This window comes from Aythya marila, assembly GCF_965140915.1.
Source record: "Aythya marila genome assembly, chromosome: 32".
NCBI lineage: Eukaryota > Metazoa > Chordata > Aves > Anseriformes > Anatidae > Aythya > Aythya marila.
Window position 1 is genome coordinate 534,090 of NC_139073.1, and position 72,089 is coordinate 606,178.

At 47.2% G+C, this 72,089-nt stretch overlaps 2 long non-coding RNA genes and 1 pseudogene across 3 annotated transcripts; 2 read left to right on the forward strand and 1 right to left on the reverse strand.

Annotated features, from left to right (window-relative positions):
• The first annotated feature begins 546 nt into the window (after nt 1-546).
• Nucleotides 547-2,345, forward strand: LOC309889101. The gene is made up of 3 exons (XR_014319192.1): nt 547-869; nt 1,816-1,859; nt 1,968-2,345. It is a non-coding gene; the product is annotated as an uncharacterized lncRNA (long non-coding RNA).
• A 12,852-nt stretch (nt 2,346-15,197) lies between these two features.
• On the forward strand, nt 15,198-18,846 carry LOC309889099. Its single transcript, XR_014319190.1, has 2 exons — nt 15,198-15,289; nt 15,944-18,846. It is a non-coding gene; the product is annotated as an uncharacterized lncRNA (long non-coding RNA).
• A 3,269-nt stretch (nt 18,847-22,115) lies between these two features.
• LOC309889097 (E3 ubiquitin-protein ligase RNF114-like) lies at nt 22,116-23,473 on the reverse strand (annotated as a pseudogene). Its single transcript has 2 exons — nt 22,469-23,473; nt 22,116-22,254 (listed from the first exon to the last, which is right to left on the reverse strand). The product of its transcript is annotated as an E3 ubiquitin-protein ligase RNF114-like (transcript).
• Nucleotides 23,474-72,089: the final 48,616 nt, after the last annotated feature.

The window sequence follows — 72,089 nt, forward strand, 5'->3', positions numbered from 1 at the left end:
GAAGTGGATTGATTTTTCTTTACATTTCAGATCAGAAGTTGTTGTCACAACCACTGCATTCCACTTACTTATCGCTCTGCACGTTTAAACCGTCTACTTAAAACTGTGACCTGTAGAGAAATTCTTAAAGAGACTGAAAGCTAGCCAGACAAAAAAAAAAGGTGCAACTTTTGTTCCATGCAGGAGGGAAATCTACTCCAGTTATTTCTGTCTTGGAAAAGTGAGAACAATCAACACCTTTCTCTAAGGTGTTTTCACTCCATTCATGTCAAACTGTATCTAACAGTGCTCAAAACAAACACTATGACATTGCAAGCCTCTTCCTAAGAGGTGTATGTTTGATTACTCTGTTTATGCATGCAGCACTTTCATTTCCTGCATTATGATCTAACAGCTCAAGGAGGTAAGCATCGTTTCAAGAGAAACACCCAAACACCACATAACTCAAACTCGTGCTTTTTAGAAAAAAGCCTGCCCATTGTTTACTATACAGCACCCTTTGGCACAGGTTTGTTGCTTGCACTGTCATTAAAAGAGCCAAGAGGACAAGGGGAAGGGAAGAGCTACACCACTGTGCTGGTAGGATCACAGCTAAGGTTTACTTTTGTGGTTGCCAACTATAAAACTAAGTTTGAACTTACCAAGTATCAATTTACTTTGCACAATTAGAACAGTTTGCTTTGTGCCTACGAAGCTGCAATTCACACTGCTCCCTCCCCAAGGAATTCATAAAATCTCCTGTTTGCACCTACCTCTCTTCACAGAAAAGTCACTGAGGAGTGAATTCAGATGACTACAGAAGGCTTTGGGGCCAAATGAAAGCGATGGAGTGACCAAGTGCCATCCTCTTCAGTAACCAGCGTAAATAGGTATCCCGGGGACTTACAGCCACTTACCTGCGTTATATTCTTTTTTTCGTTCCAGTTTTGGCTTTCTCAACTGCCTACATTAAGAAAGAGGACAGGGGAGAGAAGGGAGAAAAGACTTGTTGTATTAGACCCATCAAGGATGGGAAATTTCACCATGTTTACAAGCCAGTTCTCCATGGTATTCAAAGAGAAGCCTGTAGGCCTCACGCAGGATCCACATCCCAAGTCTGTTGCGTACCATATACACGCGGTTCTGTATGTACCCACATTTCCTAGCTTGCTCATGTTGAATTCTCAAAATTATGAGCAATAGCACCCAAGTGGAAAAGATACATGTCCTGGTTTCAGTTAGGACAGAGTTAGTTCTCCTCCTAGTAGCGGGTAGGTTGCTATGTTTTGGCTTAGGAAGTGTGAAAGGATGTTTAGAAGAGTGCTGATACCACCCCGATGTTTCAGTTGCTGCAGAGCAGTACTTACAAGAAGCCAAGGACCTTTCGGTGTCTCACTGTCCTACCAGCGATCAGAATCAGCGCACAGCAACAGCTGCGAGGGGACAGACTCAGGATGGCCGACCCCAACTGGCCAAAGAATTCTATGCCTTATGGCAACACGCTGCACCATGGATAGGGCGGGGCAGCCGGGCTGCTAGGGGTTACGCTGGGCACTGGTCAGTGGGTAGTGAGCAACTGCATTGCACATCACTTGTTTTGTACACATTACTATTAGCAGTACTATTATCACCATCATCATCATTATTATTATTTTCCTGTCTTAATAAACTGTCTTTATCTCAACTCGCAGGCTTCACTTTCCCGTTTCCCTCCCCCATCCCAGAGAGGGAGGTGGGAGGGTTGGAGAAGGGCTGTGTGGTTTAACCCGGCCGGCAGCTAAACACCACAACAACACCTCAAAGGGGTTTGGGAAAAAAAAAACATGTTTTTTTTAGAAAAGCAGAAGACTTCCACTGAGAAGAGGGATTCTAGTTTTAAGGTACTGGTATGCCATCAGCATGCTCATAGGCCTCTGCTGATTTTAGCCAGAGGTTTATCAGGCCACAACTCACTGCACATGCTTTCTCTCTTGCTTTTCAATCTACAGATCGAACAGAGATTGAACATACAGAAATACAGTACCTTGAAAAGCGTCTTCTCTTGACATTTCCCCTCAGTATCGCCATACTTTCTTCAAAGCTGGAGACTGAACACCGCAGGATGCTTTTTCTCATTGATCTTAAACGGTGTCCGTTGAAACATTCAATACTGGTAGAAGAATAATCCTAGGGAAAGAAGGAAATAAGAATATATTTATGCAAACCACGTAGATTCAGATAAAGAAATTCTGCCTCACGCAAGTTTAATTAACCCTCCTGACTTGGTAGTGGGGCAACTAATGGCAGGCAGACACTTAAACGCTGCTGTGCTCAAGAAAAACCTGGGAAAAAAAAAAAAAAAAAAGCTTTCAAAACTGAAGCTTCCCTCTCCCCACCATTTTCTTGTGGATAACTTAAGCTTAATATCCTTGGCAAAAAGATATTGCAGCAAAACCTTTCACATAAACTTAGTGTTTCGTGAAAAACAACAACAACAAAAAAACTTTAAATTCAATTGGATTTTTTTTCATAAATTCAATTGGAATTTAAATTCAAAACTTTAAATTCAATTGAATTTAAATTAAAAAAAAATAAACTAATTAATTTAAATTAAAAAAATTTAAATTCAATTGACTGTTCAGAGGAACAGTCAAGCTTGACATTATACATCCTAGAATTAAAATCTAGTTTGAGTTTTTCTCCCATCTCCAGACCTTGCGAAAGATGCTGATTAGGAGCTCTGTCAAAAAAAGTGTAAGGCTTGTTATATCAAAGCTTTGAACCCTTCTTACTGCCCTTGACCTTCTTCACATTGCTGCTCCTACAAAGGGTGAGTACTATCATTTTTAGTACGGGAGGGAAGCTGTGATATCCTTGAGTGGGGGGTCGTTCTGTTTACAAAATGAAGTTCCAGTAAGAGTACATCAAATGAACCAACTTTCTTTGAACTTTAATTCATCACTATATTGAATGAATGACCTCTGGATTTCTCTCTCCCATTTGGAAGTCAATTTGAAAACAAAATACCTCTGCCATAAAGAGCCAGGCATCAGAGACACCTGTTGCGCCTCAAGAACAGAGAAGGTATGAATGACAAGAGCAGCTGAATAAAATGCAACTTGCCATTAGAAATGGGTGTACTGGCATCTACAGGTGCCGCTGGCATCTCCTCATTTTCATTACTCTCTTCCTCTGGTTTCTCGTCTTCAGTAGCAGGGTTCTGCCGTGGTGACTTGGAGTTGTCGCATGGAGCACACGCTGGAGAGGTGCGACCTTGCAATAAAGAATAGATACCAAAGATCTTTGCCGTGCATTTTCAGTTACAAATGCAGAGACAAGTCTTCAAATCCTTAGCGTTAAAGCATGTACCTCTTTTCTCACGAGATTCTTTAATTTGTTCACAAAGTCGTCCAAACTCTGTATCCATTTCGTTCCTCGCCATTGAATATGCAGTGTCTTGCAAAACATAGGCGCTGTGACGATCTGAAATTTTACAGACTTTAACTGAATGTTGTCTACCAACCAATGAAACTGTTTTGATCACAGAAAAAATTGCTTTCTTCATAGGTTGGTTCCAAAAGGTTATCTCAGTGAATATTTTCAGCATAACAACATCGAAGTTAATTAAAACAAAAGCACTAGTTCCTTGGGAACACTTGTATCACAATTCCATACCCAAGTAGCAAAATGATAAAATATTTACAATGTGGTAAGAGATGTTCTCTGTGGATGTCCAAAATCATCTCATCCATCCGAAGTCTATTGTCCACACACAGCATTTATCCATCTATACATCTGACAGATATTTTAAACTAGGGCTAAAAAGCACATCCTCACCTGTAGATCTTTGATCCGGGTAGTACTCTGAGGCATTGTTACAGATTAGATCAATGTCCTTCAGATAGTCTCCTGCAGCGAGGTACTGGCGCGAGTCAATTTGAGTCAGAACTGTTGAAAGATCCATCGGCTCTTTAATCCTTGTGGCATAGTCAGGTACCTGCAGATCAAATACAAGCATTCAGGGGTTTTCTTAACCTTGCACACTGTCTACCAAAATTATTCTGAAAACTTTAAATAAATGACTTCCTAAAAACTCTGAACATTTGCGATGCATCAGAAGATGCTGAAATTAACCAGTTTGCTTCTCAAAAATGGAAGGGCTCTTTCAACTGGCATTAGAGCTGCTAGGAGAGGACAACAAGAAGTAGGGAGGTCAGAAGCACGTGCATGGTAGAGAAGAAACACTGAGGGTGGGAGATTTATTTCACTTTGCTGCAGAAAATCACAACAGTGAAAGCTGAGCAAGCCATCCGACATTTTCTTTGTTGTCGACATTGAGGAAAAGGTGCATGAATTGCACCTGTGAAGTACCTATTGCAGGCATCTACTTTAGAATGAGATAACTGGGCCGAGAGGTGCTGATTTCTTCCCTCAGACCAGAAGAGGAGCCTAATGACTAGTTCAGATGAGGACATATGTATTTGTCGAGATTTTTCACAGCTCAAGAACCTAGGAGAAAAGGGGAAGAAAAGCCAGTGGATGCCCACATGAAGAGGACTTTTGCTGATCCGCAGGTATATTCAAGTTACATCTGTCTTTGAAATACACGCCCCTAGTTTAGGCTTATCTAATAAATTAAGGAGAAAAAGGGATATAAGCAGCCAATTGGAGGAAAAAGAAAACACACTGCACTTATGATTGATTCCTATTGAGGAGTTCCAGATGAAACAGAGAACAGGACCTCAAAACTTATTTTTACAAACTGCTGCTCCTATTCCTGTTCCCACAGGAACTGACAGTCCAAGAAAGGGCTTTAGACTTCATTCAAGTAGTCCTGTAAATACTGTTTGTAATTATAAGGAAAGATCTCCGTGCTTTTCAGTGCTGTGACATGCCTACGTATCAAAGCCTTTTCACGAGCAAACTGTGTTGGCATTTGGACTGGCTTTTTAGAATGAAACCAGGGCTTTCAGCGAATAATCCCATAAGAGACATTTGAGAGTCAGCAAAATGACATATGACAAATTACTGACAGAAAATGACCACCAAAGCAAAGCCCAAAGAGCTAGTAACTTTGATAGGAAAGTTTTAGATGTACTTCTTATATCCTCCTCACCTCTTTTCTTTACAGGAGGCTTAGCCACTTCATTTAGAATTAGGTCCTCAAAAAAAGCTGCTCTCTCTGCCCTACCAGACAATTCAATATTGCACACTTCTCCAAATTCCTTATTAAATAATTTTGGGATCTAAAGCAGAAGGAGGAAAGACATTTCAGATTTAAGGCCACAAAAACTCATATTCTATTCCAAAAAGACGAGTACCTTTTCAAATTAATAATAACCTGAAGAACACAAACTGAAAAAAGTTATCTTCCTGGCCTTAAAAGGCTACATTTTCACAGGCTGGCACGGCAAATTCAAATATCGCCTTTAAGAATCACCTGTAGAATTAAAGCTCGCTGAAGGGATTGTACGCTACACTGATAAAGTAATGGCTTTCACCACATCCAACAGCGCCTCCTTTGTATTTACTTGCCTTGCTGCATCCTTTACTTAGAACCTTTATGGCTATAGAGGGAAGAGAAAGGCTTCAGCAGACAAGTGAGGGCTTTTTGCTGAGTTTTTATTTCTCTACCAAAAGGTGTCTGAAGTAGCTAGTACCTCTACGTCTTCCTCCATGTTCAAGTTCTAGTATTAAAAGGTAGGTAAGGAATTTCACTACTTATTTTAGAAGGAATTTACAACCTGTACAAAAACTTCTGTGGGAACTCAAGCACTTTCAAAGCAGTTGATAATAAACACCTCTAGGTTAGACCCGTTCTCTTCCCCCAATAACTGAGACAAAATAATCAGAATGAGAACAGCGTGGTCCTGTTTTGGGCACCTTCCCTTAATGTAAACTCTCAGAAGTCAATGAAGTCCTGCACGTACTTTTACTACAGTTTATTTAGGACTACAACTAGAATTCGATTCCAAAGTTACTTTAGCAGAAATTGGAACTCAGCTTTCCAGCTTGGAAAGCTTTGGCCTATCTGAAGAAAGAAACTGATTTTTTTTTTTTTAATCAAAGTGTTTCAATTCTCTACTAAATTGCATTATTAGCAGTTTACCCAACATAGCATGGAATGGCAGACTGTCAGAAGAAATCTCTTCAGTAAAGACATTCTCTTGTCATTTCAAGCACTGCATATTCTTGACTGAACTACTTTGTAGCCACCTGAATTATTGTATTAATTTATTATTTGCATGCATGAGAAAGGGGTGAAAGTCACTTGCTTGACTCAGAAAAAACCTTAAGCAGATGCTTTCACAGTATTCTTTTTCTCTAAGCAAATTTTAAGTGATTTGTTAGGGTGCCTGAGTAATAACAGCATGCATTTAACAAAGCACAGCATTTTGATGCTGAAAGCATTCATAAATTACAAGACACTGAAGAAATAGTAAGAAAAGTATTGACAAATACCTCTTCTGGGAGATCTGAGTGACATACATCAGACGTAGCAAGCAGCAAAACTGGCGAAAATGCTGGAATGTTATGTAGTAGAGTTAGAAAAGTAAGTTTCAAGGCAGGTCCAGCGTTGTCCCACCATAAATGGATATCTGGGACATAAATTATGCTTGGTGCTGTCTTCTGAGCATTTCGGATCAGCTACTGAAAAGGAAAGCTTGGGTAAGAAAACTAAAACACATAGAATAACCTGTTAATACATAGCTACATAGCCATTGGACTGCCCCATGAAATGAAACTACGTGAACAGAGTGGCAAGCATCCTTTCACATAAGGAATTTCTCTGTGCACCCTTTCAGATTATCAGTATTCGGAGAACTCTAGTCAGAAGATGGGAAGGATATATTCAGGCAGTGGCTAGACACCGTAGCTGTATGGCCACAGCCACAATCATCACATAACAAAGAAAGGAAATGTCCCTCTTATGGGACACATCAGTATTCAGTCATGTAACATGTCTGTCCTTACTTGTATGGCTCTCAAACTTTTCCACTAAAGGTAAAAATATTTTGAGGTAGTGATGCCAAACAATAAAATGGATTTCCTGCCTAAACGTAAAAACACCAAATCTGTTCATTTTTTCTAGTTAAAACCACATCAGCGTGCAAATGAAGTGTTTTGTGAATGTTAATGCTTTTATTGCACATACTGCAACAGCACAAGTTGTGTATGTCCGTGTGAAAACAAAATAAACAGAAGCCCCAAACCTTGGTTGCCTTACTAATATAATTTAAAAGAAGGCTACAAAAAGTAGCCGACATGCAGTCTGGTACAGAGCCATCTACTGGGAGCACACAGTCTTAGGAGGCAATGAGAACTACTTTCTGGATCCCAGTGACATGAGCAGCATTTCTTTCCACAAAGAGATGCTTATTAGCAACACCGCCCAGCTTTCTGAGCTGCTAGCAACATCCTCACTGTGAAATTGAGTATGGAAAATGTGGACATGTACAACATTCAGATTGTTTGTGGTTTTGTCTAAAAGAAAAGGGGATTTTCAGACAGAAGCAAACATCCCAGCACATTAAAACAAGGCCACCTCCATTACCAATGAATTTTGCTCACCTTACTTGCAACTCGATTGATCCTTTACATACAGTCAGTGAATCCGATGAGAATAAAAAGGTACGTGTCCGCAGATTTCTTCTGGCAGTGCAACATTTGTAAGCAGAACAGAAAGGTCCAGGGTGTGAACGGGAAACTTCTCCAAAGCGTGCAACACCGCGGGTGCCACGGAAGAAACCTGGCCGTACCCTTCTTTTCCTACTATTAGCAGACGGGGCCGGCATGATGTTGGTTCGCAGAAAGCACTCCTAGAACAAGAGTTAAGAAAACAAGTTTATAAATGAGGTGCTGAATAGACAGACACACAGATGTTCCAAGTACTTTTCCTATAGACTTTCTTTTCCCTCCCCAAATAATCCAAATGGCAGTGGTATATTAAATACATGTAAGATTTCCAGTTAAGTTATTCAGTCATCCCAAATGTTTCATCTTCTTCCCTTGTGTTTCCTATTCTTTACTAAACCAAGACTGCAAATTAATATCCCTGCAATCTTGCTTTACTACTAGGAAATAAATTTGCTAGGAGCATTTGTTTCCCCACTACAATCAGGCTGTACCTTTGCTGGCTTAAATCAAAGATGCTAGAGACTTAGCCTTGCTCTGAAGCACAGAAAATCTTCTGGACAGCACAGCAATAGAAACTGAGAAAAATAACTGATCCAGCTGCAACAACATGATCTAACTTTCCAACTGTGGGCTTGCATGACTTCCATACTAAAATACCAAAAGATTAACACAACTTGGTGGCTTAACAAATAAAGACACCGTTCAAATTTTTCTCAAGGTGTTTTAACAAGCCATTTCTCAGTTTTCTTTCTGCTACATAATTCACTACTGGTTTAACAATCCTGGAAAACACAAGGGCAAAAGGTGGCAACACAAACCCATAAAGTTGGCGTATTTTTAGCTAAAAGGACAGACAGGACATTTATGTGGTCTTGAGTCTTTCAAAGAACGCCATGGATTAAGTCAACGTGTTCTGGTAGTCTACGGATCACTTTGGCTTAGGAAGAGAAGCCTGCGCTTTTCAATTTAGTTATTCAGAGCAACTTCATTACTACTTTAGTCCCTTCACCCTTTCTTCTTGTGAATACCAAGCACCTCTTCAACACACAAACTTGATGTTACCCCTTCGTCTACCACCCCTCGCACTTTTAACAGCTGGAACTGTTTAAAAGACTCAGCAGACCTGAGAATTTAAACGTAACAGGGATCTATCTTTCTTTACCTGCTGAAACAGAGGCGTTTTTTCTCTGGTCCGTCAGGCATTCCATCTTTTAATTCATCTCCAGAAACCAAGGATGCATCGTCATCACTGTCGAACATATCATCTTGTAAAATACGATTGAAATGCTCTGAAAGGCAAAAGAGGTTTGTTAACTTTCCTGAATAGCCTTTGTCTCTTTCTCTTCCATTAATACAGCTTCTAAATAAGTGCCAAAACCCTTTCTTCATTTGAGAGCACACACTGAAAGCTATTTCCTAGAGTTCATCCCACCACAGATTTAAGGAGATGGCACAAGGCCCTACAAAGCTGTACTAAGTCCCACTGATGTGGTATCACTGATGTGATAAGGTATGCTACTCTTGGTGATTTTTTTCTCCCCCTTGGAATAAAGGAGATTACGAACAATTTCTGCAGTTGCTAAATAACTAAAAAAAAAAAAAAAAAAAAGAACATTTCTTTCTGGAGGAGGTTCCCACAATGAAAGCACGGTGATAAAGGATGTGATGGTCACAGAATTCCATTCGTCTAGTAAGTATTAATGCTAATTGATCTCACGTGCACATGTATAGTATGATCCACAAACATTTAAATTAGGAGACTGGTTAAAAATGATGATAGCTAAAACAATATTTAGCTTAGACCAGTTATACTTGTATCCTGGTCCTGACATTCTTCAGAAAGGAATTAGAAACATTGACCTAGAAATGCTTCCCCTCCAAAGATCTGAGTTTTGATTTTTGAAAGAAAAATAGGTGCCTTATACTTCAAACCTCAAGTCAACCTCTACAAATGCTAATTATCTTAGCTGCCATCAGAAGCAGGATGCTTCAGTAGAGAACGCATCGTCCTTTACTGTGTATTGAGTCATTCAGAGCTTCCATTTGGCATTTCAGTTTCGAATCCACAATAAAACCTATGCGTTATATTCCAGACATGCCCAAAAGAAAGACATGCACATGCAAAAAATAAAATTCTACCATCATTATGTCTGAAAGGTTTAAGTTGATTGCACAAACCACAAGTTTTTGCTTTAGAGGAATTATAAAGAAGTGGATGCTGTGGTTATATCTTGCTGTCAGTCCTCCTTTAGCGCAAGCTGTGCATACGGGAAGATCTTCTGCACAACTTGTAAAATATTCTCTACTGATCTTTTAAAAAGTGCCATGAAAATGGGTGATAGTGCTTGTCCGGGTGAAGCCAAGATCCTGTTTGATGCCGGAACAACCTTCTTCCTAGTGGTCATTCAAAACTGGGAAAAAAATAGTCTACCAAGTCGGCTTTTTTTGATTTGATAATAAATCTGCAGACTGTTAAGTCATCAAGCACTTCAAGACTGGTTGAAATAATCTCTACATTAATATAAAAGGAATTCCTCAAACACACTGCGGCCGCTTACCTTTAATATACTCGTTGGATGCCATGGAGCTGTATTTCTTGCTTTCGCCTGCGCTGGAAGGCTTCCTTTCCTTGTAAGGTTGTTTACTGCCCTCGCTTCTGCATTGCTCACATGAAGAGCCATCTGGAGGATGGCATTCTTCCTTCTTCTCCCACATTATCTTCTGGAAACAATGATCTAAGTGTTCCAAGGAGCCTTTCGCTTTCCTGGTGTTTCTCCTTTTTCTTCTTCTCCTTTTTCTTCTTCTTTTACGCTTGCGATTGGCATTGTCAAAGTGGAGCGCACAGAAACACAAATCGTGAAGTCTGAAAGAAACATGCAAGTTAAAAAGAGAAAAAAAAGATGTGGCACTTGTTGCCTATATGAAACTTGATTTATTTTACCACAGGTGATGATTTGCAGCATGTCAGCTATTTTGTGGTGCTATGTGCACACGCAACTTACTTTAGATGCAGCAAACTTAAGCCCTCAGATTGAAGGACCATAGGTCCTGGTTTGTACACAGATCATTAACAATGGCTAGCTCTGGAATAGGTGCAAGCAGAAAAAAACTTTTAACCTAATCCAGAATGGTGTACGGATGTGATTCGAATTATGTGGTCCAAAGCTCTGACACAATTCAACAATAGCTTTCACGTCTTCACTGATCAACCTAACAACATGATCCCCAGTCAGCTGATGCTATCTAAATAACTTAGAAACTACCAGAAAAAAAAAAAAAAAAAAGAAAAGAAAAGAAAAAAATAGAAGAAAAAAAAGGAGAAAAAAAAAAAAAAAGGAAGACATGAGAAGCACCCAGAAAAGAATTAGGATAAAAAATGCAGAGTATGCTGGAATCCTTGCTTACTTAGAATCCTTCTCTCCATGTTTATCTTTAGACTTCTTTTTCTTCTAGAACTTGTGATATTTTTGCATTTTTTTCACCACCTAAAAGCTCCTTTTCTATCTTTCTGTCTTTCCTTTCTATTTCACTTTCACTACCTTCTGCACGGGTATATTTTCTTTTTCTGTTTCCTTCTGTTTCATTTTTCTGGCGACAGTTCTCCAAATGAGCTGACACAGGTGGAAGCGCATGTCTTTCACGAGAATGTCTTCCGGAATGTTGCTGAAGTACTGAGCAACGATGCAAGTCTGCTCGGGGTGTGCTAAAGCGACGTACATCTTCCTCTCTCAAGAGGGAACCGTGAGGCCATATGCTTTTGTAATGATAACGCTTATGTGACCTGCTGTAGTTAAGTTGCAGTCGATTTGTCAAGGGCTACATCTCCGTGAGAGAACTTTCTCTCTCTACTGTCTCCTGTCGCATGAGGTGAATAGTAATCGTTCTAATAGCTACATCTTTCCCATCTCCGTGCTTCATCTCGATAGTATCTTTCTCTGCTCCAACTTCTTTCCCCTTTGGATCGGTAATATCTATTGCTACCTTGTTCTGATCTTCCTCCACTGCCAGATCTGTACTTTGAATATTTGACTGCTCGTCTGCCATTCTCAGGGCTGTTTCTTTCAGCAGGGAAAGCTCTGCACCTGCTTCCCTCCCAGTACTCCTGCTTGTGACGCTTTTGCTCAACAACTTCCATGCTCTGAGAGCACCTCCTCTTGCTGGAAGGACCTGCTTTTGGACTCTCCTTCTCTTCAGTAGGAGCACGTTCCCTCTTGCTTTGGTAACGCCCTTTGTCAGTGTTTTTAGTCTCGTCCTTTGTATCTTGGCATCTCTCTGTAATAGCTGAGGAGGAAAGGTTTTTAGAGCTACATTCAGTGTCAGACTTGAAAGAGGAAGTTTGCCACAATTTCTCACCAGGCTCACAAGACTCTTTGCCGGACAAAACGTTTTCTTTTGAAATGAGGTCACGCTCTTTTGATCATCTTGGTTTCTCCTTCTCTCCACCGTCATCACATTGGTACTGTGCGAGGTATTCATCATTCCCAGCAGATTTCGGAGGGTCCGCGACACTGCACAAAATAAGATCACATTTCTCACTTCTGCTGAAGGACGTGAATATTAAGAGGAAAACCTTCCAAAGTCAAACAAACAAAAACCTCCGGACTACAGAACACTCGCAAAGATATGCCATTTAGAAACCTCTCCGGTGATTAGGACACCTTCTCCAGCTCCCAGAGAAAGTGTTTTTTCCCCTCTTGCTTCTGAAGCCATTGCACTAAAAAAGCAAACGCATCTCTCTCCCTCCACATGCTGCTCTGAATGAGAGCCAGAATATTCAAAACCACCCTATTTGTTCTCCCCACAGAGCTGAAAAAAACACCAGTTGAAACAGAGTTTTCTACCTCTCTCCCAAGAATTTACATTCACATACCCTATGACTGAAAAAATACAAGGCGGGACTGAGGAGGAACAGCCAGTGCTGGAAATGAAAAAAAGCAGCCCGTTTCTTCAGAGTCTTAAGCCTATGCTACTAGGAAAAAAACAAAACAAAACAAAACAAGAGGAGAGGAAAACAACAGCGGGAAATTTACCTATTCTCCACGTGTTCAATTGCAAAGCCTCCTCTGGAGGATCAACAGCTGTGAATTCAGCGTGCTTAGGAGAAATCAGATCTACATCTGAACCACAACTCTTTCAGTAGTATCACTAACTTATGTGTTGCCTTCAGGGGGCAGTGGCGACCTGGTTCAGGAACGGCACGGCGACCAACCCCAGGCCGCTCGGTCCATCGGCTCACAGACACCAACGTGCTGGATGGCAAATGGCGTTTATTGTCGAGTCACATGGGGTTATATACCCGAGGCCCATAGCGCCTCTTCCGCTTGCTTACATCACAGCCCACACGCTACTGTCCATCAAGGGACGGGCTCCACCTTTCCGTACAGCACGACATCTTCCGGCCGCCAGACCCTAACTACCCACATTTCCCCCCTCCCTATGCACAACCAAATTAGCTAAAATATAACAATCTTAAGACGTAGACATCATAACTTAAATAAAAAACATAAGGCACAATAACCAGGAGAAAACTAGGAGGTAACTGGTAACCCTGAGTAAATACACTCTTAAAGTAGTTGTTGGTGTTCTACCAACATAATGTAAACTTTCTCTAACCAGCTTTTAACAAACAACACAAGCTTATTTAGTATACAAGGTCCAAAGATAAGATCACACAACGGCATCGCAGCCCCCCACCCACGGAGGTCGCTTCGCTGTTGTCTGGATTCTGCCAGTGTGGAACTCTCAGGCTTAGACAGGACGCTTGCTGACTTATTGTCTTCTCTTGTCACCGGGGTATACAGATTACGGGGGTGTCCGATGATCCGTTCCTGTGAACAGAAACTCAGTTTTCATTAGTTTTATTCTGAGTCGCGGTCGGGTCAATGCGCCGAACTGGTGCCAGCGCCCAAGCCACTGTGATCTGGCAAACAGTAGGCGAGTTGATCTTTCCTTGAGGCAGCATTTTCCACTGGAAGTTGGAGCGTTGCCATGGGCCCACAGGCCCTGGGCTTGCGCCTGGGGGGTGATCACTGTTGGGTCCATACCCATTAGGCACTGCAGGCTAGCATACAGTTGTCCTCCCATTCTTGTTTAAAAATGATCATCCCCCCCCCCGTCAAAGATCAGTCGACAAGTTTGTTTTATATCAAACAGGAGCATATTGTCTCCCCCGAAAACACCATCTATGAGGGTGGAGATCATTGCAGAATGAAGCCCTTTATCCGCAATGGCTTTAACAACCGCTTGTACATCCCATATTGTAAGGACTATAAATCTCGAAACTGGACATTGGAATTCATTATAAAGATACAACAAATGGGAGAATTAGCAACAACCAGCTCTTGCAATTAAGAAACATGCCAATTCAGCAGATTCCTGACCAAAGGTGAAAAGTACACTGTGAGGAAGACTCGGGGTCTTCCTCCCAAAGACCCCTGCCCACGTCCCAAAGACCCCTGCCCACAATTCTTGGAAGGCTCTGCGCAGGCGCAAGGTGCCAAAAGACTAATTGGCATGAGAAGCGAGGGAAGGCGGGGATAGGTAATGCATATGTATAGGTGCTTGTAGAATATTGATAGATTGATTGTATAAATTCAAGACTGCTTTCTGCTTTGAGTATGCACGATAGGTGGAGAGATCCCCCGTGCATCCAGCGCTGCAATAAAGAATATACCACTTAAAGGAATTTCGGCTTCGATCTTTGAATCACTCCTGCCCTGTCCCGTGCAAATTACCTAAAGCGAGAAGCCGTGGGCCCCTTCCCAAGGTCAGTCTCCCACGAAGACTGGGAGCCTGTCTTAAGAAACTGGCAGAAACTGGTCCTGCGGATGGACAAGAGCCAAGGAGCAACTGAGTCTGCGCAGAGACAAGAGGTCAAGGAGCAGTGACGAGGAAGAGTCACCAGCCTTCATCCCCACGACCCCCGACGACCACCACCAAGACACACTGCGCAAGCGCAGATGGGAGGAGTTTCCAGCAATGACTGCTTGGGACTCATTTTAAGACGAAGCGGGGACAGGCTATGAATAGGTACGGGCGCGTTGTGAAACTTCAGGCCTACGTAACTCTTTGCTGCAGATAAGCAAGGCAAGTTGCCACGTCGGGTGCGCACGTCTTTGGTGGGACTATCCCCCGCTCTGCCCTGCGCTGAATAAACATTCGTACTTTACAATCCTACTGACTGGGGAGTCAATGGGGACGCCTTGGGGGGTCTCATTTGGGGCCGGGGTCACTGGTAAAGGTCAAGAAGAGGTCAGGGGCCGGGGGTCAGGCTCGCAGAGCGGGACCAGGCCCCGTCTCCATGGCGACCGCTCTGCTCCGGCCCCCACAATGCGCCCCGCGCCGCTGCCCACTCAGAATCGGGTCCGGCTGTGATTGACAGCGGAGAGGCGTGACCACAGAAGGGCCGAAGGGGCGGGACCGCAGGAGGCTCCTCCACGAATCGGATCGCGGGGGCCCCGGCGAGGGGCGGGCCGCGCGGTCCAATGGGATCGGCGTCCGGGCCGCGCCTCGGGGCGAGCTCAGCCAATAGCGGCCGACGCGGATGGCGGCCAATAGCAGCGCTTCGTGGGCGGGCCGAAGGGGCCGGCGGGGCCCAATGAGCGGCGGGCGCCGCGCGGCTGCGCACTGAGCGCCCGGGCGGCGGAGCGGTGCCGCGGGCGGAGGGCGGCCGCCATGGAGCAGGGCTACGGCGGTAAGTGCGGGGCCGGCCCCGGGCCGCGGCGCCTCCCTGGCCGTCCCGCCGCCTCCCCGGCCGGGCTCGGGCGTTTGGCGGCGGCTTCAGCGGCCGCTTCGGGGCAGGGAGATGTTGGGCCCGCCTCCCGTGAGGGGGCGCCGCAGCCTATTGGCCGAGCGGCGCGTCGTTCAGCGGAGGGAGCCCGCCGACTGGCGGGCGCAGCTGTGAGGCGCCGGGAGGTGGGGGCGGCCGAGGGGGGAGGGAGAGGCCTGGGGGGGGTGGGGAGGGGGAGGGACATGACGGCGGGGGGGGGGTGTCTGGTGCTACCCCTCATCCTCTCCTTTTCCCGGTCGACCCCCCGGTTCCTGTCCGGTTGGCGGAAATGGAGCCGGGCCATTTCTGAAGACGCCACAAAATGGCGGCCGCGCGGCCCCGCCCCCTGCCCCTGGCGCCCGGTATCCCCTTCCCCCCCCCTTAAACCAGCCCCCTCTTGCCCCCCTCCCCCTCTTGCCCTCCCCCTTTTTGCCCCCATCCGTCTGCCCTTCCCCTCATACCCCCTCTTTTTACCCTACCACTTGTACCCTATTTCCTCCTTTCCTCCTCCCCCCCTTTTTACCCTTTCCTTTTACCCCCCACCCCACCAGGGGTATCCAGCCAGTCCCGTTTTTTTAGGGGGGAGCCTCTCGGCTGGAGGGGAGGGCAGCCCAACACAGCTTCTCTTACTGTTTTTCTGGATGAATCGGAAGAGGTAATGAAGAGCATCCAAAGCCTCCCATCGTAGCTGCCTATTCTCGCAAGTGTGGCAAAGGAGGAGCCATCCCACCAACTGCCCCAGGAGTGTGAGAGGGGAGACCCATGGCCAGCAGCAGGACCAAAGCCTCGAGGGGCTCAGGGCTGTGCGGGGCTCAGGGAGGAGGATGCAGCACTGCGGGGCCTCGGTCCCTGCCATGGGGACTGCCTTCCACCTTCCAGAAGCCCCGAGGCTTGGCGAGCAGTGGCCCCGTGGGATACGGGGCTGCCAGAAGACCTGAGTGGGCAGCCCCCGGTTCCCCAAAGGGAGGCGGGCACCCTTCCTGCCCTGTGCTGCCTGTGCGTGGCACTGCAGTAGGGCCTGTCCGTTCCGGAGTGGATGCTGAATTCCCTCCGGGTGAGGAAGCGCCCCTGGGAACACTGCTCTTGGCAAGTGGCAGACCTGCAAGATGTCCTGCAGCTCACTGAAGCCGGAGACGGGAGAATTTCTGATGAAGAGCTTCAGCATGCGGTCCATGGCGTCCAGGGTCTGCAAGGACAACAAAGGGGTGGCAGTGGATCTCCAGTCCCTCTCCCTCTGCCAGGATCTGCACAGATCTCAGCACAGAGCAGCCAGGGACCAACCCAGAGGGATGGGTGTTCCAAGAGCTCTCCCAGAGCATACCTCCAAGTAGCTGACACGGCTCGGGCCCTCCAAATGCTCGTGTGAAGGAAGCAAGAAGATGCTATTGAAGCACACGAGCAGGATGCTCTTCTTGCCCTCCAGCACTGGCTTGACATAGCTGCAAAGAAAGCAAGGGGCCTTGTTGTCACGGTGCTGGGAGCAGGGCCTCAGGGCCTCAGGGAGGAGGACGCAGCACTGCGGGGCCTCGGTCCCTGCCATGGGGGCTGCCTTCCACCTTCCAGAAGCCCCGAGGCTTGGCGAGCAGCGGCCCCGCGGCCGACACTGCCAGGCTGCTGCCTAGACAGGGGAAGCCTGGAAGCCGGGCCCAGGGCCAGAGCAGGGGCTGGGCACGTACCTCAAGTGGCCAAGTGCAAGCATGGCTTGCTGCTGCACCGCTGTGTGCAGAACGTCCAAGGGCTCGTCTTCCAGCAGCACCTGCACAGCACAACCGGGATGGCACCGGGCATCGGGCGGCACAGCTCGGCAGCGCCAGCAGAGCTGGTCCAGGTCAGAAGGGCCGGTGGAGCCCCAGTGCCCCCAGCCAGCTGTGGCACCCAGAGGGCCGCCCTGCCACCTTCCTGCTGCTGAGCTCTCCGCTGGCGGGGCTTCTCAATGGCCCCAAGGCCGTCGGGGGCAGCTGAGTGTCCACGCAGCGCTTGCCCCCGCCAAAGCCCTCGAGAGTCCCGCCCCCACAGCCTGCCCTTGCACCCCTCCCAGAGCCACCAGGGGGTGTCCCCTCACCTTAATATGCTCTGCCAGCTGGTATTTGCTGCAGAAGGCATCGAGGCCGCTCCACAGGCCGCAGTTTCTGGCGGTTCTGCAGACGCTGATGACGCTCCTTAGGAACTTCATCTTCTGGCTTTTATCCTGGCAGCCGGGTGTCAGAGAGACCAACGGGGAGTGTGAGAGGGGAGACCCATGGCCGGCAGCAGGACCAAAGTCTCGAGGGGCTCAGGGCTGTGCGGGGCTCCTGGAGGGCGGCAGCTCTGCCTCGCCAGCAGCCCGCCAGCATCCTGGCAGCAGAGCTGCGCGACCCTCAGGAGACACAGGCACAGCCACCATGGCAAGGCCACACCTACCTGTTGCGTGCTGCTGACGAAGGACAGAATGCTGTGCAAGCTCTCCGCTTCTTTCTTGTAGACAGCTAACTTGTCAGCTTCTAAGAAGGCAGGAGAAGAAGGAGGGTTGTAGAAGTTGCCCCCTTAATTAATTTTCAGAGAGCATTGCATTAATAATAGAAAGGAATTTATTGAGTAAGCAACAGCAAGGAAAACAGCGCTGGGCGGCCGGGGAGTCTCGGCTCCGCCAACGGCGCGCACCTCACCCCCGCCAGGGTCCCTTTTTATATTTTGGTAATTCCGGGATTACGCAGCACATCTGGTATATTCTGCGACTGCGCGCACTGTTGCTAGGGGGTCGTCTCTGTCCCTCTGGTGGTCGTGAAGATGAAGGCCATAGTCTTCCTCGGCGTTGTGGTTCACCTTGTTTTTTGTTTTTTTTGGTCATGTTGGGCCAGCGTGAGACAGGAAGGCAGGATGTTGATACACTAGTTTAACAACTTATCAGGAGATGGTTACATGAGCTTTGCAGCAGTGGTTTTTTAACAAAAGAGGCTACTGAGATGCAGAAGGAGAGAAGGGGAGGGGGTTCTCTATTTTGTTACATTAAGCAAAAGAATTTTCATAGTGTCTAGCAAAGCATTATACAGCTCCTTACTTCAGCAGGGAGTTTTCACAACTCCCGTTCCTCAAACAGAACTCCTTGTTTTTATAATACAAAAGACAATGAACAAACATTTATTGTGTATTACACTGCGGATGGACAAGAGCCAAGGAGCAACTGAGTCTGCGCAGAGACAAGAGGTCAAGGAGCAGTGACGAGGAAGAGTCACCAGCCTTCATCCCCACGACCCCCGACGACCACCACCAAGACACACTGCGCAAGCGCAGATGGGAGGAGTTTCCAGCAATGACTGCTTGGGACTCATTTTAAGACGAAGCGGGGACAGGCTATGAATAGGTACGGGCGCGTTGTGAAACTTCAGGCCTACGTAACTCTTTGCTGCAGATAAGCAAGGCAAGTTGCCACGTCGGGTGCGCACGTCTTTGGTGGGACTATCCCCCGCTCTGCCCTGCGCTGAATAAACATTCGTACTTTACAATCCTACTGACTGGGGAGTCAATGGGGACGCCTTGGGGGGTCTCATTTGGGGCCGGGGTCACTGGTAAAGGTCAAGAAGAGGTCAGGGGCCGGGGGTCAGGCTCGCAGAGCGGGACCAGGCCCCGTCTCCATGGCGACCGCTCTGCTCCGGCCCCCACAATGCGCCCCGCGCCGCTGCCCACTCAGAATCGGGTCCGGCTGTGATTGACAGCGGAGAGGCGTGACCGCAGAAGGGCCGAAGGGGCGGGACCGCAGGAGGCTCCTCCACGAATCGGATCGCGGGGGCCCCGGCGAGGGGCGGGCCGCGCGGTCCAATGGGACCCCCCCCCGCTCGGGGGCAGGAGGTGGAAGAGGGTGGATGGGGGGGGAAGGTGCTTTTGGTTTCTTTCCTTTGTTTCTCACTTCTCTATTATCCTATATATATATAGGATAATAAAAAGAGAGCTACATATATAGAACAAAAATATCAAATAAAAGTACTTAAATATATTTAAGAAAGGTCAAATAAACGAATTTATTTAAAATATCTTAAAATACGTATATATGAAATTTTATATACCTATATGAGATACTATTTACTAAATTGCTTACAAATAACAGAACAGTGTGCAACAAAAGCCTCTGGAGAGTAAAAAGTATGTTGAAGACTACGTGTCGGACCAGAAGGCTGAGATTTCTTTCTTAATTTCCTAGTAAGAAAAAAAAAGACAAAATTATGACTCAAACTACTATCACTGATCCGGGGCACAATCAAATGCAAACACGTCCCCTATTCATTCATAAGTGAAGGATTGAGACCAAAAACACAACTTCATGATGAAAGCGCCCAAGTGGACTAAATAATTAAGTAAACAGGTACAACTTTGGAAATGAAAGGTTTGGTTATAGAACTAACTACTTGGTGGTATCATTCTGACCATATATATCCAGTACCAGATTTGCCCTCCATGGAACAAGGCAGTGTCTCCACATATCACTCTTTTGTTCAAGTTGTCTTTTTTTTTTCCCTATAAAGTTGGACTTTGCCATGGTAGCACTAATGTTGAATTTAAGTTCTCACCTCTGTATTTAGCAATTTGAAGAGGAACTCTCTGTCAAAGCGTCCTGGTCTTCGTAAAGCAGGATCTATAGAATCCAGTCTGTTGGTAGCTCCGATTACCACAATCTCCCCTCTGTTATCTATGCTGTCCATAAGCGTCAGAAGAGTTGAAACAATGGAACTAATAGAAAAATATAGGTTTTACTTACCGGTTCAGTAAATTTTGTTCCATTCCACATGACTTTCTTCCATGAGTAGTCATAATGGACAAGCTTTTTAAGGACAAGACTCATTTTAAGACATAAAAAATAGGTAAGTTAACACAGACCACTTGCTGATATCAGGCTTAGTAAATTGGTTTCAACTATCGTTTAGAATCACCTGTTTTGGCATTGAGTTACAAGTTTTCAGGATAAATTAACGTGTTCACAGTAAATTAAACAGGTCATCATCCTTTTTTTTTTTTTTCATTCCCCAAAGATCAAGCAGATTTTATGTAGGTGCAAAACTGTAATACCTATGAATGTCAGAATTGCATGGAAGTGCACTTAGAACAGTTGCAGAAATCTAGACTCAGGCCAATCTTTATCACAAAACTTTGTCATAGCCAGAACCTAGAAATCCCTACCCAACCACTAGCACATTGTAATCTCTTCACAGACCAAGCATTAGGAATCACCAACCCCATAACACAGTACTTTTCCCACACTGATGTATTTTTTCCCTAAGACTAAGATTGCAGTCACCAAGCAGATACCTCAGTGAGAATCTATACCAGCCTTACCACATTAGGGAAAGCACACCAAAACCAAGTTAAATATATTAGAAGCCACAAACTTGCTGGACACAAAGTTTAATCAAGATGTTTTAGCTGGGGTGCGTTTCATTTCTTAGGGGTAAGGCTATGCTGCAGTCTGCAGAGTGTGAAGTTTATTGGTCAAATAAATTGATTAGTACTCAGTTCTGTGGTGATGCAGGTCCGCTGCTCCAATCAGGCATGCCAAGTTCAATGAGACCAGACATCTCAGCACTACTACTCCAATTTCCAAGCTCTGTTCGGGTCTCTGAGACTGCTTGATCTCAGCATATTGACCGTGCAATTAGTGTTAAACTAAAAATGAAACTCTACAATGAAAGTGTATAACTGAGTATCAAGTATCCATTGTCTATGAATTCAAACTTGTTTATATTTTACATTTTCTTTGAAAGCTATACCTCCATCCTGTATGTATATGGAAAACAATCTAAGTACAGCTTCAGCTACCTTAGCGACGTTTAAGTAAAAACAGGAATTCAAAATACTTGTTAGAATCTGCAATGCAGAAGGCAGTGCTGTGCAAGTGCTACGGGTTATAAGTTTTGCTACCAGCTTGCCTTGAGGGATGGAACAACTAGGAATATATATATGAAATTTTTAGTTGACATAAGATACGGATATTGAAAAAGCTTCTGAATTCCCCTACAAGCATAAGGCTTAAGATTCCTAGAAAACCGATTTTTTAAACACCAGTTTAATAAGGCCAACAAATGATTAATATTTGCTATAACAGTTGAAAGTTATGCATTTTAGCTAACACCAAAGTTCTGTTTTCCAGGCAGGCTAGAAATTATGGTCAAAGTATGGAACAAAATCGTCATCAGGTATAGAACTAAAGTGTTTTGAACTAGTTTCTTACTCAGCTTCAAACATTTTTGCTAAGGAATGTTGCAGTTTGAAGACATACTGAAGACATGTTTTCCATATAATTGAGAGGCTGCCTGTGAGAATTCACACACTGGTAAACATCATGAAATCACAGGCATCATAGGCCAGTTGAAACAGGAACTAATCTGGTGAGTTAGCACCTAGGGGTCTCACTAAAGGAAAAGAGCCACAAAGACACCTCTCATACTATCATTTAAGAAATGTAAACAAGATCAGGGGAAGAAGAGGTTTACCAGCTAGTTCATGCCAGTCAATTTGGAGTATTTCTGGCTTTAGTCAAACTAGCACAACTGGCAGAAAGCAATCAGAAAACAGGCAGATGTGAAGGAAAACAGAACTGTCTCCTCCACACTGACCTATAAATAAGCTTTGTGTGAAACAAAAAAGAAAATTAGCCTTACGTGGTTGAACAACATAGTCATATTAATAAAAAACAAGAATGATACCAAAAGATCAAATGGGGATTCAAAACTAAGATTAAAGTCTTCCATATTTCTGAATGCCTGAGTTCATCTTGGCATGGACAGGGAGAAGTGCAAGAATGCTGGCCATTTCCCTCTCATGGAAGCTTGGTTTGACAATTAGTCTTCTTTTTTATTTTATTTATCCCGCAAAGAACGCATCAAAACCTGTGCCATCATATCATCTTCATCAGCATCATAATCCTATGAACAAAGGGTACAGAAATTCTTTTACTGCCAGGGCCATATTGGTTAACACAACACAAAACCAGCTGTCTCCTCCTCTGACTTAACAGTAATTCAACTTCTCGCATTATACCATCTGCAAGGACTACATTTTACAGTAGTGGCTACATAAAAAAAGCTGGGTTTTAAGAGTCATCAGGCTCACGTATTCCAAGGATGAAGAAACACGTACCACAAAAGTATCATATGAAAACCAGTGTCGTCTCTGAAGGTGTTCCATGAAGTTAGCACTCCTGTAATTTGGATCTCCCCACGGCATCGAGGCACAAATTGGGCAAACCACTTGTTTTGCATCCATGCTGTGCAATGTTTTTCAGTGCTCAACTAGTCCTTCTTGATCAAAGCTTTTCTTGCTGCAATATGGACAAGGAAAGGTGAAGCGATTGGGGAAGTTCCTGGTGTTGTGGAGTGGTTCTTTAGTCACAGCTTTCACACCTTCCATGATATAGTTCTGGTACTTTGAACAAGAAGCTGCGTGGCTGCGCATCTTTGAGAGAAACATCTTTTTGTTGCAGCCATTACAAGTGCTTTCTGTCGCTTCGAACTGCTTTTCCAAGTCCAGAGCCCTGCTGCCAGGCGCCAGGGTGCTGCGGCAGACACCACAGACTGGCTTTTTGAGCTTGAGGCACTCCTGCAGGCATGGTGTGCAAAACACGTGTCTGCAGGGGACGCGCATGGGGCTGTCGAACACCTCAAGGCACACGGGGCAGGTGAGGCGCGCCAGCGGGTCGGGCCACTCGAGGCCGCAGGCGGAGGGTGTGCAGGATGCCGAGGATCCGCCACCGCCCCCTGCCACCGCCATCTCGCCGGCAGCCGCCGCACGGCCACGGCCCTGGCGCACGCTTCGTTGGGTTAGAAACTGGCTGGATAGCCGGGCCCAAAGAGTCGTGGTAAATGGAGTCAAGTCCAGTTGGAGGCCAGTCACTAGTGGCGTCCCCCAGGGCTCAGTGCTGGGGCCGGTCCTCTTTAATATCTTCATCGATGATCTGGATGAGGGCATTGAGTGCACCCTCAGTAAGTTTGCAGATGACACCAAGTTAGGTGCGTGTGTCGATCTGCTCGAGGGTAGGAAAGCTCTGCAGGAGGATCTGGATAGGCTGCACCGATGGGCTGAGGTCAACTGCATGAAGTTCAACAAGGCCAAGTGCCGGGTCCTGCACCTGGGGCGCAATAACCCCAAGCAGAGCTACAGGCTGGGAGATGAGTGGTTGGAGAGCTGCCTGGCAGAGAAGGACCTGGGAGTGATGGTGGATAGTCGGCTGAATATGAGCCAGCGGTGTGCTCAGGTGGCCAAGAAGGCCAACAGCATCCTGGCTTGTATCAGAAACAGTGTGACCAGCAGGGCTAGGGAGGTTATTGGCCCCCCTGGACTCGGCTCTGGTGACACCGCACCTCGAGTACTGTGTTCAGTTTTGGGCTCCTCGCTACAAGAAGGACATCGAGGGACTTGAGCGGGTGCAGAGAAGGGCGACGAAGCTGGTGAGGTGCCTGGAGAACAAGTCCTACGAGGAGCGGCTGAAGGAGCTGGGCTTGTTCAGCCTGGAGAACAGGAGGCTCAGGGGCGACCTTATTGCTCTCTACAGATACCTTAAAGGAGGCTGTAGTGAGGTGGGGGTTGGCCTGTTCTCCCACGTGACTGGTGACAGGACGAGGGGGAATGGGCTTAAGTTGTGCCAGGGAGTTTTAGGCTGGATCTTAGGAAGAACTTCTTTACCGAAAGGGTTGTTAGACACTGGAACAGGCTGCCCAGGGAGGTGGTGGAGTCACCATCCCTGGAAGTCTTTAAAAGACGTTTAGATGTAGAGCTTAGGGATATGGTTTAGTGGGGACTGTTAGCGTTAGGTCAGAGGTTGGACTCGATGATCTTGAGGTCTCTTCCAACCTAGAAATTCTGTGATTCTGTGATTCTGTGAATGTGGTCTTGTTTACTGGAGTGCACAGGAGAGAGACCATCTATCTCGTCAAAGAAAATAATTGAAGGTCGCATCTGATAGGCCTAGCACAAAAACACAGAGTAAAACAGCATTATTTAAAGGAAAAATGCACAAAAACATCATGGTTGGAATGTCATCTAAACTAGATCTTTCATTTTAGCCTCTGGGACCTCTACTGATAGAGCTACTGGAGTATCTGGCATGACTAACAGAAGACAGTCTATGTCAACCCACTGTATCCGGGTGACAGGAAGCAAATCGTTCCAGTAGTTCTTACAGCTGACATTCACAGCAGAAACACTGGCATTTCCATTTCAGTGGGAAAAAAAAAAAACTAACAAAATACAAAAAAAAGAGCAAGTTCTACTTAAAAACGTTGACCACAGAAAATAATGGTTTCAACTCTGACAGAATACACTGTGCATTTCAACCTTACCTGTTCAAATAACACACGAAGTTGGCGTTCTGATTCCCCCATGTATTTTCTCATGCAGTCTGAAGCATTTCTCATAAAAAATGATATTTTCCTGTCACTTCGACTATATTCACTGGCAAGTGCACGAGCAACTAGTGTTTTCCCTGTTCCTGGGGGGCCATAAAATAGACAGCCTCTGCAATAAAAATGATCCAGATAGGAAAAAAAACATCATGATGAGTACCTCCTACAACCATCGTCTCTAGAACAAACTCATCCTTCCTAACCAAAACACATCATGTACAAGACAGCAGTAATAGCTGAAGTGTGGGTAGAGGCAGAACAGATAGAAGTTCTGCGTTTTTACAACGTTTCACAAGAAAATTCATTTTTTTCACCCAAAGAAATGAATAAGGGGGTAACTCAAACGTATAAAACCTTCAAAAGAGAGCATACTGTCCCAGAAGGACACTTCCAAAACTGCTGACAAACAGGGTGATTACAGCAAACCGGAGCCAAACGGGCAAACTTCAGCACAGAATCTGAGAATGGGCTGAATGGTGAATCACCAGTTCATTCTTCAGCAATAAACTGCATATTCTTGCTTTCACAATATGCAGAATCTGTTAGTAAAGCATTTAATGCTCCTTTCAAAAGCATTAAGTTACTGGGTTTGGTCTCTCAGACCATCTATTGCTGATGGCAAGTGAGGAAGCCTAAAGCCGGAAGGAAAAGCGATGCCTTAGCACTCAGAGGAAAAAAAAAAAAAAAAGAAAGCAAAAGTAGGCAGGAAAAACAACTGGGCTTCCAGGCAACATATTACAATTGACTTCCACTAGATAATCCCTTCTTGCTTACAAACTAATCAAGCTGACTTGTACATAAAACTGAGAACAAAACCACTCCAACCCAACTAACCCAACTTTTTAAAAACACCAGATGGTAAAACTTAAAATTTTAAGACATTGCTTATATTTTTAACCTACAAATATTCTTGATTCTATCCGTTTTTAAGAAACCACTTTTTGCTACTACTAAAACAAATGTTCACCGCTGCCAAAAATGTTGAAGCATGGAAGCATATTGATACCTTAATTGAACTTTCTCCTGAAAACAGCTGACTTAAGATTTATCACTGTAATGAGTTACCTTGGGGGCTGAATATTGAACCGCTGAAAAACTTCTGGATACAGGAAGGGAAAAATCACCATCTCTTTCAAAGCTGCGATGTGTTCGGAAAGACCACCCACGTTCTCAAATCCAATCTAAAGAGAAATTCAACACAACAGAGTTTGTATGTTAAAGAAAGCAGCAATCTAGATCAAGGTTTCATCAGAAATTATCTCAGCACAATGGAAACATTCTGGTCAATTTTTGAAGTTGCTTTAGAGAAAACCATCAACAAAGGTAGTTGTAGATGGCACACTGAGATCTTTCATAATCACTGGAAACACTCACTGACATGATGATTAGTTTACGACTTACCACACTATTTGCATTGCATCTCCCTGACTTCTTCCAACTTTCTTTTGATCCCTCTGAACTCTCTTTAGGTCCCGTTTCTGACGTTTCACTCGAAAAGTCCTGATTTGAATTAAGGAGAAGTTATAGGGCTTCTTTTTCTTTAAGATGCAGCTCGAAGATTTGTTTTTCGTAATAATGCCAAGCAAATGTAGAAGACATTAATTAATATATAGAAGACCTAATTAATTGACATAAACTTACACAGTTACATTCAGATAAACTTAAACATGGCTAAATATTCATTGGAAGGAGGTTCATCCCTCCCCTATTCTCTAACGACAGCAACCTTCTTGGTTGCTCTCGCCATCCTCACTGCTCTCACCACCATCCTCCGTATCACACGTGCTAAGCAAGGGAGATGAGCAAGAGGGTGTAGAATCACTGATGTCATCTGCACGTCTCTGTCTGCAAGCAAGCATATAGACCAGAAAGTTAAAAAGAAAATAGAGCAGATACTAAGTAACACCAAAAATTAAGGGAATTCTATCTCAAAATTTACTCTGAGATCTATTTTCCAGTCCATTGTACTCCTTAGGAATCTGATTTCAAAGGCCATGACATGATTTTCCTCGTGACAACTGTCTGCTTTCAAGAATGCTCAACAAAATATCTGGCAATCAACAGCATTCTCTACGCACTAACTGCTTACAGAATCCAAAAAGCCTTTATCATTACTAAGGCAATTTATCATTTCATTTAGATCTTTTATTGTTTAAGGTTAACTTCATATAGAAACATTAGTTGATTCCAAACAGAAACTAGAGTCAGTATTTGAGTGATAACTTTTTCTTTTTTTTTTTTTTTTTAAATCTAACAAAACTTCCATAAAGCCTCTCCCTCTAAATTGAATAAAATTATTTTCGGTTTTAAGAAAATCATTTGTATCCTTCAAGATTAAATAGTCTGACTAAGATTTTTAAGGGGGGATTCTGGCTTCAGTTCCAGAACCAAAGAATTTCAGTTACAGAAACTCAGACACTACCTCCATAATCATCTTATCAGCGACCCACAAATATTGGAGTTAAAAAAGAAACCAACTTAAAAGTATCCACCTCCTCCCCTCCAAATATTTCTTTCCTCTCTACCTTAAGACTACCAAAGTACCGATCATAAACTTACTCTGTAATTACCACTAAACTGAAAACCCTTTGAAGCATTATGCAGTAAGGAGACTGACAGCTCTACGGATAAGTAAGAGCTATCACTAGCCATACACCAACCTGGCACGTCTTCTATATTTTTGTGACCCAGCATTTTCAAGTGACTCTTTCTGTCTGACAGAATGGGGCTGGCCCGAGTTAGTCCTCTCTCAATCTCTTTGTCTTACTGAAAGGAAAGAATTTAGAATAATGATACAGATACATTTAAGAGAGGAGGATATCAAAAGATAAAGAAAATGCCACGTGTTTCACTCATCCCTAATTCCAGAAGAATTTTTAACTGTTTTTGCTTTTCATCAGTGCATGGCACAAGTGGAAAACTACGCCCTGTTTAAAGGTGAACTGAAAATCACAAGAGCAAGACTGTTAAGTGTGATTAATTACTGTTATATCAAGGATACATAGCACTAAGCATGCCAAACAGCAAAGAAATACAATGTGCACAGGACACACGTGTCTGATAAAAACAGTGAAGTTCATGTGCAGAATGAAGGTACAGAACTGAAACAGAACTGTGTGTGCAAACACATGTATTTACATTCAAAAATTTTATCTCACTTATGTGCAAGAAATAAGGTTTTAAGAGAAACTATGCGTTCAACCTACTTTCCATAGGAGCTTGGTAGCAGTCAACAGGTTTACTCTGTCGAAGGTTGTAACGCCTTGGAACATCTTCACCATCATTTTCTTTGTTCTCACTTCCTTTTGATGTTTGTAGTGTACCACAAAATGACACCGAATCGTTAAGTACTTTTGCAAATTATATGAAATCCAAAATGCATTACACAGATGCCTGTAAGTTTTATTATTATCGTTATTTTAATGACACAGTGGATCCTGCAAAACCTTAAGATGAATTTATGCAAGTCACGTTTCAGAAATCACAAATCCTAGCAGATGAGCATGCATCTAGACATTGTTCTGTCCTCTCTGAAACTGCTGATGGACTTGTCGTCAGCCTCAGTGTTTAACAACAGGCAAAATTCTGTCATATTGCTTAGCTAAGATGCAGATCTTCTGAAAACAGCTATTTCAGAAAGCCACTTCTTAGTTTGAGAAAGTATTTAATGGAAAGGGTTTTAATAATCTGTAGTGCTAAGACTAAGCGTAGTAATCTAAGTCCAAGTCTAGCTCTGCCACAAATTCTGGGAGCAATAATGGGCCAGACACAGGCTTGAAGCTCACCAATGAGAAAACAATGCCAAATGCACATAAGCTTAGGCCATTAGCTTCTGTCAAGTAACCTGAAGTTGTTTCATGAAAGATGGCAAGAACCAGAGTGCAATTATCTACTGGGTTCTGGAGAATATCCTCTCACGTTAACAGCAGGACACCGAGGAAGGAACATACATACTCCGTTCACCTACCTGTTTGCCAAAAGGACTTATCTTTTTTTCTTGGAAAGCACTGCCCTCTTTGGTTTTTATTTTTTAACCCTAACGGTTGCATTGCTTTCTGAATGCAAGGTAGGTGCCATGGGGTATACAGACAGCACACAGAAAACTGAGCAATCAGTAAATGAGTTTGTGATCACTACCATCTCCAGTCCTTGGTGTTCCAACACTTCTATCACAAAAGCATGAATTTCTCTGCTTTAGTGCTCCTCTAACCCTTTCCTTTTTCCAATAACTTCCTTTATAACAACACTGACACTTTCCTCACTCTTTTCTGGCGTATTTTTCATTATAAAAGTATATTCTAGCTCTTTCCTGATTTAAAATTGTAGTTTGCATTTTGATCATCAATTGATTTCCCATTCAACATGCTATTTAAAATTCCTCTCTGCAAGTCTCTACTGCACAGCTCCCTGAAACCCACACACTTTAACCAAGCTTCTCCCTCTAGACTGGCCCCCTCCTTGTATTCAAGCTCCTCTTATTAAGACTTTGAGCTAATGTTTTCCTAACTAAACCTCCAAAGGAGTCAACTCTGCTTCTCCCTTACTAGTCCATGGCCCAGCCATTCTTCCTCTGAAGAACTTCCCTCGGGTTCCCACCTGCCACTGTGCATCTCTCTGCTCCTCTGGGCCTCTGAAGGGAGGAGCAAAGTATTTTCTGGGGCTCAGCCTCCTGTCACTGTCTCTCTGAGTTCCTTTGCAGGTGTGCAGCTGAGCTCTATCACATAATCTAACTCGTCAGCTCGTCTACTGCAACACCCTTTTCGGTCCTTAAGTACAGTCTTGCCCTGTTCTGATCTGTTTAGAAAGCTCCTACAAGGATGATCTAATTTACTGCCTTAATCACAACTAATGTTCTTCTCAAAAACTGTAAGTTTTCCCATCACTTCCAAGTTAATATGGGCTTTCGTGGCTTAACCTCATTCCACAAGTCACTGAGTACCCAGATGACAGCTCCTAATTACAGGCCCTGACAGCAGCTTACGGTGACTGCCTCCTAAACACAGAAATGCACAACGCTATCTTCCCTCCTGCTGAGCTTCACGCCTGGGAGGAGCTTTTCATACACTTCTGGCAGCCTATCTATCTTGCTTCCTGAAAATTCTTGCTGTGCTGCTCAAAACCATGAAAACTGTCACGCTCCTGCTGTAGCGGTATCGCCGTTTCACATGCTGAGTAATGCTGTCCATTTCTTTCCATTCCCACCTGTCTACAACCATCTGTTGCCTTTTATCTTGTAAGCAGTTTGGAAAAGGGCTGTTTGTTTTTTGTTGTTTTTTTTTTTTTTCACCTGTTCTGAGCTCACTACAGTACAGCCCTAGAGCTCATACTAAGGCTTGTGAAGTCAATAGCAACACAGAATTGTTACAGAAGACAAATACCCAGTAGATTAGCTTGTTTCAATTGTTTAAGACAAGGCTTTTGGTTAGAACAGAGTAAAGAAAACTTAAAACCAGAACTCACCAATCTCATCTGGACTGCCAGGTCCAGTTCTTTCAAAGTCCGACTTCACACAGGTCAAGATATCAAGGTTCTCCTAATTCCAAGCAGCAAGAAAGATCGGTCACAAACGTGCAGAAAAACAGACGTGCATACATGTACATCCACTGACAGACACGTCTGTCTGTTGATGCTTACACAGTAACATTATCGAGGCACCCCGTATACACACAAAAAATAAATTATTGCACAAGAGGAGAGAATGGGAATATGATTGCGTGCACCCACAATCAGTAACAAGAATTTCTGCTCTAAACCAGGGCTCAGTACATGCAGTGGTTAAATACTTGCCCAGATACAAAACTGAGTGCATTAGTTAATCATAGGTTAATAACCTACAGTGTGACAGAAGCAAGGAAAAAGAACTACCTTTCTAGCAGACATACCAAAAGAAATCATACAGGCGTGTGAGAGATGCTAATAAAAAGTACTGTGGACAATTCTGGATTCATTTCACAGCCCTGGGCAACCAGCTCTAGGTGTCCCTGCTTGAGCAGGGGAGGGTTGGACCAGGTGACCTCCAGAGGCCCCTTCTAACCTCAACCATTCTGTGATTTGAGAGAAAAAGAAGGCAATTCAGAGCTAAACAAAAAGCTATGAAAGTAGGTTATCGGGAAGTTTTAAAACGATGTGCCTATCATTCATAAGAAACAGTAATTTAATAAAATAGTTTAATTTAATAGAGCAAAACTAAGACAGAGGAGTATGATTGCTGCATACAGCTTTAACAGGGGTTCCTCTAGAGACAGGGGTTTATTTAAGCTCTCAGGCAAGGCCAGCACACGAACAAATATACATAAAGTAGCCATCAGTTCATTCAGCTGGAAATTTGAAAGGCTTCAAGTTCCTGAAAACTCTGGGAGCAGTTTGCAACCAAGGAAGAATTCTAAAATGCAAGTTAGGTCAATTAAAGAAAACAGCTCCATTTGCCTGTAACAGATGATTAAAGCTACATGATACTGGAGACTCTTTGTGAGCTCTCGGGAAAAAAGATGTTAACAGGAATCAAAATACGAGCGAGTGACCAACACAGGAAGCCATGCACTGCCTTTTGTTAAGCTTTCCAAGTAAGTGCGTTCCTGAGCATGACGAGAAATATGATCTAGGAGTTACGGATAAAAAGCTAAACAGCTTAAACTGCCAAGCTGATGGAAAGCACCGGTCTTTTTGCATATTCAGTCCCCCAGGCAGAGCTTTTAGTAACATTTGGAGTAAAAACCCAAGTCCGAAACAGCTGTTTGTAAACAGTGTCTATTCAAAATGCAGAAGGCAATTCAGAAACTGGAGTGGAAGACATGCATTTCAGCATCTCCCCGTTATCCCACATCTTCTGCAGAAGATGCTTCCTCCACTCTTAAAAGATATCTGGAGCACAACCGTATCAGTAAGACATGAAGATATAACCAGAGAGCAAGACCAAATGGTAGTTTAGACCACACTATTCTTTGGAAGGAAGTTATTTCAGTTCAATTAAAAATTACAACTAAGTTACTTCCCTACGTGAAATACTCTACAAAAATGGCAAACTGACGGAGTATTTGCTCTGTCATTTGTACCTCAACATCTTCCCAACATCTTTGGCATCTACGCATCTGCTCCATTTCATCCATTTTTTGTAGCACAACTTCCGCAGTACTAAGTTGACATGTAAGAGCAAAGTTAGGCATGTATGAACAAAATAAAACAGCACACATAATCAGTAAGAGATTTTAATGTAGTACGCACAAAGCAAAAGTCATTGACACTTAGCCAAGATTTTAGACATTACCAAAAAATTAGGTCAAATCTTTATTTTTGATAGAGATTTAAGAACAAGCTTTTGAGGATTTGCAAACATACGCTGTTTTCAGGTTTATTTTCCCCTCTTACTGAGCACATTTAAAATATATATATATTTAAATGCAGGAGGAAAATAAGAATTCTGACATCCTACTAAGATGTTATAAAAAAATTATGTCAACTTTTAATCCTTCTTAAGTTGCTCTGCACAGTAGCATTAAGTCATTTTTTGTTAACCGAGGAAAGGCTGTTTGTTCTTCTCTACATGGGAATCTAAGTTTCGTGTTGTAGAAAATGATGAAATGCAAGGAAAGCAAATTCTGAAGCAGAAAACAATTTTGGCTTCAGAAACAGAAATAAACCATGGACAGAAATGCAGAATCGCTAGGACTACTTTGCTTTGACTGTATCAAAGGCATTGTTACAGATTAGATCGATGTCCTTCAGATAGTCTCCTGCAGCGAGGTACTGGCGCGAGTCAATTTGAGTCAGAACTGTTGAAAGATCCATCAGCTCTTTAATCCTTGTGGCATAGTCAGGTACCTGCAGATCAAATACAAGCATTCAGGGGTTTTCTTAACCTTGCACACTGTCTACCAAAATTATTCTGAAAACTTTAAATAAACGACTTCCTAAAAACTCTGAACATTTGCAATGCATCAGAAGATGCTGAAATTAACCAGTTTGCTTCTCAAAAATGGAAGGGCTCTTTCAACTGGCATTAGAGCTGCTAGGAGAGGACAACAAGAAGTAGGGAGGTCAGAAGCACGTGCATGGTAGAGAAGAAACACTGAGGGTGGGAGATTCATTTCACTTTGCTGCAGAAAATCACAACAGTGAAAGCTGAGCAAGCCATCCGACATTTTCTTTGTTGTCGACATTGAGGAAAAGGTGCATGAATTGCACCTGTGAAGTACCTATTGCAGGCATCTACTTTAGAATGAGATAACTGGGCCGAGAGGTGCTGATTTCTTCCCTCAGACCAGAAGAGGAGCCTAATGACTAGTTCAGATGAGGAAATATATATTTGTCTAGATTTTTCACAGCTCAAGAACCTAGGAGAAAAGGGGAAGAAAAGCCAGTGGATGCCCACATGAAGAGGACTTTTGCTGATCCGCAGGTATATTCAAGTTACATCTGTCTTTGAAATACACGCCCCTAGTTTAGGCTTATCTAATAAATTAAGGAGAAAAAGGCATCTAAGCAGCCAATTGGAGGAAAAAGAAAACACACTGCACTTATGATTGATTCCTATTGAGGAGTTCCAGATGAAACAGAGAACAGGACCTCAAAACTTATTTTTACAAACTGCTGCTCCTATTCCTGTTCCCACAGGAACTGACAGTCCAAGAAAGGGCTTTAGACTTCATTCAAGTAGTCCTATAAATACTGTTTGTAATTATAAGGAAAGATCTCTGTGCTTTTCAGTGCTGTGACATGCCTACGTATCAAAGCCTTTTCACGAGCAAACTGTGTTGGCATTTGGACTGGCTTTTTAGAACGAAAACAGGGCTTTCAGCGAATAATCCCATAAGAGACATTTGAGAGTCAGCAAAATGACATATGACAAATTACTGACAGAAAATGACCACCAAAGCAAATCCCAAAGAGCTAGTAACTTCGATAGGAAAGTTTTAGATGTACTTCTTATATCCTCCTCACCTCTTTTCTTTACAGGAGGCTTAGCCACTTCATTTAGAATTAGGTCCTCAAAAAAAGCTGCTCTCTCTGCCCTACCAGACAATTCAATATTGCACACTTCTCCAAATTCCTTATTAAATAATTTTGGGATCTAAAGCAGAAGGAGGAAAGACATTTCAGATTTAAGGCCACAAAAACTCATATTCTATTCCAAAAAGACGAGTACCTTTTCAAATTAATAATAACCTGAAGAACACAAACTGAAAAAAGTTATCTTCCTGGCCTTAAAAGGCTACATTTTCACAGGCTGGCACGGCAAATTCAAATATCGCCTTTAAGAATCACCTGTAGAATTAAAGCTCGCTGAAGGGATTGTACGCTACACTGATAAAGTAATGGCTTTCACCACATCCAACAGCGCCTCCTTTGTATTTACTTGCCTTGCTGCATCCTTTACTTAGAACCTTTATGGCTATAGAGGGAAGAGAAAGGCTTCAGCAGACAAGTGAGGGCTTTTTGCTGAGTTTTTATTTCTCTACCAAAAGGTGTCTGAAGTAGCTAGTACCTCTACGTCTTCCTCCATGTTCAAGTTCTAGTATTAAAAGGTAGGTAAGGAATTTCACTACTTATTTTAGAAGGAATTTACAACCTGTACAAAAACTTCTGTGGGAACTCAAGCACTTTCAAAGCAGTTGATAATAAACACCTCTAGGTTAGACCCGTTCTCTTCCCCCAATAACTGAGACAAAATAATCAGAATGAGAACAGTGTGGTCCTGTTTTGGGCACCTTCCCTTAATGTAAACTCTCAGAAGTCAATGAAGTCCTGCATGTACTTTTACTACAGTTTATTTAGGACTACAACTAGAATTCGATTCCAAAGTTACTTTAGCAGAAATTGGAACTCAGCTTTCCAGCTTGGAATGCTTTGGCCTATCTGAAGAAAGAAACTGATTTTTTTTTTTTTTTAATCAAAGTGTTTCAATTCTCTACTAAATTGCATTATTAGCAGTTTACCCACTATAGCATGGAATGGCAGACTGTCAGAAAAAATCTCTTCAGTAAAGACATCCTCTTGTCATTTCAAGCACTGCATATTCTTGACTGAACCACTTTGTAGCCACCGGAATTATTGTATTAATTTATTATTTGCATGCATGAGAAAGGGGTGAAAGTCACTTGCTTGACTCAGAAAAAACCTTAAGCAGATGCTTTCACAGTATTCTTTTTCTCTAAGCAAATTTTAAGTGATTTGTTAGGGTGCCTGAGTAATAACAGCATGCATTTAACAAAGCACAGCATTTTGATGCTGAAAGCATTCATAAATCACAAGACACTGAAGAAATAGTAAGAAAAGTATTGACAAATACCTCTTCTGGGAGATCTGAGTGACATACATCAGACGTAGCAAGCAGCAAAACTGGCGAAAATGCTGGAATGTTATGTAGTAGAGTTAGAAAAGTAAGTTTCAAGGCAGGTCCAGCGTTGTCCCACCATAAATGGATATCTGGGACATAAATTATGCTTGGTGCTGTCTTCTGAGCATTTCGGATCAGCTACCGAAAAGGAAAGCTTGGGTAAGAAAACTAAAACACGTAGAATAACCTGTTAATACATAGCTACATAGCCATCGGACTGCCCCATGAAATGAAACTACGTGAACAGAGTGGCAAGCATCCTTTCACATAAGGAATTTCTCTGTGCACCCTTTCAGATTATCAGTATTCGGAGAACTCTAGTCAGAAGATGGGAAGGATATATTCAGGCAGTGGCTAGACACCGTAGCTGTATGGCCACAGCCACAATCATCGCATAACAAAGAAAGGAAATGTCCCTCTTATGGGACACATCAGTATTCAGTCATGTAACATGTCTGTCCTTACTTGTATGGCTCTCAAATGTTTCCACTAAAGGTAAAAATATTTTGAGGTAGTGATGCCAAACAATAAAATGGATTTCCTGCCTAAACGTAAAAACACCAAATCTGTTCATTTTTTCTAGTTAAAACCACATCAGCGTGCAAATGAAGTGTTTTGTGAATGTTAATGCTTTTATTGCACATACTGCAACAGCACAAGTTGTGTATGTCCGTGTGAAAACAAAATAAACAGAAGCCCCAAACCTTGGTTGCCTTACTAATATAATTTAAAAGAAGGCTACAAAAAGTAGCCGACATGCAGTCTGGTACAGAGCCATCTACTGGGAGCACACAGTCTTAGGAGGCAATGAAAACTACTTTCTGGATCCCAGTGACATGAGCAGCATTTCTTTCCACAAAGAGATGTTTATTAGCAACACCGCCCAGCTTCCTGAGCTGCTAGCAACATCCTCACTGTGAAATTGGGCATGGAAAATGTGGACATGTACAACATCCAGATTGTCTGTGGTTTTGTCTAAAAGAAAAGGGGATTTTCAGACAGAAGCAAACATCCCAGCACATTAAAACAAGGCCACCTCCATTACCAATGAATTTTGCTCACCTTACTTGCAACTCGATTGATCCTTTACATACAGTCAGTGAATCCGATGAGAATAAAAAGGTACGTGTCCGCAGATTTCTTCTGGCAGTGCAACGTTTGTAAGCAGAACAGAAAGGTCCAGGGTGTGAACGGGAAACTTCTCCAAAGCGTGCAACACCGCGGGTGCCACGTAAGAAACCTGGCCGTACCCTTCTTTTCCTACTATTAGCGGACGGGGCCGGCATGATGTTGGTTCGCAGAAAGCACTCCTAGAACAAGAGTTAAGAAAACAAGTTTATAAATGAGGTGCTGAATAGACAGACACACAGATGTTCCAAGTACTTTTCCTATAGACTTTCTTTTCCCTCCCCAAATAATCCAAATGGCAGTGGTATATTAAATACATGTAAGATTTCCAGTTAAGTTATTCAGTCATCCCAAATGTTTCATCTTCTTCCCTTGTGTTTCCTATTCTTTACTAAACCAAGACTGCAAATTAATATCCCTGCAATCTTGCTTTACTACTAGGAAATAAATTTGCTAGGAGCATTTGTTTCCCCACTACAATCAGGCTGTACCTTTGCTGGCTTAAATCAAAGATGCTAGAGACTTAGCCTTGCTCTGAAGCACAGAAAATCTTCTGGACAGCACAGCAATAGAAACTGAGAAAAATAACTGATCCAGCTGCAACAACATGATCTAACTTTCCAACTGTGGGCTTGCATGACTTCCATACTAAAATACCAAAAGATTAACACAACTTGGTGGCTTAACAAATAAAGACACCGTTCAAATTTTTCTCAAGGTGTTTTAACAAGCCATTTCTCAGTTTTCTTTCTGCTACATAATTCACTACTGGTTTAACAATCCTGGAAAACACAAGGGCAAAAGGTGGCAACACAAACCCATAAAGTTGGCGTATTTTTAGCTAAAAGGACAGACAGGACATTTATGTGGTCTTGAGTCTTTCAAAGAACGCCATGGATTAAGTCAACGTGTTCTGGTAGTCTACGGATCACTTTGGCTTAGGAAGAGAAGCCTGCGCTTTTCAATTTAGTTATTCAGAGCAACTTCATTACTACTTTAGTCCCTTCACCCTTTCTTCTTGTGAATACCAAGCACCTCTTCAACACACAAACTTGATGTTACCCCTTCGTCTACCACCCCTCGCACTTTTAACAGCTGGAACTGTTTAAAAGACTCAGCAGACCTGAGAATTTAAACGTAACAGGGATCTATCTTTCTTTACCTGCTGAAACAGAGGCGTTTTTTCTCTGGTCCGTCAGGCATTCCATCTTTTAATTCATCTCCAGAAACCAAGGATGCATCGTCATCACTGTCGAACATATCATCTTGTAAAATACGATTGAAATGCTCTGAAAGGCAAAAGAGGTTTGTTAACTTTCCTGAATAGCCTTTGTCTCTTTCTCTTCCATTAATACAGCTTCTAAATAAGTGCCAAAACCCTTTCTTCATTTGAGAGCACACACTGAAAGCTATTTCCTAGAGTTCATCCCACCACAGATTTAAGGAGATGGCACAAGGCCCTACAAAGCTGTACTAAGTCCCACTGATGTGGTATCACTGATGTGATAAGGTATGCTACTCTTGGTGATTTTTTTCTCCCCCTTGGAATAAAGGAGATTACGAACAATTTCTGCAGTTGCTAAATAACTAAAAAAAAAAAAAAAAAAAAGAACATTTCTTTCTGGAGGAGGTTCCCACAATGAAAGCACGGTGATAAAGGATGTGATGGTCACAGAATTCCATTCGTCTAGTAAGTATTAATGCTAATTGATCTCACGTGCACATGTATAGTATGATCCACAAACATTTAAATTAGGAGACTGGTTAAAAATGATGATAGCTAAAACAATATTTAGCTTAGACCAGTTATACTTGTATCCTGGTCCTGACATTCTTCAGAAAGGAATTAGAAACATTGACCTAGAAATGCTTCCCCTCCAAAGATCTGAGTTTTGATTTTTGAAAGAAAAATAGGTGCCTTATACTTCAAACCTCAAGTCAACCTCTACAAATGCTAATTATCTTAGCTGCCATCAGAAGCAGGATGCTTCAGTAGAGAACGCATCGTCCTTTACTGTGTATTGAGTCATTCAGAGCTTCCATTTGGCATTTCAGTTTCGAATCCACAATAAAACCTATGCGTTATATTCCAGACATGCCCAAAAGAAAGACATGCACATGCAAAAAATAAAATTCTACCATCATTATGTCTGAAAGGTTTAAGTTGATTGCACAAACCACAAGTTTTTGCTTTAGAGGAATTATAAAGAAGTGGATGCTGTGGTTATATCTTGCTGTCGGTCCTCCTTTAGCGCAAGCTGTGCATACGGGAAGATCTTCTGCACAACTTGTAAAATATTCTCTACTGATCTTTTAAAAAGTGCCATGAAAATGGGTGATAGTGCTTGTCCGGGTGAAGCCAAGATCCTGTTTGATGCCGGAACAACCTTCTTCCTAGTGGTCATTCAAAACTGGGAAAAAAATAGTCTACCAAGTCGGCTTTTTTTGATTTGATAATAAATCTGCAGACTGTTAAGTCATCAAGCACTTCAAGACTGGTTGAAATAATCTCTACATTAATATAAAAGGAATTCCTCAAACACACTGCGGCCGCTTACCTTTAATATACTCGTTGGATGCCATGGAGCTGTATTTCTTGCTTTCGCCTGCGCTGGAAGGCTTCCTTTCCTTGTAAGGTTGTTTACTGCCCTCGCTTCTGCATTGCTCACATGAAGAGCCATCTGGAGGATGGCATTCTTCCTTCTTCTCCCACATTATCTTCTGGAAACAATGATCTAAGTGTTCCAAGGAGCCTTTCGCTTTCCTGGTGTTTCTCCTTTTTCTTCTTCTCCTTTTTCTTCTTCTTTTACGCTTGCGATTGGCATTGTCAAAGTGGAGCGCACAGAAACACAAATCGTGAAGTCTGAAAGAAACATGCAAGTTAAAAAGAGAAAAAAAAGATGTGGCACTTGTTGCCTATATGAAACTTGATTTATTTTACCACAGGTGATGATTTGCAGCATGTCAGCTATTTTGTGGTGCTATGTGCACACGCAACTTACTTTAGATGCAGCAAACTTAAGCCCTCAGATTGAAGGACCATAGGTCCTGGTTTGTACACAGATCATTAACAATGGCTAGCTCTGGAATAGGTGCAAGCAGAAAAAAACTTTTAACCTAATCCAGAATGGTGTACGGATGTGATTCGAATTATGTGGTCCAAAGCTCTGACACAATTCAACAATAGCTTTCACGTCTTCACTGATCAACCTAACAACATGATCCCCAGTCAGCTGATGCTATCTAAATAACTTAGAAACTACCAGAAAAAAAAAAAAAAGAGAGAAGAAAAAAAAGGAGAAAAAAAAAAAAAAAAGGAAGACATGAGAAGCACCCAGAAAAGAATTAGGATAAAATATGCGGAGCATGCTGGAATCCTTGCTTACTTGGAATCCTTCTCTCCATGTTTATCTTTAGACTTCTTTTTCTTCTAGAACTTGTGATATTTTTGCATTTTTTTCACCACCTAAAAGCTCCTTTTCTATCTTTCTGTCTTTCCTTTCTATTTCACTTTCACTACCTTCTGCACGGGTATATTTTCTTTTTCTGTTTCCTTCTGTTTCATTTTTCTGGCGACAGTTCTCCAAATGAGCTGACACAGGTGGAAGCGCATGTCTTTCACGAGAATGTCTTCCGGAATGTTGCTGAAGTACTGAGCAACGATGCAAGTCTGCTCGGGGTATGCTAAAGCGACGTACATCTTCCTCTCTCAAGAGGGAACCGTGAGGCCATCCGCTTTTGTAATGATAACGCTTATGTGACCTGCTGTAGTTAAGTTGCAGTCGATTTGTCAAGGGCTGCATCTCCGTGAGAGAACTTTCTCTCTCTACTGTCTCCTGTCGCATGAGGTGAATAGTAATCGTTCTAATAGCTACATCTTTCCCATCTCCGTGCTTCATCTCGATGGTATCTTTCTCTGCTCCAACTTCTTTCCCCTTTGGATCGGTAATATCTATTGCTACCTTGTTCTGATCTTCCTCCACTGCCAGATCTGTACTTTGAATATTTGACTGCTCGTCTGCCATTCTCAGGGCTGTTTCTTTCAGCAGGGAAAGCTCTGCACCTGCTTCCCTCCCAGTACTCCTGCTTGTGACGCTTTTGCTCAACAACTTCCATGCTCTGAGAGCACCTCCTCTTGCTGGAAGGACCTGCTTTTGGACTCTCCTTCTCTTCAGTAGGAGCACGTTCCCTCTTGCTTTGGTAACGCCCTTTGTCAGTGGTTTTAGTCTCATCCTTTGTATCTTGGCATCTCTCTGTAATAGCTGAGGAGGAAAGGTTTTTAGAGCTACATTCAGTGTCAGACTTGAGAGAGGAAGTTTGCCGCAATTTCTCACCAGGCTCACAAGACTCTTTGCCGGACAAAACGTTTTCTTTTGAAATGAGGTCACGTTCTTTTGATCGTCTTGGTTTCTCCTTCTCTCCACCGTCATCACATTGGTACTGTGCGAGGTATTCATCATTCCCAGCAGATTTCGGAGGGTCCGCGACACTGCACAAAATAAGATCACATTTCTCACTTCTGCTGAAGGACGTGAATATTAAGAGGAAAACCTTCCAAAGTCAAACAAACAAAAACCTCCGGACTACAGAACACTCGCAAAGATATGCCATTTAGAAACCTCTCCGGTGATTAGGACACCTTCTCCAGCTCCCAGAGAAAGTGTTTTTTCCCCTCTTGCTTCTGAAGCCATTGCACTAAAAAAGCAAACGCATCTCTCTCCCTCCACATGCTGCTCTGAATAAGAGCCAGAATATTCAAAACCACCCTATTTGTTCTCCCCACAGAGCTGAAAAAAACACCAGTTGAAACAGAGTTTTCTACCTCTCTCCCAAGAATTTACATTCACATACCCTATGACTGAAAAAATACAAGGCGGGACTGAGGAGGAACAGCCAGTGCTGGAAATGAAAAAAAGCAGCCCGTTTCTTCAGAGTCTTAAGCCTATGCTACTAGGAAAAAAACAAAACAAAACAAAACAAGAGGAGAGGAAAACAACAGCGGGAAATTTACCTATTCTCCACGTGTTCAATTGCAAAGCCTCCTCTGGAGGATCAACAGCTGTGAATTCAGCGTGCTTAGGAGAAATCAGATCTACATCTGAACCACAACTCTTTCAGTAGTATCACTAACTTATGTGTTGCCTTCAGGGGGCAGTGGCGACCTGGTTCAGGAACGGCACGGCGACCAACCCCAGGCCGCTCGGTCCATCGGCTCACAGACACCAACGTGCTGGATGGCAAATGGCGTTTATTGTCGAGTCACATGGGGTTATATACCCGAGGCCCATAGCGCCTCTTCCGCTTGCTTACATCACAGCCCACACGCTACTGTCCATCAAGGGACGGGCTCCACCTTTCCGTACAGCACGACATCTTCCGGCCGCCAGACCCTAACTACCCACATTTCCCCCCTCCCTATGCACAACCAAATTAGCTAAAATATAACAATCTTAAGACGTAGACATCATAACTTAAATAAAAAACATAAGGCACAATAACCAGGAGAAAACTAGGAGGTAACTGGTAACCCTGAGTAAATACACTCTTAAAGTAGCTGTTGGTGTTCTACCAACATAATGTAAACTTTCTCTAACCAGCTTTTAACAAACAACACAAGCTTATTTAGTATACAAGGTCCAAAGATAAGATCACACAACGGCATCGCAGCCCCCCACCCACGGAGGTCGCTTCGCTGTTGTCTGGATTCTGCCAGTGTGGAACTCTCAGGCTTAGACAGGACGCTTGCTGACTTATTGTCTTCTCTTGTCACCGGGGTATACAGATTACGGGGGTGTCCGATGATCCGTTCCTGTGAACAGAAACTCAGTTTTCATTAGTTTTATTCTGAGTCGCGGTCGGGTCAATGCGCCGAACTGGTGCCAGCGCCCAAGCCACTGTGATCTGGCAAACAGTAGGCGAGTTGATCTTTCCTTGAGGCAGCATTTTCCACTGGAAGTTGGAGCGTTGCCATGGGCCCACAGGCCCTGGGCTTGCGCCTGGGGGGTGATCACTGTTGGGTCCATACCCATTAGGCACTGCAGGCTAGCATACAGTTGTCCTCCCATTCTTGTTTAAAAATGATCATCCCCTCCCCCCGTCAAAGATCAGTCGACAAGTTTGTTTTATATCAAACAGGAGCATATTGTCTCCCCCGAAAACACCATCTATGAGGGTGGAGATCATTGCAGAATGAAGCCCTTTATCTGCAATGGCTTTAACAACCGCTTGTACATCCTTCGGGTTTATTGGTGAGTGAACCCTCTGCCCCCCGTCTGTCACCCAGACCGGGAACGCTAACATGGCCGATAGAGCCCAGACGGCACACACAATCTTAATTTTCCTCCGATCCGTGAGAGGAATTTCTCCCCCTCGCGGTGCAGCTTTATTTCGGTTGGGGATGTTTTTGCTATCTGTCCCCATTTCCTCCTCCGAATTTGGAGCGGTATCTGATCCGGAGTCGGAGCTCGGCTGACTGGTCTCCTCCGAGTCCCGCTACCCTCCCGTCGAGTTCGGGCCCCGCCCACTGCCCATGCGGGGGGGCCGCTCTCTCCCTCGTGGCTCGCCCCGCCGCCTTCTCAGCGAGGCGTTTGCGCCACTGGAGCGTTTTTTCGGATGGCCGTTCCGATCGGCTCTCTGCCCCTCTCTCGCGCTTCTACCTCCTCCCCGGTCGAACCCCGCAACCGTTTTCTTTCTCCCATTTCCACGTGTTACTCAAACCTAGCACTTCATCCCCGTTCCCGCAGGCGGCTTCTTCACCCGACGAATCAGCGCCGTACTGGGGCGCACATGGCGGTGGTCTCTCCCAGATTTCCCCAGGCTCTGGTTCCCCACCGGCACCCCTGGCTTCCTCAGCTGAGCCACCCCATAGCTTCCACAACTTTGATACGACCTTCACAAGGGTTTCCATCTTCCTTGTTGGTCCGGGAGCGTCCTCCCCGCCGGGCTGGTCCCTCCGCTCCGGCCGCCGTTCTCCCAAATCCAGGAGTTTTCCCGGGTTTTGGCACCACTTGTTGCCTTCAGGGGGCAGTGGCGACCCGGTTCAGGAACGGCACGGCGACCAACCCCAGGCCGCTCGGTCCCTCGGCTCACACACACCAATGTCCCTGGCACTCGGTTACAAAGGGCAGACAGACCAAGAAGCACTTGCTCTTCTTCCAGTGTGGTGGGAGAAGTAGTGAAAACGATGCGGCACTTCATGGAAAGGTTTAACGTGGACCTGTTCGCTGTTACACAGGCCTTTCTGAAAAACACTGGTGAAGTGGAGACTACATCATACTTTCTGCAGACAGAGCAGCGTTTGGATGGATCCCCTGTATGGAGCAGAGAGGACGATTTAGAATTGCAAAAGGATGATGAGCATGTTAGAAGTAAATTGATAGCAAAATTTGGAGCTGAAAATGTAGCAAAGCGAGTAGCATTTAGGAAAAGTTAGTAAAGTAGATGGAAATGACTGTTCTCTTACAGTGGCAAGAACTTAATAAAAGCAAGGTCATTGCAGAAATGCAGATGTGATGGAGAATGTTATATTGTTCTGTAATATGGTGGATGGCAATTGGCGTTTATTGTCGAGTCAGATGGGGTTCTATACCCGAGGCCCATAGCGCCTCTTCCGCTTGCTTACATCACAGCCCACACACTACTGTCCATCAAGGGAGGGGCTCCACCTTTCCGTACAGCACGACATCTAACTACCCACACACCTAAATAGAGGACCAAGCAGCACCTTGAGAGACCCAAGCCTCATGGAGGTGCCTGCATATTCAAGGGAGGTGTTTGTGTGGCCTGGGGAGATTCTCTGGTGCTCTGACATACTGCTTGCGTGCCCCAGGGATACATTATCTAATGCCCAAGGGAGGAGCCTTGGGGCTTTTGGAAGGTGTAGGGATGACCTGGATTGATGCCTGATTGCTCTGGGGAGATGCTGGGATGTCCAGAAAGATGCTTGGGTGACCAGGGAGATGCTTGGGTGCCAGATGGAAAATGCTGATGTGCCTTCAGATGATGCCTGGCAGGATCTTGTGCATCCCACAGAAGATCTTGGGTGCCAAGGGAGGTGCTTCCCATCTCCAGTGAGAGGTTTGTGTGCCCCGGGTGGTGTTTTGGAACCCTGGGGAGATGCTTGGGTTCTCCACTCAGATATAGGCATGTGGTGGGAAGATTTCTGTGTGCTCCGGTGAGGTGCTTGGTTGTTCCAGGGAGATGCATCTGTGCTGCAGGGACATGCTTCGGTGACAGGGGCACAACTCTGTGTGATTAGGGGATAACTTTGTGTGCCCCAGGGAGGCTTTTCTTGTGCCCCAGGGGTATGCTTGTATGCCCTAGGGAGTTGCTTGTGTGCCCTGAGAATATCTTTGGGCTCTCTAGGAAGATGCTATATTCCTCTGGGGTCACTTGTGTGCCCCAGAAGATTCTTCAGTACTGCAGAGAGCAGTTTGTGTGCTCCAGGGAGGTGCTGGAGTGCAACTGGTTTGTTCTTGTGTGACTGGGAGGTGCTTGGGGCTGTGGGAAAATTCTTGGTTACCCTCAGCAGCTCCATGGGTCCTCCAGGAAGGTGCTTGGATTCCCCAGGGTGATGCTGGTGCACCCAGGAAGGTGTTTGGCTGACCCAGGGCAATGGATGGTTTCTCCAGAGACATACTTCATTGCTGCAGGGAGATTCCTGGGTGCTTTAAAGATATTCTTGGATGACCTATGCAGATGCTTTTTCAGTGCTCCAGAGAGATGTTAGAGTGCAGTGGGGAGGTGCATGGGTCCTCCTGGAAGATGGCTGTGTTCCCTGGGGAGAAGATTGGCACCTCAGGGAAATGCTTGTGTTCCCGTGGAAATGCCTTGGAACTCCAGGGAGATGCTTGGATGCCTTGGGGACATCCTTGAGTTGAAATCTTGAGAAGTGATGGAGTTCTCAGGGGACACCCTATGATTCCCTGGGGAGTTGCTTGGTTGTCCAAGCAGAAACCTCTTTTCTCCAGGCAAGTTCTTGAATGTCCCGGGGAGATGCTTGTGTGCCCCAGGGAGATGCCTCACTGCCCTCTGGAGATACGTGCTGGCACCACTGAGTGCTGGGCAGAGATGCTTGTTTCCACTGGGAGTATAATGAAGTTCCTCAGAGAGCTGCTACGATGGGAATGGTAATGGTTGGCTCCTGCAATGGCATGATTTTGTTCCTGCTGGGCATGTTTTTGTGTCCAAGAGAGGTGCTTGGTTATACCAAGGAGATGCCTGGCAAACAAAGCATTGCCCTGGTTCACACCAACATCTCCCTTAGGCAAACAAGCACATCCCAAGGGTACGCAGGCTTCTCCCTGGAGCACCCAAGAATCTCCCCAGACAACTCAAGAATCTCCCCAGACCACCAACCTATCTTACAAGGAGGACCCAAACACCTATCAAAAGCGGAAGATATTTTCCAAGGAGCATTCAGGCACCTCCCTGGAGAAGCCGAGTACCTCCTTGGGAAAGCAAAAAATCTCCCCTGGGAATACAAGCATCTTCTCGGAGAACCCTCTATAGCATCCAGGTATCTCCCAGGAGCACTCAAGCACCTCCCTAGGGCTGAACAACATCAACGTCTGTAGCCAAGAATCTCCAAAGAGCATCTTCCTGGAGGAGACATCTCAGTGGAGCACCAATGCATCTCCCCAGGACACCCAGGAGCCTGCCCGGGGCATTCAAGAACCTCCCTGGAGCACCCTACTGTCCACCAAGCCACCCTGGTGTCTCCTGGAGCATGCAAACATCTCTGTGCAGCACCCAGGCATCTCTCCCAGGCATACTAACACCTCCTTGGGCATTTCCCTGGGCTACACAAGCACCTCCCTGGGATCACCCAAACATTTCCTCAGGGCACCCAAACACCTCCCTGGAACACCCAAGCCTCTCCTTTGAATTATCCAAACATAGAATCATAGAATCATAGAATATCCTGAGTTGGAAGGGACCCTTAAGGATTATCAAGTCCAACTCTTGACACCCAAAAGTTCAGACCATGTGACTAAGTGCACAGTCCAATCTCTTCTTAAATTCAGACAGGCTCGGTGCAGTGACCACTTCCCTGGGGAGCCTGTTCCAGTGTGCAACCACCCTCTCTGTGAAGAACCCCCTCCTGATGTCAAGCCTAAATTTCCCCTGCCTCAGCTTAACCCCGTTCCCGCGGGTCCTGTCACTGGTGTTATTGGAGAAAAGGTCTCCTGCCTCTCGACACCCCTTTACGAGGAAGTTGTAGACTGTGATGAGGTCTCCCCTCAGCCTCCTCTTCTCCAGGCTGAACAGGCCCAGTGACCTCAGCCGTTCTTCGTACGTCTTCCCCTCCAGGCCTTTCACCATCTTCGTAGCCCTCCTCTGGACACTCTCCAACAGTTTCATGTCCTTTTTATACTGTGGTGTCCAGAACTGCACACAGTACTCGAGGTGAGGCCGCACCAGCGCAGAGTAGAGCGGGACAATCACCTCCCTTGACCTACTAGTGATGCCGTGCTTGATGCACCCCAGGACACGGTTGGCCCTCCTGGCTGCCAGGGCACACTGCTGGCTCATATTCAACTTGCTGTCTACCACGACCCCCAGATCCCTCTCTTCTAGGCTGCTCTCCAGCGTCTCATCGCCCAGTCTGTACGTGCAGCCAGGGTTTCCCCGTCCCAAGTGCAGGACCTGGCACTTCTTCCCAGGGAAGCCAAGCACCTCCCTGGAGATATTAATCAATGTCCACGTGGCACCCAAGCACCTCCCTGGTCACCCAAGCATCTTCCTGGACATCCCAGAATCTCCCTGGGGCAAACAGGCATCAATCCAGGTCACCCCTACACCTTCCTAAAGCTCCAAATCTCCTCCCTTGGGCATCAAAATATGTGTCCCTGGGGCACATAAGCAGAATCTTGGTGCACCCAAGATCTCCGCAGGAAACCCAAACACCTCTCTAGAATACAAATACCTCCATGAGGCACCCAAGCATCTCCCCAGGGGACCATAACATCCACCTGGAGGACCAACAGTCCTCCCCACAGCACTCCAGCATCTCACTGCAGCACCAAAGCATCTCCCCTGGAACCCAAGCACCTCCTGAAGCACACAGACATCTCTCCAGGTCTGCTTAGTGTCAGGCTGAGTCACCAAGCTTCCCCCTGGAATGCGCAAGTCCTCCTTGGAGAAACCAAGCATGGCCTTGGGGCACAGAAGCACCTCCCTGGATCAGCCCCACAGAGCCTTGAAGTAGGCAAGAATCTCTCTGGGCACACCAGGGTATTCCCAGGGCATGCAAGCACCTCCCAGTGCTCTGTGGAGGTGCTGGAGTGCTCTGGGAGATGCCTGAGATCCCTGAAAATGCCTGGATAACTGGGGAAGATGCCTGTGGGATGCAGAAATCTGCGTGGGTGTTCCAGAGACATGCTTGAACGCTGTGGGGAGACGTTTTGGAGCTCCAAGGTGACACTTCTGTGCCCCAGGGAGACACGTGCTTTCTGCAGGAAGGTGCATGGCTGCTGTGTGGAGACGCTTGGGTCTTCCAAGGATGATCCTGGTGCCCATGGAGATGCTTGGGTGCCCCCAGGTGATACTGTGGTGCCCCTTATTTTGCTCGAGGAGAAAAGACGGGGATCCAGAATGATGCTTGGACTTGATTTATATCTCCAAGCCAGTGTTTGGATTCCCTAGCAAGATGTTTGAGTCATACATAGGATATGCTTGTGTGGTCCAGGGAGGGACTCCAGAGAGGTCCTGGCATACTTCAGAGAGGTGCTTTTTGAACAATCGAGATGCTGCAAGAACTTGCTTGGGAGCTCTGGAGGGACGTCAGAGTACCTTGGGATGTGCTTGGGTTCCCTGGGGAGATGCTTCAGTAACGTTGCAGTGGGATGCCTGAGTGCTGTGGGGAGATGCATGGGTCCTCCAGGGAGATGCTTGGGTTCTTAGGGGTGATGGTTGGGTGCCTCAGGGAAATATCTGTGTTCCTGGGGAGATGCTTTGCAGGAGATCCCTACAGCACCCTGAGCACCCAAGGTTCAGGTTGAGGAACCCAGACATCTCGCTGGAGCACCCAAGCATCTTTGCAGGGCAACCAAGCATTCCAGAGCAGCAGCAATGTGCTGTGATGCCCTTGCATGATGCCTGACAGATAGAAGGTAAAGCTTAGGTGTCTTGGGAAGATGCTTGTCTACTCAAGTGCACTGCTTGTGTGCCTTTGGGAAAACCTCAGTGATTTCAAGAGGTGCTTGTGCACCCTGGGGAGATGCTTGGGTGCCATGGAGGGTGCTCCAGGATGATGCTTGTATTCCCAGGGGAGATGTTTGCTTTCCCTAGCAAGGTATGTGGCTTCTCCAGGGAGGTGCCTGAATGCTCCTTGGAAAAAAATCATGTGCTTTGGGTCCACCTAGTAAGACAGGTTGGTAGTCTGGGGAGATGCTTGGGTGCTCCACGGAGATGCCTGTCTGCTGTATGGAGAATCCTGGGTACCCTCGGGACGTGCTTGTGTGCCTAAGGGAGATGTTGGTGTGAACTAGGGCAATGCTTTGCTTCTCCAGGATGGATCTTGTTGCACCTAGTGTTGTCACCTCAAATGTCTTCTGGGAAACCCAGCACCTTTCTGAACCACCAAAGGATCTCCCAAGCATGATTCCAAAGAACCCAAGCATTCCTTTGGAGATCCAAAGCATGTCTCCAAGGTGTACTGCCTGGATCAGCCCTGCAGAACCTTGGAGGAGACAAGAGTTTCCCTGGGCACATCAGGCTCTTCAATAGGTTGCTCAGGAACCTCCCTGGAGCACCCTAGAATCTTCCTGGAGCAACCAAGGAGATCCTTCGAGACTCCAAGCGTCTTCCTGAGTCACCCCGGCATCTCAGCTGTGTACCCATTGAGGACAATTTCCGGGAACACAGAGATCTTCTTGCATTACCCAGGCATCTCCTTGCTGTACCCAAGCACCTCCCTTGGACGCACAAGCATGTTCATGGGGAACACAAGCATCTCACTGCAGTAGACCAGCATCACACTTAGCAGCAAGCATCTTGCTGGGGAAACCAAGCACCTCCCACAGGAACATAAGCATCCTCCTTGAGGAACCAAGCATCCTCTTGGACACAAAGCAAATTCCTTGGGACATCCAAAAATGTCCACTGGAAACACAAACTTTTTTCTTGAAAACGCTAGTACGTGAACAAGACACACAAGCATCTACCTAGAGCACCCAAGCATATATCTGGAGCTCTAAAAAGTCTTCCTGGAACACACACAGCTATGTCCCTGAGGTACCAATCTTCTCCCCAGGGAACCCAAGCATCTTCCGGGTGGATCCATGCACCTCTGCACAGCACTCAAGCATCTCACTGGAGCTCTGAAGAATTTCCAGTGTGAACCCATCACCTCCTGATGCACTAAGATATCTCCCAAAGGCATACAAGCATTATTCTGAAAAACCCAGACATCTGAATAGAGAACCAAACCATTTCCTTGGAAGAACGGAACACCTCCCTTGGGAACATTAGAATAAACCCATGGGTGCCCAGGCATCTGCATAGGTCACTCAAGTGTATGTTTCAAGCACCCAGGAATGACCCTCGAGCAGTGAAGCACCTCTCCGGAGAAACCATACATCACCCAGGGTCAAACAGTCATCTCCCTGGGTACACAAGCATCTCCCTGGGGAATCCAAGCACCTTCCTGGAGGACCCAAGATGTTCCTTGGGGCCCATAAGCATTTTCCCATGGCACACAAGCACCTCCTGGGGCACACGAGCACTTCCCTTGGCACCTCCATTATCTGCTTATGCATCACAATTACATCCAGGGTCACCCAAGCATCTCACAGGGGCAACCAAGCAGCTCTCTAAGGCACTCAACAGCACAATTGGAGCACTCCAGCACCTGTCTGAAGCACACAAACTGCTCTCTGCAGTACCCAACTGCCTCCTGGGGCATCCAAGTGTCCCCCAGGGGAACTGAGCATCTTCCTGGAGAGCCAGCGCTCCCCAGGGCTCCAAAATGTCACCTGGTGAACACAAGTATCTCATTGACTAAGATTTTAGGCACCTCTCTTAGCATGCAACAGCTTCCATGGGCTGCAAAAACACCTGTCAGGGTCATTCAAGTATGTCCCTGTGGGCACCCAGGCATCTCCCCAGGGGACTCAGTCACCAAATTGCAGGAACCAAGCATCTCCCCGAAGCCCACCAGCATCTCCCTGGAGCCAAGCATCACATAAAAAGCACCCAAACATCTCCCTGGAGCACCCAAAATCCTCCCTGGAGAAACAAAGCTTTACCCTTGTGGTGTAATTGCCTGAAGTAACTAGGAAAATAAAACTAACATTCACATTTTTAAGAAAAAGGTACAGCATTGAAGAGGCTTTCAGGGTAGGGCATAACTGCATTACCTCAGCGTTCCCTAGGCTCCCAACCTTAGATGCTATCGCGCTGGGGAAACTTGGCGTGCTAGCACTAAGGAACAGCACGGAGCATAGAGTGGAGTGGAGACACCACGGCTAGGCTCTGTGACCAGGTGGGGACTCAATTTATCTTGTGCACAAAGCTGCACTTTTTGCCACCCTGAGCCAAGGACCTGTCATGTTTTGACAAATGCTGTACCCTAGTGTACTTTTTGCTCATTATAATATCATTATAATACCAAAACACACCTCCATCCCAAAAGCTACCTGCCTCCAAGGTGCGACCACCCCTCACTGAGCATGCGCCCTGAATTTCTTGGAGACTATTACTTTAAACGGAGACGGGAGAACTTCTCACCAATCATAACTAAGATATGCTTGACTAGAGCCACTCAAGCTCCACCTAAAAGATAGAAAATAATATAAATTGGCCCAAGATAGAGGGGATTGCAGGGAAGATACCACCGTCAGGGGGGATACCATCCCAAGGAAATACAACATCCTTAGGACCTCCTGACTCCTGGGATCAGTTGACGGGCTGAGCCTCTCTTCCCCCCCATTGGGACGCCTTTCGGTGAGATCTGAATATTTGCTTATAAATCTCTATAGAGTCTTTGATCCTTTTAACGCGTTTATTTCTAGGCTGCGCACCTGTGACACCTGTGACACCTGTAACATAACACCTGTGTATTTCATGCATACTAGCTTGATTTTGCAGACAGTCCCTATCACTGGCAATCCAAAAGAACCTGATTATCTGTTGCTGTAATAAACCATACTTGATTGCATTGTGATAGCTCTCATTAAGTGCAACTAGGGTGAGGGTGGTTATCCGTGATAGTTCAGTGTTCTGAATCTAACCAGACCCCCAGACGGTTAATGCATTTTTGGTGAATGTCTGAGCGGACCCCCAGACCGTTAATGCGTTGATGGTGAATGTCTGACGGGACCCCCCAGACGGTTAAGGTGTTTTTGGTGAATGTCCGACTGGTTCAGTACTCTGAATCCGACCGGGCCCGTAACGGTTAATTAGCTACACCCCTTAATGTGACAGTAAAATTGGCGTAGGTGGTCAGTGAGAGAGGGAGTTAGGAGAATACAATAATTTACTACCTTTTTAGAAATGAATGTATTAACTTTTTAGAAATGAATGCACTAACTATATAGAAATGAGGGGACGGAGAGAGGGAGTTAGGAGACTCTTATCAAGCACAGATAGAGCGCTGATGACATTATCCTAAGATGCTACTCAGCGTCTTTGCTAACTGTGGTACATTGTGCAAATTACCTAAAGCAAGAGGTTTTTATTAGGATCTTTGAGAGTATAGCCATCTATGTAGTTGTAGGTGCCTTTACTGCATGCAGCTCTTCTTCAAGTGAGTAATATTTACAGCATGCTTATGGAAAGGAAGATGATGTTATTTTGCGGTGACGAGGAAGAGTCACCAACCTTCATCCCCACGACCCCCGACGACCACCACCAAGACACACTGCGCAAGCGCAGATGGGAGGAGTTTCCAGCAATGACTGCTTGGGACTCATTTTAAGACGAAGTGGGGACAGGCTATGAATAGGTACGGGCGCATTGTGAAACTTCAGGCCTACGTAACTCTTTGCTGCAGATAAGCAAGGCAAGTTGCTGCATGAGGTGCGCATGACTTTGGTGGTGTAAGGAAAATCTCAAATAACTTTCTTCAGACAGGATCTTCTGTGAAGCTATTTTATTCGCAATTGCAAGGGCGGGTGTCCTGTCAACCAGGAGCGCATTTTAGTAAACAAATCCTAACCTTTTATCCCTGAAGTGCTCACCGGCCTTCACAGTAGTGTGCCCTGCTCACCGTGACAGGTGTCTCTGACGCTCGGAGGAGAGCGCTGAGCACCAGCGAGTACGTCACTCGGTTGGGATGCTTCAAGAGCCTCTGGAGATGGCGCAGGGCCCCCGAGTCGTCTTCTCCAACATCTGGGTGGGCCAGCAGCTGAAAGGAACACAGCATTGAGAGACTGTCGGAGCCTGCAGGGCTGCAGGCAGCTCCTGGCTCTCCCGGCGCCTCAGGCCAGGGGCAGCTGTGGCTGTGGAGGGCCACAGGGCCCCTGAGTGCCCTGTGCCTGGCAGCACCCAGCAGCCTTTCTTTGCCTGCTCCTCCCGCACGGACGTCCTGAAGGAGCTGCCAGTTTGGGGGTAGATGGGCAGAGGCACACACACGGCCCTGAAGAGGAGCAAGGCCTCGTCCAGTAACTCACCGCCAAGTGAGGGATGCAGTTGTCGTCAGGGATGAAGCCCGGGAGCCTGCGCAGCTTCCGCTCCTGGAGCACGCCAAGTGTCTCCCTCAGGACATTCTCCATCGTCTGGTTCTGGGAGAACATGGTTTCCCACATGGCCAGGGCAGCGCTGCAAGGACAAAGCACTCAGTCAGCAGGGCACACTCCGCCCCAGCGCCGTGGCCTGCACAGGCCCCGCAGGCCCCAGGCTGTCCTGCAGCCCTGGCCCTGCCGCCCCCCTCCCTTGGGGTGCCCTGGGAGCCTTGTCCAGGCAAGCAGGAGAGGGCAGAGATGACGTTCCCTGTGGTGGCAGGGATCCTGGCTGGCTTGCTCAGCTCCGGCTGCCCTGGCTGTGGCCAAGGAACCACGGCTGGAAAGCATGGCGGCGTGGAGGGCCCTGCTCTGGAAACGCAGCGTGCAGTTTGCTGTGGATGTGTCAGGCGGATGTGTCCTGTCCCCTCCCCTCCCATACAAGAAGCCCTGAAGGTTGGCATGCCTGTCAGATGATGGCGAGATCTGCAGCAGGGTGCTGGCCACCTCCCTTGGCCGCTGGTTGGCCAGCCAGAGGATGAGGATGTCCATGCTGCGCCGGGCTGATGCCGTGTTGATGCACTCCACGTGTCTGTAGATGCACCTCACGATCTCCGGCACCTGGAGAGGAAAAAGTGGAGTGCAGACGTATTTTCAGCCACTACTCACACAACTGCCCTTCCCATCGCTCTGGGATGGCTTCCAGGGATTGCCTGAGGTGCCTGAGAGGGCTGGATGTGGCAGGGAGGAAGCGGGGCCTGACATGGGCTAACGGGCAGGGCAATCCAACTGCAGGCCACTTACGTCGGTCAGCCAGGAGGCAGGGTCTTCGATGGCCATATCCAGCACACCGCTGGCCTCCTGCTTGTCGTATATGTTGGAGTCTCTCAGGGCTTCAATGACCATGAGGATGACGTCTGTCCTCTGAGACTGCTGGACGTATTTTCCAAAGTTCCGCAAGGAGGAAGGGACGTAAGACACGTTGCAGCAAGTGCCCCGATGGTGCTGCAGAACTGAGCGGTGAGAGCAGCTCTGGAGACAGATGCCTGGCCGTGCTGGCAGCAGCGCCCACGGGAAAGCAGGAAGCAGGGGCTGCAGTCCCTGCGTGGTGGGGGCTGAGAAGAGCCCTCGGGGTGAGGGACCAGGGTTGGAGGCACGGGCCCAGGGTGCTGGCCCTGGAGATATGCGGGGCTTGCTGGTGGCCAGGAGGGCCAGGAGAAACTGCTGCTGTGAGGCTGGAGTACCGCCTATGGAGAGGTCCTACTCAGGGACAGCAGGACCGCGCGGGCCAGAACAGCGAGGCCACACCAGCCGCACTGATGCCGGAGCCCTGTGTTCCCACAAGTCTCCTGCTGCTGCTGGGACAAGTGTGCCAGGAAGGGAGGAACTCATTACCGTGGCAATGTCCGTGGTAGTGGGCGAAGGAAGCCACGGTACGGCCTCGGCTTTCCCTTGAGGCTGTTGACTAGCTTCTGGTGCTGTTCTTCCTAAACACGGCAGCGGAGGGGGACAAAAAGAAGAAGATTCACAAGGACAAGCCACTTTTGTTAGGAGGCTTACCAAGTGGCGAAAAGAGCTTTTGAGTAGGAATGGCTGAGGAGGGCGGAGATGCTGCAGAGCCCAGGGAGGCAGTGTTGGACAGAGATGGAAAGCAAAGGCAGACAGCTGATGGGAGCAACGGAGATGGCAAGAGAGCAAGGGGTGACGTGTGCCTCAGGGGTACGCATGCAAATGCTCCCAGCCTGGGACACGCAAAGGAACGAGAGCCCTGCGTGCAATCACACAACTAAAACGCTCTTGGCCTAACTGAGGTGTGGGGGGTGGCTCGAAGGGCTGGAGCGCTGTAGTGCAGGGATACGAGGGGTACATACAGGGATCCTCTCTCTAGGAAGACCGCTCTAGAGGTCTCCACAAGAGCGCTCCATGGCACTACTTAGGAAAAGAAGCAAGTGCCTCAGGCAGTGCCTGTGTCTGGAGGGGAAGGAAGCCCAACACAGCTTCTCTGACTGTGTTTCTGGATGAATTGGAAGACGTAATGAAGAGCATCCAAAGCTGCCTATTCTTGCAAGTGTGGCAAAGGAGGAGCCATCCCACCAACTGTCCCAGGAGCGGCACATTGCACTCTGTGCATCCGTTCGTGGGTCCTCCATCGGCGCTGTGGTCCTGGGCGAGGGAGACAGGAGGGAAGTGCTGTGGGAGGCAGCTGGGGCCAAAGTCCTGGAGCCAAGAGTGTGCCCAGGGCTGGGTCCCAGGTGAGTCAGCAGCCTTGGCCATGCCTGCTCTCCCACCGTGCTCCCTGGGCGCTTGAGGCCTGCACAGGACGGGGGGCAGAGCTGGCTCCCGAGAGTGCTCTCAGGGACTGGGAACATCCCCCACTCGGGGTCCATGGGCAAAGGAGGGCTGAAGGCCCTTGCTTCAGGGCTGAGCCCTAGCTGAGGGTCTGTAGCCGGGCTTGCCTCGGCAGCACCCCTGAGCTGCAGGCTGATGTGGTCTGCGGGGAAGGGGAGGTGGGCTGGCTGGAGGGGTGCGTGGCTCCTTACCTCCGGTGAGAAGCTTGTGGCTAGCCAGCTGGTCAGCTTCGCGGCCCTCCCCACGGCCCTCTCGCAAATAGCTTCGCTGGGGGAGTTGGCAAAGGGCAGCAGAATCTGTGAGGGGAGAAAGTGCTGGTCTGCCCTGGGAGCTGATGCCCGCTAAAGCAGGAGCATCAGTGCTGGGCTCCCGCAGCACTCCGATCTCGGGAGGAAAGCACCGCGGACAGGGAGGCAGGTGGACAGCAGCAGCACCAGTGGTGACCAGTGCAGTGCCTCGGAAGAGGGGTCCAATTCCTGCCGCTGCGTTGACGCAAAGGAAGCCCAGGAGCGCCATGGGCAAGGCTTTTCTCCGACACAGGAGGAGTCTGTGGAGGGGAAAGGTCTGCAGCCAGGGGATACGGGGCTGCCAGAAGACCTGAGTGGGCAGCCCCCGGTTCCCCCAAGGGAGGCGGGCACCCTTCCTGCCCTGTGCTGCCTGTGCGTGGCACTGAAGTAGGGCCTGTCCGTTCCGGAGTGGATGCTGAATTCCCTCCGGGTGAGGAAGCGCCCCTGGGAACACTGCTCTTGGCAAGTGGCAGACCTGCAAGATGTCCTGCAGCTCACTGAAGCCGGAGACGGGAGAATTTCTGATGAAGAGCTTCAGCATGCGGTCCATGGCGTCCAGGGTCTGCAAGGACAACAAAGGGGTGGCAGTGGATCTCCAGTCCCTCTCCCTCTGCCAGGATCTGCACAGATCTCAGCACAGAGCAGCCAGGGACCAACCCAGAGGGATGGGTGTTCCAAGAGCTCTCCCAGAGCATACCTCCAAGTAGCTGACACGGCTCGGGCCCTCCAAATGCTCGTGTGAAGGAAGCAAGAAGATGCTATTGAAGCACACGAGCAGGATGCTCTTCTTGCCCTCCAGCACTGGCTTGACATAGCTGCAAAGAAAGCAAGGGGCCTTGTTGTCACGGTGCTGGGAGCAGGGCCTCAGGGCCTCAGGGAGGAGGACGCAGCACTGCGGGGCCTCGGTCCCTGCCATGGGGGCTGCCTTCCACCTTCCAGAAGCCCCGAGGCTTGGCGAGCAGCGGCCCCGCGGCCGGCACTGCCAGGCTGCTGCCTAGACAGGGGAAGCCTGGAAGCCGGGCCCAGGGCCAGAGCAGGGGCTGGGCACGTACCTCAAGTGGCCAAGTGCAAGCATGGCTTGCTGCTGCACCGCTGTGTGCAGAACGTCCAAGGGCTCGTCTTCCAGCAGCACCTGCACAGCACAACCGGGATGGCACCGGGCATCGGGCGGCACAGCTCGGCAGCGCCAGCAGAGCTGGTCCAGGTCAGAAGGGCCGGTGGAGCCCCAGTGCCCCCAGCCAGCTGTGGCACCCAGAGGGCCGCCCTGCCACCTTCCTGCTGCTGAGCTCTCCGCTGGCGGGGCTTCTCAATGGCCCCAAGGCCGTCGGGGGCAGCTGAGTGTCCACGCAGCGCTTGCCCCCGCCAAAGCCCTCGAGAGTCCCGTCCCCACAGCCTGCCCTTGCACCCCTCCCAGAGCCACCAGGGGGTGTCCCATCACCTTAATATGCTCTGCCAGCTGGTATTTCACAGAATCACAGAATCACAGAATTTCTAGGTTGGAAGAGACCTCAAGATCATCGAGTCCAACCTCTGACCTAAAATTTCTTGCAGAAGGCATCGAGGCCGCACCACAGGCCGCAGTTTCTGGCGGTTCTGCACACGCTGATGATGCTCCTTAGGAACTTCATCTTCAGGTCTTTATCCTGGCAGCCGGGTGGCAGGGAGACCAACGGGGAGTGTGAGAGGGGAGACCCATGGCCGGCAGCAGGACCAAAGCCTCGAGGGGCTCAGGGCTGTGCGGGGCTCCTGGAGGGCGGCAGCTCTGCCTCGCCAGCAGCCCGCCAGCATCCTGGCAGCAGAGCTGCGCGACCCTCAGGAGACACAGGCACAGCCACCATGGCAAGGCCACACCTACCTGTTGCGTGCTGCTGACGAAGGACAGAATGCTGTGCAAGCTCTCTGCTTCTTTCTTGTAGACAGCTAACTTGTCAGCTTCTAAGAAGGCAGGAGAAGAAGAAGGGTTGTAGAGGGTGGCCATGATTAAGGAGGCATTGGGGAGGCATTGGGGAGGCAAGGACAATCCCCAGACATGGACTGTATATCTCGAAACAAGACACTGAAACTCATGATAAGGAAGCGGCAGACGGACAGAGAAACAAACGTAAGGACTATAAATCTCAAAACTGGACATTGGAATTCATTATAAAGATACAACAAACGGAAGAATTGGCAACAACCAGCTCTCGCAATTAAGAAACATGCCAATTCAGCAGATTCCTGACCAAAGGTGAAAAGTACACTGTGAGGAAGACTCGGGGTCTTCCTCCCAAAGACCCCTGCCCACGTCCCAAAGACCCCTGCCCACAATTCTTGGAAGGCTCTACGCAGGCGCAAGGTGCCAAAAGGCTAATTAGCATGAGAAGCGAGGGAAGGCGGGGATAGGTAATGCATATGTATAGGTGCTTGTAGAATATTGATAGATTGATTGTATAAATTCAAGACTGCTTTCCGCTTTAGGTATGCACGATAGGTGGAGAGATCCCCCGTGCATCCAGCGCTGCAATAAAGAATATACCACTTAAAGGAATTTCGGCTTCGATCTTTGAATCAATCTGGCACCCCAGATGGGACGACCTCTCTGCCGGACCGCAGGACCCGCTGGGGACAGGACTCCCTAGGGTACCCCCGGGATTTCCCGGAGGGACTCCTCGACTCACCGGATCACTGCGGAGGCAGACAAGGACCCCATCATTGTAAGTGAGTATATTCTTTATTCTGGTTTGGTTTTCTGGTAGACCGGTCATCTGGGACTGTCCAGTAAGTCGGAAGGTGACTTCTGCAGGACAGTATTTGGTATATACTTTGTGGTTAGTGCCACAAGTATATCTGGGGACCTTGGGGTCCATCTGTATCTGGAACTGTCTGTAAGTCAGAAGGTGATCTTCTGCAAGGCAGTGTTTGGTATATACTTTGTGGTAAGCACCATAAGTATATTTGGGGACCTTAAGGAAAGAGCTCGCTTTAAGGTCCATCTGGAATTGTGTTGTCTATTTCGGTTTTCTGACTCATGGAGTATGGTATTTAACTTTGGTTATTGTTACTGTGATTTTGGCTATTTTTCTGGTGGTAATAGTAGGTTCGTGGCATTGTTATAAGAAAGATATCGTTACGGTGTTACACAGTTCGGTTTTCTGACTTATCGCATGTGGAATTTGACTCTGACTATTGTTATTGTGATTTTGGCAATATTGCTGGTAATAGTAGTTTTGTGACATCGCTACTGAAAGATAATGCGTGCCCGTATTTTTGTGAGTGATACGTTTTGTGATACGCTTTTGCAAGTAACATGTGTATTCTGAAAGTGTAAACTGGAAAATGGGGGGGCAAACAAGCAGTGAAATTTTAAAGAAAAGTGTGTTAGGATGTGTTTTAAGTCACTGGAAGGATATTGGAGGATCTGCCGGTGGAAGTGTGAACAGGAAAACATTGATAAAATATCGTAATCAGTGGTGGCCGCTTTATAAGCTGGAATGTGGAGAAAAGTGGCCCCTAAATGGAACTTTAAACTATAATATTTTGCTACAGTTAATGTTGTTTTTTGAGAAGCAGAACAGGATGAAATGTTGTATACTGATGTTTCAGCATCTTGGTGGGAAAAGGTACGGAATTAAGTTGGCCCCTGACTGAGCCTTTGATGTTGGCATTAGAGAAGTACAGGCTGGAGAAAGATAAAGGAAGTGTTAAAAGGGTTGTTGAAAGTGTTAAAGGTGTTTGAAGTTGAATGAGCAGGGAAAGAGGATGTAGGAATGATAATAGTTCTGCCACTGCCCGAGGCAGAGATCTTAAAATCACGGGTGTTAGCCCTTTGGGGCAAAGGGACCATGATGGGTCCGAGAGAGTTGTCACAGAAACAGAAAACCAGTTAACTCTTAAAACAACCTGAGTTCATGTGCGAGCTCAGATTGCCGATGGGACCGCTCAGGGAACTGTGGACAATTGCATTCCCCTGACCGACCCCCGCTAAGACCCAAATCATCCTGAAAATTATGAACGGTTAAATAAATACTAAAACCTGGATGAATTGGGAATTGAGAATATGCTTCCAACAAGGTCTAAAAGAAACCCCTATGGAATTTTTAGACCAACTCTGAAATGTAATGAAAAGAAATAAATAAATAAATAAAACAAAACGGTTTGGACCTGGCTTCGGAGGACAAATTGACTAGCCTTTTCCTAGGGTAATTGACCCCTGATTTCAACAGGAATAATGGGGACCTGGGGAATCTACCCTAGCGGATCCTCCACTGGTTATAATGAAGCTAGGGGAGGAATGGAAGTGAAATTTCTTATTGATATGGGGCAACGTATTCAGTTCTAAATCAAGCATTAATGCCTTCACAGAATTATTATGTTAGGGTAAAAGGTGTGTTGTGGTTTAACCCGGCCGGCAGCTAAACACCACGCAGCTGTTCGCTCACCCTCCCCCTCCCTCTCTGGGACGGGGGAGAGAAATGGAAAGTGAAGCCTGTGAGTTGAGATAAAGACAGTTTAATAAGACAAAATAATAATAATAATAATACAATGATGATAATAGTACCACTACTAATAATATGTACAAACAAGTGATGCACAATGCAATTGCTCACCACCCGCTGACCGATGCCCAGCCTAACCCCGAGCAGTCCGGCCCCCTCCCCGTGGCTAGCCACCCCTATGTATTGTTTAGCCTGACGTCAGATGGTATGGAATACCCCTTTGGCTAGTTTGGGTCACCTGTCCTGGGTCTGTCCCTTGCCAGCTCTTACTGCACCCCCAGCCTGCCTGTTGGCAGGACAGAGCAAGAAGCTGAGATGTCTTTGGCTTGGTATAAGCACTGCTCTGCAACAATTAAAACATCAGGGTGTTATCAGCACTCTTCTCATCCTAAGCCAAAACACAGCATTCTACCAGCTACTAGGAAGAAAATTAACTCTGTTCTAACTGAAACCAGGACAAGGTGTAACCGAAAAGACTTATTTTTGTGAACCTTTGAAGTACAAGTTAGGGAAACAATGGGGCATACACAGATTTTTATATATGCCTAGCTCCTCATGGGCACTCTTAGGTAGGGATTTATTAGAGCAAGTAGGAGCAGAAATTGTCTTTGAAAAAGGGAAAATGGAATTAAGAATAGGAGAAAAACAACTAATAAATGTGTTAAGCTTGGCACTAATACAAACTGACCCTAAAAGTGAAATACCTTTAGAGATCACAGATCAAGTATGTCCAGGAGTTTGGGCTACCGAAATCCCTGGAAGAGCTAAAAATGTGACCTTAATAATTATTAAATTAAAGCCAGGAGAGAAACCCGTTAAGGTTAAGTAATATCCTTTGAGGATAGAAGATAGGAAAGGAATTAAAGAGATAATTAATAAATTTTTACAGTATGGATTATTGATTGAATGCGAATCAGAATACAATGCACCCATATTGCCAATTAAAAAGGCAGATGAAAAAGCTATAGGCTAGTTCAGGATTTGAGGGCCATAAATAAAATCACTGAGGATATACATCCAGTAGTGGCAAACCCTTATACTTTGCTGACTAAGAATAGTCAAGTCTGGTTTACCGTACTGGATTTAAAAGATGCCTTCTTCTGCCTAGGCTTAGCCACAGAAAGCCAAAACCTATTCGCCTTTGAATGGGAAAATCCCGATTCAGGCAGAAAGACGCAGCTTACGTGGACATTACTACCTCAAGGATTCAAGAATAGCCCCACTATTTTTGGAAACCAATTAGCAAGGGAACTCGAAACATGGATGCCTCCGGACACTGAAGGTGCTTTGTTACAATATGTAGATGATCTCTTAATAGCTACCGAGACTGAAGGGAGTTGTATTCAATGGACTATAAGTCATCCTAATTTTCTGGGTTTAAATGGATATCAAGTCTCTTGACAGAAAGTCCAGCTGGCTCAACAAAGTGTGACCTATCTGGGATTTGAAATTTCGGAAGGACAACGAGAACTAGGAACTGAACATAAGGAAGTCATTTGCCAGACTCCAGAACCTCAAATGGTAAAGGAGCTACAAACCTTTTTAGGAATGACAGGTTGGTGTCGCCTTTGGATTTATAATTATGGACTATTGGTAAAGCCTCTATGTGAATTGATAAAGATTAACCAGTCAAAGTTAGTCTGGACTGGAGAAGCACAAAAAGTCTTTAAACAACTTAAACAAGAATTGATGATTTTGAAATATCAAGCAATATTGGTAGAACAGGACAACGTGGAAATTGTGATAACTAATATTGTGAATCTAGCCTCTTTTCTTAGTGATGCTCCAGCACAACCTGTGATTCACGATTGTTTAGAAACTATAGAGACTGTGTATTCCAGCCGACCAGACCTTAAGGAGGAGCCCATGGAAGATGCGGAAGAAACTTGGTTCACGGATGGGAGCAGTTTTGTTATGCAAAGACAACATAAAGCTGGATATGCTATAACAACTACTCAGCAGGTAATCGAGTCTAAGCCTTTACCCCCTGGAACATCAGCTCAAAAGGCGGAGATAGTTGCTCTCACGAGAGCATTGGAACTGGTAGCGGGAAAAAGGGTAAATATTTGGACAGATTCTAAATATACATTCGGCGTGGTACATGCTCATGGAGCAATTTGGAAAGAACATGGATTGCTGACCGCTCAGTGAAAACACAAAGTATGCTGAAGAAATTTTAAAATTGTTAGAGGCTGTAAAACAACCAGAAAAGGTAGCTATCATGCATTGTCAGGGACACCAAAAGGGGAACACCGATTTTGAAATTGGAAATCGATTGGCAGAGGCTAAGCAGGCAGCTGAAATAACTGAGGTGAAGGCATTGTCTTTGATACCAGACGGTAAAATCCAAACTATATCCAAATTATACAAAAGAAGACTTAAAATTAATTGAAGATTTGAAAGGTAAAATGAAACCAGATGGATGAGTATATTTAAAAGATAACCACATAGTAATACCCTCTAGTTTGACATGGCCCATAGTTCTTACAGAACACAATAAAACGCACTGGGGAGCTGGCACACTGCATAAGAGCCTGAGTCAGACATTAGTGGGACGATATGATAAAGCAAGTAACTCAACAATGTAGCATTTGCTTACACAATAACCCCAATACCAAGAATAGAATAAAATTTGGAATAATCGGTAAAGGAAATTATTCGGGGCAACAGTGGCAAATTGATTTTTCAGAACTCCCTAGAAAAGGGGGGTATCATTATTTACTGGTTCTGACTGACACGTTTTCAGGAAGGCCTGAAGCCTTTCCCTGTCGAACAAACAAAGCAAGAGAAGTGGTTAAAGTCTTGTTAAATGAAATAATACCATGCTTTGGGATTCTAGTAGCAATGTCTTCTGATAGAGTTTCACATTTTTGTGCACAAGTGGTAGAACAGATAAGTAAGATTCTAAAGATAGATTGGCAACTGCATACTCCTTATAGACCACAGGCAAGTGGACAGGTAGAAAAAATGAACCATTTAATTAAACAATAAATAGATAAAATTGGATAAGAAGCTAATTTGTCATGGCCTCAATCCCTCCCTTTAGCATTACTTGGAATTAGAGTTAAACCTAGAATAAAAGGGAATTTGAGTCCCTTCAAAATCTTATATGGAAGGCCATAGCAATTTCTATTTAGTGGAGAGGACCTAACGCAGTTAGGATCAGAATATTTATATGCTTATATAACTGAACTTCAGAAACAATTAAATAAAGTACATAAATTTGTTTTAGGGACCAGAGCTAGAGGGTTGGATCAACTAATCCACCCCTTTAAGCTCGGGAATTATATATATATAAAGACTTTTTCAGGACAACCCCTACAGGAAAAATGGAAGGAAAGTGGATGGGACCATACCAAGTATTACTGACAACACACACCGCCATTAAGATTAAGAAGCAAGCAGCTTGGATCCACAATTCAAGGGTGAAGAAGGTCCCGGCGAGGATATAGACCACCACTCCAATTGGACCAACAAAATTACGGTTTTCCAGATCCTAATGATTGCAGGGGTGCGGTTCTCGGATTCGGGGTGGGCAACTTGGGATGAGAACTTACACCTGACCTTAATACAAACAATTTCTCAAGTAACTAATAAGACGAACTGTTGGGTATGCACCCATCTGCCACAGCATGGGAATAAGGGTGTATCGTTAATCGGGATTCCCTTGCCTGCAAACTTATCTTGGACTAATTTGTGGGAAAACACATCTTGGGGTCAAAAATATGAAGAAGTTTTGGAACTAGAAGTGAGTAGCTTTGTGCTGTTGGAATCTTACTATGTATGTGTACAAAGGTGTAACCCACCTAGGGGTATGGGGAAACAGGATTGTATAAATACGGATACTACTTATGTGGGAAATCAGACATCTTGTAATCGAACAATTGATATTAGTACGACTAGCGGCTGGGCAAATTCAACCAGCTGGACAGTTCCAGAAGGAAAAGGGTGGTATTGGCTATGCAACGATACAGCCCGTAAGGTCTTGCCTGAGAATTGGAAGGAAACTTGCACTCTTGGAGCGGTAGTCCCCAATATGACAGTACATGATGTAGTGCCTCGAGGTTACTTGAGAAATCATATCCGGAGAATCAGATGAAAAATTAACAATACAATGGTAGAGAGACACACCCCTTTTCATAGTTTTGTGTGATGGTTTATCACATGGTTAGGAGTGAGTGAATTGGAAAAGGCAATAGTTAATATTTCTGCAATTATAGAGAAGTTAGAAAACAAAACTCTGGATGCTGTAAAGGCTCAACAAGAAGAGATATCTAGTTTATCACAGGTAGTATTACAAAATTGGATGGCCCTAGACTTGTTACTGGCCGCTCAAGGGGGAGTCTGTACAGTAATAAACACAAGTTGTTGTATGTATGTAGATCAGAGTGGAAGGATCTCTACCGACCTGGAAGAAATATGGAAGCAGACAAGGATCCTACATGATATCAGTAAAGATGATCTTTCGTGGAGTTTTAGTGAAATATGGAATAAGTTAACCTCCTGGTTGCCCAATTTTCAATGGTTGAAACAAGTGTTCATTGCTCTAATCGCATTAGTAGTATTAGGAATATTTGTGTGCATGTTGTTTAGATGCCTGCTTTGTTGTGTTACTGTAAATAATGAAAGTATCTGATGCAAAAGAATTTGCATGGGAAAAGAAAAGGGGGGATTGATTAAGGAGGCATTGGGGAGGCATTGGGGAGGCAAGGACAATCCCCAGACATGGACTGTATATCTCGAAACAAGACACTGAAACTCATGATAAGGAAGCGGCAGACGGACAGAGAAACAAACGTAAGGACTATAAATCTCAAAACTGGACATTGGAATTCATTATAAAGATACAACAAACGGAAGAATTGGCAACAACCAGCTCTCGCAATTAAGAAACATGCCAATTCAGCAGATTCCTGACCAAAGGTGAAAAGTACACTGTGAGGAAGACTCGGGGTCTTCCTCCCAAAGACCCCTGCCCACGTCCCAAAGACCCCTGCCCACAATTCTTGGAAGGCTCTACGCAGGCGCAAGGTGCCAAAAGGCTAATTAGCATGAGAAGCGAGGGAAGGCGGGGATAGGTAATGCATATGTATAGGTGCTTGTAGAATATTGATAGATTGATTGTATAAATTCAAGACTGCTTTCCGCTTTAGGTATGCACGATACGTGGAGAGATCCCCCGTGCATCCAGCGCTGCAATAAAGAATATACCACTTAAAGGAATTTCGGCTTCGATCTTTGAATCAGCCAAAGGCAGGAGGGAGGAGAGGAAGGAGCTCTGGCCTCCCTCCAGCCCTGTGCTTGCTCCCCTGGCACAACCTCCCTGGGGGTGTCCAGGGGCTGGGCTGCCATGCTGGTCCTGACGCTGAGCAGGGCGTTCTTGCTGGCCCCCCCGCTCCCTAGCCCCAGCCCTGCTCCCCCTGACAGAGGCCCTCGCTCACCATTCAACAGCAGCCCATGGTGTTCAGTGGGAGCTGTGTTCTCCCAACGAACCTTGGCCTCCATCCAGGCCAGCATGGGGCTTCTGGGTGGTCGTCTCTCCCCCATCCTGCGGGCTGAGGGTAGAGAAGAGGCAATCTCATGGAAATGGCTCGGCGCTGAGTGAAGACGCGGGCTATGCTCGGGGACTGCTCCGCAGCCTCGTGCTCCTGCTGCCCTGTCCCGTGCAAATTACCTAAAGCGAGAAGCCGTGGGCCCCTTCCCAAGGTCAGTCTCCTACGAAGACTGGGAGCCTGTCTTAAGAAACTGGCAGAAACTGGTCCTGCGGATGGACAAGAGCCAAGGAGCAACTGAGTCTGCGCAGAGACAAGAGGTCAAGGAGCAGTGACGAGGAAGAGTCCCCAACCTTCATCCCCACGACCCCCGACGACCACCACCAAGACACACTGCGCAAGCGCAGATGGGAGGAGTTTCCAGCAATGACTGCTTGGGACTCATTTTAAGACGAAGCGGGGACAGGCTATGAATAGGTACGGGCGCGTTGTGAAACTTCAGGCCTACGTAACTCTTTGCTGCAGATAAGCAAGGCAAGTTGCCGCATGAGGTGCGCATGACTTTGGTGGTGTGAGGAAAATCTCAAATAACTTTCTTCAGACAGGATCTTCTGTGAAGCTATTTTATTCACGATTGCAAGGGCGGGCGTCCTGTCAATCAGGAGCGCATTTTAGTAAACAAATCCTAACCTTTTATCCCCTATTACCCGACACCTGGTCTCCTCCCCTGTTTCCTCATTGGCAGAGTACTACAGGTTCACAAGCTACTCGACCCTCCTCTAGACCATATATGTACCATTTTTCTTGTTTTCAACCCTTTAATTTCTCCCTTCTTGTGCGTTGAGGTCTTGTGATCTTTGTTTTACTGTTCTCACACTGCTCATCCTGTTTGTCTCAAGCTTCCAACTTATTTTGGAACAGCGAGGCCTTCTACCGTCCACTCATCTCCTTAGCATTTCTCCTTGTTATGACTACACAACCACCGTGCAATACAGAAAAGTAGTTCTGTACTGCAAAAACACAACTTTGTTTCTCACAGGGGGACTACCCCCGTGCCGCCCAGCGCTGAATAAACACACTTACTTTACAATCTTATGGATCGTGGAGTCCGTTTTCCACAAGCCACCACTCCTAAGCCATTCCCCACCACACCACCTAAAACCCTTACGGCTGCCCACTACGGTAGAGGCTGGAATGCTCAGCACACCATGCAAAGGATTCCCCGGCCCTGCACGTGTTGTTGGAGTTTTAATGGAATGCAGGCGTTTGAAGGTTTTGTGCCTCTCCCTGGCTTAGGAGAGGCAGCAGCACAGTGCCCGCCGGCACCAGCCCGATGTCAGCTGCTCCCTTGGACGTGTCAGGATGAAGATGGTCTGAGTGACCAGAGACACAACCCTTTCCTCCTCGTCATTCTGCAAGGGCTGGAGGACTGCAATGGAGAGCAACAGAGCAGAAATGAAACCCACCTGTCTGCAGAGACTGCGGGCAGAGCCTGCCACCCCGGAACATACTCCAGAAAAGCCCTTTCTCTTAGCCACCCCGGTACTGGCCAGCTTCAATGCCAACCGAGCTTTTGGCCATACAAATTTTCTCCCTTCCCTCTGAGAAAGGTGAATGCCCCCTGCCCCACCGGTCGTGGACCCACACCCCGCTGCCCTCACTCACAGCCGCAGATTTCATGGATCTTCCTCTCGCTCTGGTCCTTGCAGTGCTGCGCGGCAAGACCTAGGCACAAAGCTGCTGTCAGAAGCCTGCAAGGCGCCCCCCAGGCCCACTTGCATGGGGACCCATTCCCGGGGGGGACTCTAGGGACACTGGGGCTGCTAAAGGCTGACAAAAGAGGGACCCTGGGGGCTGTGGCTCACCGATGAACCTGACGGCTGCCTCCCGCAAGGCGACCTGAGTGTGCTGCAGGTACGGCAGGCTCTGCTGCAGGTATTTCTCCACCTTTCCCTTGTCCTGCACGAGCTGGAGAGAGCGCAAGGTTACGGGGCTTGCAGACCCTGCCCAGCTGGACAGACCACCCCCTCCTGCCAACACCCCCCCTTCCCCTCAGGCCATCCCCATCTCCCAGCCACGAGCCCTGTGGGGCTGGGGTTTTGAGGTATGGAGAGAGCTGTTGTCTTTACCAAGCACTCTGCGATCCTCCAGGTCTGCTCTGTCTGCGCCAGGTGCTTGAGTTTTTCCTGCTTCAGGAAGTCTGCAGCGGTGACAAGGGCTTCCAGGGAGGCCTGCAGAGCAGCAGAGGCTGAGAGATGGCACCAGAGCCCAGGGAAGGGGACCTGGCAACCCCCACCTCTTGGCAGGGCTGCAGGCCTTTCCCAGCCCACGGTGGGATAATGCAGTGGGGGGTGAGTGTGAACTGCGTTTGGCATAAGGAAGGAGGGGAGCTGTGCCCCCATTCTCCGTGACGCAGGCGGCTGCACCCCGAGGGGACGCACGTGCCAAGTGCCCGCTTGCCTTCAGCCCTGTCGCCGGACGCCCAGGCAACCCCTGTGGTGTCAGTCTGCTAGTCCCTCTAGTCAGGTATGCCATACGCACCTTGGCCACGCTCTGGGTCTGGTCACTCAGGTGAAAAAAGAGTGGGAGCAGGCTCCTCTGCACGACCTTCTTCAGCTGCCTCTTGTGGCACCACAACGCAGCCTGCATCACTTTGTTGTAGAGGCAGATGGAGAGCTCTTGCAGCTGGCTGCACTCCTGGTAGGAGGAAGAGAGGAAGACTTCAGCAAGAGCTGCTCCCTGCCCGCGGTGAGCAGGGGCGTTAGGGTGGCTGACGTGAACAGAGGTGCTACAGAATCAGAGTGTGCTCAAAGGAGCTGTGGCCAGATCTGTAGCCACACTGAAAGGACGCAGCCCCACTAGAGGGAACGTGAGAGGCCTCCTTCACGGGGGGCAGCTGTCATGAGAGTGCCCATTTGTGGGCTCAGGTCCCGCAGCAGCCTTACATCGTTAAACAGTGGCAGGATGTCCCCAGCCACTTGCAGAGCGATGGAGCTGGCCTGCTTCCTCTTCACGTGATCCATCACGTTTCCGATGAGAAGCAGGGCCTTCATCTTGGTGTCAGCCCTGGCAACCTGCAGGCCCTGAATGATGCCTGGCAGCAGCACGGGAAGTTTTCTTGCCTGGAGGAAGGACAGAGTTTCCATTTGGTGAAACGATGAAAGGCCACCCTGGGCAGAAGCCTGTGGTGCCAGAGCACCAGGCTGCCATCTTGCTCACGCAGAGGCAGCGCGAGAGTCGCACCGGGCAGCAGCCACCACACAGGCGATGGCCATGGGCAGCCCTTGCGTATGTGAGGGGAGCAAGGGTAGGAAAAGGAGGGCAGCTGAGCAAAGACTCTGTGCCCCCTTTTCGGACCCGCTCCAAAAGGTACATGGCATGCATGGAAAGCTCCCCAGAGAGCCGCGGGGCCCCTCCATGGCCAGCTCATTTCTTGGCCATTTCTTCTGCGCCACAGAGCTGCGGGCAGAGCAGAGCCCTCCCAGCTGGCCGGGAGCAGGCCATGATACCTTCAGGACAAAGGCCCACCGGCCTTCACAGTAGTGTGCCCTGCTCACCGTGACAGGTGTCTCTGACGCTCGGAGGAGAGCGCTGAGCACCAGCGAGTACGTCACTCGGTTGGGATGCTTCAAGAGCCTCTGGAGATGGCGCAGGGCCCCCGAGTCGTCTTCTCCAACATCTGGGTGGGCCAGCAGCTGAAAGGAACACAGCATTGAGAGACTGTCGGAGCCTGCAGGGCTGCAGGCAGCTCCTGGCTCTCCCGGCGCCTCAGGCCAGGGGCAGCTGTGGCTGTGGAGGGCCACAGGGCCCCTGAGTGCCCTGTGCCTGGCAGCACCCAGCAGCCTTTCTTTGCCTGCTCCTCCCGCACGGACGTCCTGAAGGAGCTGCCAGTTTGGGGGTAGATGGGCAGAGGCACACACACGGCCCTGAAGAGGAGCAAGGCCTCGTCCAGTAACTCACCGCCAAGTGAGGGATGCAGTTGTCGTCAGGGATGAAGCCCGGGAGCCTGCGCAGCTTCCGCTCCTGGAGCACGCCAAGTGTCTCCCTCAGGACATTCTCCATCGTCTGGTTCTGGGAGAACATGGTTTCCCACATGGCCAGGGCAGCGCTGCAAGGACAAAGCACTCAGTCAGCAGGGCACACTCCGCCCCAGCGCCGTGGCCTGCACAGGCCCCGCAGGCCCCAGGCTGTCCTGCAGCCCTGGCCCTGCCGCCCCCCTCCCTTGGGGTGCCCTGGGAGCCTTGTCCAGGCAAGCAGGAGAGGGCAGAGATGACGTTCCCTGTGGTGGCAGGGATCCTGGCTGGCTTGCTCAGCTCCGGCTGCCCTGGCTGTGGCCAAGGAACCACGGCTGGCAAGCATGGCGGCGTGGAGGGCCCTGCTCTGGAAACGCAGCGTGCAGTTTGCTGTGGATGTGTCAGGCGGATGTGTCCTGTCCCCTCCCCTCCCATACAAGAAGCCCTGAAGGTTGGCATGCCTGTCAGATGATGGCGAGATCTGCAGCAGGGTGCTGGCCACCTCCCTTGGCCGCTGGTTGGCCAGCCAGAGGATGAGGATGTCCACGCTGCGCCGGGCTGATGCCGTGTTGATGCACTCCACGTGTCTGTAGATGCACCTCACGATCTCCGGCACCTGGAGAGGAAAAAGTGGAGTGCAGACGTATTTTCAGCCACTACTCACACAACTGCCCTTCCCATCGCTCTGGGATGGCTTCCAGGGATTGCCTGAGGTGCCTGAGAGGGCTGGACGTGGCAGGGAGGAAGCGGGGCCTGACATGGGCTAACGGGCAGGGCAATCCAACTGCAGGCCACTTACGTCGGTCAGCCAGGAGGCAGGGTCTTCGATGGCCATATCCAGCACACCGCTGGCCTCCTGCTTGTCGTATATGTTGGAGTCTCTCAGGGCTTCAATGACCATGAGGATGACGTCTGTCCTCTGAGACTGCTGGACGTATTTTCCAAAGTTCCGCAAGGAGGAAGGGACGTAAGACACGTTGCAGCAAGTGCCCCGATGGTGCTGCAGAACTGAGCGGTGAGAGCAGCTCTGGAGACAGATGCCTGGCCGTGCTGGCAGCAGCGCCCACGGGAAAGCAGGAAGCAGGGGCTGCAGTCCCTGCGTGGTGGGGGCTGAGAAGAGCCCTCGGGGTGAGGGACCAGGGTTGGAGGCACGGGCCCAGGGTGCTGGCCCTGGAGATATGCGGGGCTTGCTGGTGGCCAGGAGGGCCAGGAGAAACTGCCGCTGTGAGGCTGGAGTACCGCCTATGGAGAGGTCCTACTCAGGGACAGCAGGACCGCGCGGGCCAGAACAGCGAGGCCACACCAGCCGCACTGATGCCGGAGCCCTGTGTTCCCACAAGTCTCCTGCTGCTGCTGGGACAAGTGTGCCAGGAAGGGAGGAACTCATTACCGTGGCAATGTCCGTGGTAGTGGGCGAAGGAAGCCACGGTACGGCCTCGGCTTTCCCTTGAGGCTGTTGACTAGCTTCTGGTGCTGTTCTTCCTAAACACGGCAGCGGAGGGGGACAAAAAGAAGAAGATTCACAAGGACAAGCCACTTTTGTTAGGAGGCTTACCAAGTGGCGAAAAGAGCTTTTGAGTAGGAATGGCTGAGGAGGGCGGAGATGCTGCAGAGCCCAGGGAGGCAGTGTTGGACAGAGATGGAAAGCAAAGGCAGACAGCTGATGGGAGCAACGGAGATGGCAAGAGAGCAAGGGGTGACGTGTGCCTCAGGGGTACGCATGCAAATGCTCCCAGCCTGGGACACGCAAAGGAACGAGAGCCCTGCGTGCAATCACACAACTAAAACGCTCTTGGCCTAACTGAGGTGTGGGGGGTGGCTCGAAGGGCTGGAGCGCTGTAGTGCAGGGATACGAGGGGTACATACAGGGATCCTCTCTCTAGGAAGACCGCTCTAGAGGTCTCCACAAGAGCGCTCCATGGCACTACTTAGGAAAAGAAGCAAGTGCCTCAGGCAGTGCCTGTGTCTGGAGGGGAAGGAAGCCCAACACAGCTTCTCTGACTGTGTTTCTGGATGAATTGGAAGACGTAATGAAGAGCATCCAAAGCTGCCTATTCTTGCAAGTGTGGCAAAGGAGGAGCCATCCCACCAACTGTCCCAGGAGCGGCACATTGCACTCTGTGCATCCGTTCGTGGGTCCTCCATCGGCGCTGTGGTCCTGGGCGAGGGAGACAGGAGGGAAGTGCTGTGGGAGGCAGCTGGGGCCAAAGTCCTGGAGCCAAGAGTGTGCCCAGGGCTGGGTCCCAGGTGAGTCAGCAGCCTTGGCCATGCCTGCTCTCCCACCGTGCTCCCTGGGCGCTTGAGGCCTGCACAGGACGGGGGGCAGAGCTGGCTCCCGAGAGTGCTCTCAGGGACTGGGAACATCCCCCACTCGGGGTCCATGGGCAAAGGAGGGCTGAAGGCCCTTGCTTCAGGGCTGAGCCCTAGCTGAGGGTCTGTAGCCGGGCTTGCCTCGGCAGCACCCCTGAGCTGCAGGCTGATGTGGTCTGCGGGGAAGGGGAGGTGGGCTGGCTGGAGGGGTGCGTGGCTCCTTACCTCCGGTGAGAAGCTTGTGGCTAGCCAGCTGGTCAGCTTCGCGGCCCTCCCCACGGCCCTCTCGCAAATAGCTTCGCTGGGGGAGTT